This window comes from Medicago sativa, chromosome 3 (assembly GCF_051527215.1).
Source record: "Medicago sativa cultivar Bolivia chromosome 3, Bolivia_mono, whole genome shotgun sequence".
Taxonomy (NCBI): domain Eukaryota; kingdom Viridiplantae; phylum Streptophyta; class Magnoliopsida; order Fabales; family Fabaceae; genus Medicago; species Medicago sativa.
Window position 1 is genome coordinate 37,580,047 of NC_140751.1, and position 72,089 is coordinate 37,652,135.

The following is a 72,089-nucleotide window of genomic DNA, read 5'->3' on the forward strand; positions in this document are numbered from 1 at the left end:
AATCTCCAGATTCCACTCCAATACCCAGGTTTTCGCAAGTGATCATTATTTATAGCATCTTCAATGCAAATGTGATAAGCACTTCTAACAGAGTAACACCCATTCTTCTCCGCCTTCCAAACCAATTTATCCATCTAAACCTGCTGGTGTAAAGGAGTATTTAGAATATTTTGGCTGTTTCATTCGCAAAGATCTGACAAACGAACTGTTTGTTACAGACTTTCTCATAATAAGGTTGTAGAGCCAGCATGTCGGGATCAACAAGAGAGATGCTAGATCCTGTCCCAATCCGAGGCTTGCTAACAATAGCAATATTAAAACCAGAACCAATTTTCCAGCGTGCACCTTGTTGAACAACCACTTTGGCGCTGAAGATGCTACGCCAGACAAAACTTGGGTTATGTCCCAACTTAGCATCCAGGTAACTGCTATTCGGGTAATAACGAGCTTTAAAAATTCTTGAGACAAGACTAGCCACATTAGTTTGAAGTTTCCATCCTGGTTTACCAAGCATTGCAACATTGAATGCTGCCAGGTCTTTGAATCCCATTCCTCCATGATTCTTGTGAACAGATAGCTTTTCCCAAGATAGACAATGCAAACCTTTGTTACTTGTACCTCCATGACCCCACCAGAAAGCGTTCATCATCTTTTCAATTTCGTCTAGGAGTGAGTTTGGTAACCTGAATATGCTCATAACATATGATGGGATCGCTTGAAGTACCGATTTGATCATGGCCTCCTTTCCTGCTTTGGACAAACATTTACTACCCAGCTACTGATTTTTTGCCGCACCCTATCCTTTATGAAACCGAAAGTCGCCTTTTTACTGCGCCCTACCATTGATGGTAGTCCAAGATAGTTGCCAGTTCCTAAGACATAACACACTCCTAAAATGTTGGTAATGGATTGTTGTAGCGGGACTTGAACATTTCTACTGTAAAAAATTTCAGACTTAGGAAGACTAATAGCTTAACTTGAAGCTTCCTCATACTTAGTTAGAATCTACTTCATCACAATTGCCTGGCTTTCCCCTGCTTGAAAAAACAAGAAACAATTATCAGCGAAGAGTAAATGGGATACCCTTGGAGCAATACGACAAACATGTACACCTTGAAGACCCCTTCTAGTTTCTGAATTTCTGATCAGCGCCGACAAGCCTTCAGCACAAAGAATGAATAAATATGGTAACAACGGGTCTCCTTGCCTTAACCCACGTCCTGGAATGATAGGTCCCGCCATCTCTTTGTTCATGCTGACAGAATAGTCAACTGTTTCTACACATATCATGATCCATTGGATCCACTTTCCAGAGAACCCCATCTTGTACATGACATCTTTAATATAAGATCAATCAATTCTATCATACACTTTGCTGATATCTAGCTTCAGTGCAACACTTTTCTCCTTGCCCTTCGTCTTCGTCTTCATATATTGAACCAGTTTAATAGTAAGTAACGCATTATCTAGAACGGATCTGCCGGGTACAAAAGCTGACTGTGAATCGGCAATACATTTGTGTAAAATTTTCTTCAGACGATTTGCCAGAACTTTGAACAACAACTTGTAGAGAACATTACACAAAGCTATGGGTCTCCAGTCTTTCATAGTTTTTTGTTTCTAGCCTTTTGGAATAAGGGCGATATTTGTTGAATTCAAAGTTGAGGGAAACTGGCCTTCATTCATCCACTGACAACAGTCATTAAAGATATCATCATTACACACTGACCAAAAGTGTTGATAGAAACCAGGATTGAAACCATCAGGTCCCGGGCACTTGTTAGGCTGCATGGAAAACATTGCTTCTTTAAATTCTTCTTTGCAAAAAGGTGTTGTTAGCTGAACATTATCTTCTTCATCAATCACCTGGTTTAGCATATTGATCACTGGAGAACGAACACTTTCGTGCCCTTCAAACAACTCATCAAAATAATTCTTCGCAATAGATCGCATTCCCGATTCATCTGTAATATGAATTCCTTCATCAGTTTCAAGAGAAAGAATTTTGTTGACTTTCTTTCAAGAAGTAGCTTCAGCATGAAAAAAATTTGTATTCAGATCTCCATCACGATACCAATGAGTTTTGGCTCTCTGTCGCCGGTACATATCCTCTTGCACAAGAAGATGATTAAGTTTTTGCCTCAAGTTATCGAATTGGACTTCATCCTGGATTCCATTGATACTACGATTTCTGCTAAGCTATTTTCGACAATTTTCAATATCAATTTGGAGTTGATTGCAATCAGATTTACTCCAATGTGTCAAATCTTCTGCACATGCAAATAGTTTATTGATTACATTGGTTACCGCATTCCCAATCCAGCTATCTCGAACAACATCATTTAGACCATCTTCAATTCTCCAGGCATTTTCGAATTTGAAGGTCCTTTTGCTTCTATGAGATCGTGCCACCAAGATTTTATCCAACAAAATAGGTGTCATACCCCAATTTTTGACCTAAGACCCTACATTCATACGCCGTTTGACCCTGAATAGTCTTTGATTTTTCAAAGGAAATTTCGGCAGAAGAGTATTTTAAAGTACCTCATTTTTGTTCCGATATCAGACCCTCTTCACTCTTTTATTTAATTTTTATTGTTATTGGTTTTTATTTTATTTTATTTTTATCTTTAGTTTTTTATTATTATTTCCATATTTTATTTTACCATTTATTTTATTTTATTTTATGTCGACTTTTCTTTTTAGGTTTTTTTTTTAATTAGTCAAGCGTCCAATAGGTTGTCCGGGGTCCAAAAGAATTTTCTTTCTCAACCGCGCCACCATTCATGGCCAAGATTCCTCATGTCAACTTTCACATTCCAAAACCATCAATCTCATTCAATTCCCCATCAAAAACCATTAAACCACTTTTCCATTCTCATCAACCTCCTCATCTATAAATAGAGCCTTCATTCCATACTTCAAAACACACCAAAAGTTCTCTTGAGTTGTCAAAAAACTTTTCTCTCTTCTCCCTCATTTAGCTTGTGTTGACGAGCTATTCTTTTCTTCTCCCTCTTTTTATGTCCCTTCGGAAAAGTCCCTTCGGAATTTTGTCCCTTCGGTTGTCCCTTTCTTTTATTTTCTTGCATTTTATTTCTTTGTAGCATTTTTGCATTTCATTTTATTTCTATTTATTATTATCATTTAGCATTTTAATTATCGTCATTTATTTTCCAGCAATTAGAATGTATCTAGGTTCAATGTAAACAATTTAAATGAGAAAAGTGTGTGTGTGTCCTTTTATTTCTTTACCGCTTATATATATATATATATATATATATATATATATATATATATAATATATCCAAAAATGCAAAAAAATTAGATTAGGTTAGGAGATTTTGTGGTGATCCAACGTCACTACAAAATTCTCACGCTTTTATTTTATTGCTACGTTAGTCTATTTTTAGTTTTTTTTAATTAATATTCAAAAAACAACAAAAACATGCAAATAATCAAAAATCACAAAAATATTTTTATAATAAACCTTGATTTTCAATCAAGTGATCGTTCTTTTTATTTTCTTTCTTAATCAAATTTCAAATCAATTTTAATTATACTTCGAGTCCTTTTTCTTTCAATATAAAAAATACAAACCAATTCTTATTTGCCATTTGGCATTTTATTTTAAAACTTTTTTCAAAACTAATAAAAAACACAAAGCCAATCAAACGTCAATTTCTACCCCGAACTACGAGGTTTTGATCCCTCACGGGTACGTAGGCAAAGGACACTCGTCCTTCCAAATCAATAAAAAATGTAAATAAATAAGTCTTTTTTTTCCTTTATCACTTTAAATTCTCTATTTCTACGTAGGCAGAGTACTACGAACATAAAGGGTGCTAATACCTTCCCTTTATGTAACCAACCCCCGAACCCTTTAATATTTAAAAATGTGGTATTTGAACCTTTTTCCACTTTCTTTTGAAAAATTAAAAGTTCAGTCGTGAAATAGAAAGTGAGTCAAACGCTAATCAAATAACATTTGATCTCCGAAAAATGACGCGACAATAGGAAAATGATCAGAAGACGGAGCAACAAGACTTCCCAACTTAGGATTAGGAAACATCTGCATCCAAGAATTCCAAGAGTCTCTTCTTTTACTAACTACTTGATATCCATAGAAACCTGTGAATATCCAAGCCCCACGACTCACTTATTCAATTTTAGCACTAATGTGATTAGCAGAATAATTAGTAAAATACTACAATTAACTGTATTTTGCCAAAACAAAGCAATACCTCCTCTGCTATTTCTAACAGTGCAAAACAAGAATCATAACCCAATAAATAACGAAATTCCTCGATTTTATTAACTTGAACCATAGTTTCAGAAAGAAAAAGGATATCCGGTTTATAATACCGAACAAGAAATTTGATTTTAAGAATTACACGCAGGTTTCCCAGACCTCGGCAATTCCATGCTACAATACTCATTAATCTCGACAGGCCTGGCTACCAGGTCCCGCTGTTTCATTTTATTCAAAGACTGGATTGTTAAAAATAGACCCTGCTTGCTGGCCCTCCTTTCCTTGGTCACCTTCATCAGTAATTTCAGTTCTAGACCTTTTTTTAGGCCCATTTTCCTCGAGGCCCACCTGCCCTGCTGGCCCCACGTGCACTAGCCATGAAGGAGCCTGGTTGCGCAGGGCAGCGCACTAAGGCTTGTCTGCGCGGCTTCCCATGTGACTGAACAGCTGCAGCGGCTTTGTCCTTTCTAGGAGGCTTGGCTCGGCTTAGCTGGCAATTTTTGTCTTTAGTAGAGTCAAAAGTTGCACCATACTCAACAGCATTAAAGACAGGTGACATAATTGATGATTGCTCATCATTTCCTCTAGACATCAAATTCTGAAGCTGGTCCACTTTATCCACTTTTATGACAGCATTGTTGGACTTGAAAACAGCATTGATTGGCACAGAATCTTTGACAAAAAGCTTCATGTAATCCGTTCCATACATCTTTTGATTGAGCAATAATGGTTGTAATGATTGATGAGTAATGGGGGCTACTTGTTGTTGGGAAGAGTCAAAGAGGACAAGTTGTCCTTGTTTTCCGCGCTTGTGCCCTTGTGGGGCCCTACTGTCAACATCATCTTCCTCCCTCCTTTTAGTGCCACGCGCCTCAAGCATACTGCCACCAGCTTTGGAAGTTTGTGGGCTCACCTTCTGTTAAGCATCCAGCTCAATTAACTTCCACATTGCTTCTGCACCTCCACCGTTTGCATACAAAAATTCATCTTTTTCATTAATTTCTTCCGTTAACACTTTATTTAGTTGATCTGATTTAGTAAGGTTCGGAGCAAATATTTTTGTGCTAGTCTTGATCTCCTCCTGATTGGACCCATCATTAGGAATTTCTGTAGGATCAACTTCCGTCCACCATCTCACAAGACCGGTCCCATTTGACCGTTGACATTCCATGTGTTGGAACAAAATGTGTTTAACAATGAACCTTAAAGAGTTTTGATGATAACAAGGTATTAAAAATTGTAAATTGGACTGGCTAATATTTGTTCAAGTGTACAGGACCATAGTTAAAAATTTACATCATATAAAGGTTCTGAAGAACAAAAAGAGAGCTAAGGAATCAAGAAAAGAAAGCTTGAAAGCATCTGAAAAGAAGTGCATCTGAATATGTAAGAGCATCTGAAGACAAAAGTGCGCCTGAAGAATGATGACGTCATCAGAAGCTGAAGGTCATCAGAAGCAAACAGTCATCAGAAGCGCATAGTTCAGAAGCAACTTCATCAGAAGCTGAAGCTCATCAGAAGCTGATTATCACCACAAGCTGAAGATTCAAAGATCAACACTTCAAAAGCTGTCTATTGGGTTCGAAAACACTGCAGAAGACTAGTGGATGGTTGCAACAGTCATTTTGGTGAAGATTTGAAGGCATTGGAAGCTTATCTTCAAAAAGCGTTGACATTGTACTTTGTACGAAATGTACAACCACCTTCTCCACTACTCTGTTTTGTGTCTACGCTACAGGACAAGAAAACAGCTCCAGAATAACAGCTATGCCTGCAAAGATGTTACTTCACAATGGGAATGGATTTCAAATTGGTTCTTCATAGGACAACAACCAAATCAGGCAAAAGATCATTGGTGAAAGATCAAGCTTCAACAACGACTCTTTTGATGTGCTAGCAATTTCACAACGTCTCTTTCACACCTCTATATAAAGGAGTGAAGACTTAGAGATTTGGTAATGCTGAACGAAAGACTCTCAACATTTTTACAAGTGCCAAACCTCTGCTGAAATTGTTCTGCATTTGTAACAGCCCGTTTTTCGCTAGATTTATTTTATTATTTATTTATGTGTGTTCTATGTGCTCTTATGTGATTATTTGCCTCTGTGTGTGTTTTTGGTTGGGAATCATAGAATTCGGTGTTAGAAGGGTATTTTAGTCATTTTGGACTTAGGGGCATTTTGGTCATTTTGAGGGCAGTGGCAATTTTGTAATTTTGCAGAAAGTTATTTTTAGTGCTTAGTGAGGGTTTTATTTTACTAATTGCTAGAGGGTGTAGTAATTATTTTATTTACCGTTAAGTGACCGTTAGTGTTATATTTTACCGGTAAGTGAGTAGTGACATTTTGAGTGTTAGAATAGAAATGGGTTAGGCCCATTAAGGTTTAAGAAATAAGCCCAATTGAGTAGAGCTAGTATATAAACTCTAGTGTTGGTGAGAATTAGGTTTACAAACATTATTCATTTCATTTCATTTGGGAAGAGAAGAGATAGAGACTAGAGGCAACAACAACAACAAGGGTTAGAAGGCAAAGAGGGGATTCAACATCTAGGAGCAAAATTGAGGCTTGGGTTAGAGAATCTTGGTGTTAGAGGTAAGAGGGTTAGAATTCAACCATAATTCATAATTTTCCCTTTTTACCCATTTTGTGAAATTGATGAATTGAATTTAATTGTTGTAAATTCGTGCATGATTGTTGTTGTTATGTTTGAGAACATGATTTGTGTGATAATTGCATGTTAGTATGTGAATTAACATGTTTAAATGCATAGTTGTTGGTGCTTTGTGTTCTTGAGCAAAATTGATGAAAAATGAAGTTGTGATGTTGAAATGTGCATGAATTTGTGTTCATTAGTTGTTGTTGATGATTGTTGAACTGTTAGAATCAAATTGGTGTGACTGGAATCATTATTTATGGATTCATGATGAGATTTGTGGTTATGTGGGTGCTTTTGAGAAAATTCATGATTTTGATGAAATGAGCTATGTTGTTGTTTTTAATGCTTGAATCATGTTTGTTTAAGTGTATTGAACCTGTTTTGACCCATAAACACTTTCTGGAAGTTGATTTGGGAGTTGGGGGTTTGAAAATTGGGATTTTGGGCAAAAATGGTGTAAAAACACGTAACTACTGAAGAAATTCGCTAGAACTGCGCTAATAGCGAAACTGTCTGGAGTTACTACGCTAATAGCTCAAACTACGCTAATAGCGAAATTGCCCAGAAACAGCTTTTCTATTTCGCGTTCTTGCGTCTTTTTCCCTCGTTTCTGTTTTGATCTGGTCTTTTGTGTAAACATGAAAGTTGTAGATAATTTTGTTAGCTTTCCAATGGCTTTGGTTTGACTTGAAAATGATTTTTGGTTTTTGAGTTATGAGGAAAATACTCCAAGGAGGTCTTCGAGAAAATTTTACGAAAAATCCGCATAACTATTTCTAAGTCGACCCAAACCTTATGGATTGTGTCCAAACTTCAAACTTGGGTTTTAAGAGTTCAATTAAGGTGTTTAATACTATCTAATCTATGAGGTGATATATCTACCTTGTTTTGCTTTGATAATGGAAATTTTTGTAAAAAGTGGAAAAGTGAGACGAACTTTGAGTTTTTCTTGAATTCGTCGTCTTTGGCCGATGAAATGCTTATGTATCCTCTACTGCACACATATGTGAATTGTGAGAGTACAAGGCATAGGCAATTGAGCTTGTTTACTTGGTGTTGACTCAAATGTTCAATTAATTTAATGTTGTGATTTTGAGTAGGCATGGCAATGGGTACGGGTGGGGACGGGTATCACCTTCCCCATCCCCATACCCTATTCTCAAAAACTTACCCGTTACCCTACCCATACCCAACGGGGATGAGAAATTGAATCCCATCCCCGTCCCCGACGGGTTCGGGGATCCCATCCCCATCCCCATACCCATAGTGAATCATTTTTTAATAATTTTTTTTTTTGTTTAAAACACTAATGATTTGTTCAAAGCCTACTAGACTTCCTGACTGATTATATATATATTCATCTTGGCCGATACTATCTCATGAATTTGACAGACTTAACTTTTCGAACAACAGACTTTGGTTTTTTCAATACAAACTAATCAATATATGACAAACTTTGCTTTTCAAACAACATACTTCAGTTTTTTCAATATATAAGTATACATCATACTGCAAAAATATTAGAAACCGAATCCCATGTAGTTACTTTCCGTCTCTTCAGCAATTATCTCATAAAGTTGCCAGTTAATTTTATTGGCTAGTACCAGAGCTTTTAAATTTAAGTCCTGTGTCTGCAACAAGAGAAGTAATCGTCAGGTGTAAATCACCAAGACAAAGCATAAATCTGAATGCAACAATTAAGTAAGAACACACAAACTCAGAATTTGAAAAAATCATGGCAGCAACTTCACTAGTAAGAACACGCAAAATCATGGCAGCAACTTCACCAGTAAGACTAACATTATCGGTTGAACCTGCATAAGAGAATTTGAAAAACAAATCACCAATTGTAATGAAATGAATCCAGAAATGAACCCAGAAAAGTAAGCAAAGTTGTGAATGAAATGAAAAGGGAATGAATGAAATGAACACAGAAAAACATAATTAAAATACCAGGGTGGGAAATACAGAACAGAAAGCGCCCTACCTGCTTGAGCGTTGAGAGAGAATGCAGAACAGAAAGCGCCGTCGGCCGCTCTGGACACTGGAGGAATGAAATAGATCTAGGGTTTTGCTCTTGTGTTTCTATTTATATTAAAAAAAAAGGGGTAAAAAAGTAATTTTATACATTCGGGTATGGTATGGGTATGGGTTCGGGGTGGGTACCTATATACCCGTTACCCGTCCCATACCCGTGTTTTGGAATCGGGTAAAACCCATACCCATACCCAAACCCAGTCAAAGCGGGGAAAACCCGTCAACTTTGGGTGGGTATGGGCGGGTACCCACGGGGACGGGTATTGTTGCCATGCCTAATTTTGAGAGACGAACTTGACTAAGATGACTTTTGAGAATCAATTGACTGTGAATCCTTTATGGAAAGTTATTATATGTTATAAGGAGATGATTGGTGTTGTAATTATGTGACAACTATATGTTGTGTGATTTTTGGATGTGGTTGGTGATTGTATATATGATATGTAATGGTGAATTGTTAATGTTTGCATATATACAAGTATTGGTGATGGTGAGGTGATTATTGTTTGTGTGAACATATGCATTTGTAGTTGAGTCATATGTTCATGCATACATGACTGATGGTGGTGGATTATATATCCAATGGAGGTGATTACGATGTTTTTGTTGCATCAAAGGTGACGACCTTGAGGTGTTTTGGTACCACATGCATCTAGATGAGTCTAGAGACATTGCATAAACTGTTGGTGGATTGAATTGCATTAAGATGTGTTTGATGGTTGATTATTGTTAATTGTACTTGCGGATTGAATTGTTAATTGTTGATTGACAAGGTGAGGCTGTGATATGTGTAATATACACTTGTGGATATGAACTTGATATGATGATATTGAATGATCTTGGATTATTACATGTTGTGAATATTGTGGAACTATGTATGAATTGTCATTCTTTATCTTTGATTATATCTTTCATTTCCAAAGTTCTTATTAATCTTATATGGATTATGATGATGTAATGCTAACCCTCAGTGGTTTACCACCTACCTTTCTGTATGGACGGGTAGATGGGGTGCAGGATGCTTAGTGTTGCTTGTTGATGCCGAGGAGTGGAGTCCTCTTGTTCATGCAAGTGTCTAGATTAGGGCTCTGATCTAGGATAGTCCTTGCACGTTGTTATTTGACTTTATGTTTTGAAATTGTTGAGCTATTTTGTTATTTGGAGTTTGGAGAATACATATGTATTTTATTGGAGATCCAGACATGTCTATGAATTATATGTATATGTTCCGCTGCTATGTGATGTGACATGATCTTTATGCATGTATGTATTGTGGTTTATTTGGAGACGTAGCATCTATTTCTAGAATATAGTTGTATATTCGCGCGTTTTACCGCTTATTAGAAATAGGGTGTTACAAGTTGGTATCAGAGCCGTGGTCGGTCTTGTCCAGACTAAAACCCGTTGAATTTCCTGTTGTATGCGACATGTACGGAAGTACTGTCGGTACTTGTTGTGTTGTTTCGTTCTTTTAGGTGGGTTTGAGCGTAGTGGGGGAGTAACAGTTTGCTTCAGGTTTGTTTAGTCTGGCAAGGGAATGTATCTTTGGCTGCGGAGGCTCAGTTGGTTGTGGTTTGTGTTAAGGTTCTTGTTGACTTTGAGTTGGATCTTGTGTGTCTTCCGTTGAAGCATATGGACGTAATTTTTGGTATGGATTGGATGTTGACTTTTGGTGTTAACATTAATTGTTTGACCAAGAGTGTAACGTTTTCTAAACCGGTAGCTGAAGAAGGCGGAAGGTTCTTAACCGCGGAGCAAGTGAAGAAGTCTTTGGACGGCGAAGCTTGTGTGTTCATGATGTTTGTTTCCTTGAAGGAGAGTAGTGAGAAGGGAGTTGGTGATTTGCAGGTAGTGCAAGAATTTCCAGAAGTTTTTCCAGACGACATTACCGAGTTACCACTGGAGAGAGAGGTTGAGTTTGCAATTGATTTGGTGCCTGGAACGAGTCCTATTTCGATTGCGCCGTATCGGATGTCTGCATCAGAGTTGGGAGAGTTGAAGAAGCAGTTGGAAGAGTTGTTAGAGAAACAGTTTATCAGGCCGAGTGTTTCTCCGTGGGGAGCTCCTGTATTGTTGGTTAAGAAGAAAGATGGAAGCATGAGGTTGTGTGTGGATTATCGACAGTTGAACAAGGTGACAATCAAGAATCGGTATCCGCTTCCGAGGATTGATGACTTGATGGATCAGTTGGTTGGTGCGAAAGTGTTCAGTAAGATTGATTTGAGATCAGGATATCATCAGATTAGAGTGAAGGCGGAAGATATATCCAAAACTGAGTTCAGAACGAGGTATGGACACTATGAGTATTCTGTGATGCCATTTGGAGTGTCTAATGCGCCAGGTGTCTTCATGGAATACATGAATAGAATATTTCATTCTTTTCTGGATCGTTTTGTGGTGGTGTTTATAGATGATATTTTGGTATATTCGAAGTCTGAAGAAGAACATGCCGAGCATTTGAGGATTGTGTTGGGAGTCTTGAAGGAGAATAAGTTGTTTGCTAAGTTGTCGAAGTGTGAGTTTTGGTTGCGGGAAGTGAGTTTCCTTGGTCATGTGATTTCTAAAGGTGGTATTGCCGTGGATCCGTCGAAGGTTGAGGCAGTGTTGCAGTGGGAATCACCTAAGTCTGTTTTTGAGGTTAGAAGCTTCCTTGGATTGGCAGGTTATTATCGGAGGTTCATTGAGGGATTCTCTAAGTTGGCGTTGCCATTGACGCAGTTGACTCGGAAAGGACAAGCTTATGTTTGGGATGCTAAGTGTGAAAAGAGTTTCCAAGAGTTGAAGAAGAGGTTGACGTCAGCTCCAGTGTTGATTTTGCCGAATCTGAAGGAATCATTTGTTGTGTATTGTGATGCTTCTAAGATGGGTCTTGGTGGTGTGCTTATGCAGAATCGTCAGGTTGTGGCTTATGCTTCGAGGCAGTTGAAAGTGCATGAGAAGAATTATCCGACTCATGACTTGGAATTGGCGGCCGTTGTGTATGTGTTGAAAATTTGGAGGCATTATCTGTATGGTTCTAAGTTTGAAGTGTTCAGTGATCATAAGAGTTTGAAGTACTTGTTTGACCAGAAGGAGTTGAATATGAGGCAGAGGAGATGGTTAGAGTATCTTAAGGATTTTGACTTCCAATTGAGTTATCATCCTGGAAAGGCCAATGTTGTTGCTGATGCTTTGAGTAGAAAGTCGTTGCATATGTCTGCTTTGATGGTAAAGGAGTTGGAGTTGATTGAGCAATTTCGAGACTTGAGTTTGGTTAGTGAGTTAACACCGGATGGTGTGAGGTTGGGAATGTTGAAGCTGACAAGTAATATTCTGGAGGAGATCAAGAATGGTCAGAAGGAAGATTTGGAACTTGTAGATCGAGTGGTGTTGGTTAATCAAGGCAAAGGTGGAGACTTTAGATTGGATGAGAACGGTGTTTTGATGTTTCGTGATCGTGTTTGTGTGCCAAGTGTACTTGAGCTTAAGAAGCAGATTTTGGAAGAAGGTCACAGAAGTAGTTTGAGTATTCATCCAGGAGCGACTAAGATGTATCAAGATTTGAAGAAGTTGTTTTGGTGGCCTGGGATGAAGAAGGATATTGCAGATTTTGTGTATGCTTGTTTGGTGTGTCAGAAGTCTAAGGTTGAACATCAGAAACCGTTGGGTTTGATGCAACCGTTGTTTGTGCCAGAGTGGAAGTGGGATAGCATATCAATGGACTTTGTTGGAGCTTTGCCGAAGACTGTTAAGGGTTTTGACTCTATTTGGGTGATTGTTGATCGGTTGACGAAGTCGGCACATTTTATTCCTATTAAGACCGGTATGTCTGTGGCTAAGTTGGCCGAGATCTACATTGAGCAGATTGTTAGATTGCATGGTGTCCCTTCTAGTATTGTGTCGGATCGGGATCCAAGGTTTACTTCTAAGTTTTGGGAGAGTTTGCAAGATGCTTTGGGAACTAAGTTGAGATTGAGTTCTGCTTATCATCCTCAGACTGATGGTCAGACGGAGAGGACTATTCAGAGTTTGGAAGATCTGTTGAGAGCTTGTGTGTTGGAGCAAGGTATCAGTTGGATTGAATGTTTACCGTTGATTGAGTTTACTTACAACAACAGTTTTCATTCTAGTATTGGGATGGCACCGTTTGAGGCTTTGTATGGTCGGAGGTGTAGAACTCCTTTGTGTTGGTATGAGTCAGGAGAGAGTGCTTTGTTAGGACCGGATGTTGTGCAAGAGACTACGGAAAAGGTTAAGATGATTCAAGAGAAGATGAAAGCGTCTCAGAGTAGACAGAAGAGTTATCATGATAAGAGGAGGAAGGACATCGAGTTTCAGGTTGGTGATCATGTGTTTTTGAGGGTGAATCCTGTAACTGGTGTTGGACGTGCTTTGAAGTGTCGGAAGTTGACTCCTCGTTTTGTTGGACCTTTTGAGATTGTTGAAAAGGTAGGGGCTGTAGCGTATCGGATTGCGTTACCGCCATCTTTGTCAAATCTTCATGATGTGTTTCATGTATCTCAGTTGAGGAAATATGTGTATGATGCGTCCCATGTGATTCAAGTGGATGATTTGGAGGTAAGGGATAATTTGACCGTTGAGACTTGACCGGTTAGGATTGAAGATCGTGAAGTGAAGCGTTTGCGTGGCAAGGAGGTCGTTTTGGTTAAAGTGATTTGGGTTGGACCGACGGGTGAGAGTGCCACTTGGGAATCGGAGAGTAGGATGAGGGTTGCGTATCCAGAGTTGTTTCCTTCAGGTAATTTTCGAGGGCGAAAATTCTTTTAGTGGGGAAGAGTTGTAACAGCCCGTTTTTCGCTAGATTTATTTTATTATTTATTTATGTGTGTTCTATGTGCTCTTATGTGATTATTTGCCTCTGTGTGTGTTTTTGGTTGGGAATCGTAGAATTCGGTGTTAGAAGGGTATTTTAGTCATTTTGGACTTAGGGGCATTTTGGTCATTTTGAGGGCAGTGGCAATTTTGTAATTTTGCAGAAAGTTATTTTTAGTGCTTAGTGAGGGTTTTATTTTACTAATTGCTAGAGGGTGTAGTAATTATTTTATTTACCGTTAAGTGACCGTTAGTGTTATATTTTACCGGTAAGTGAGTAGTGACATTTTGAGTGTTTGAATAGAAATGGGTTAGGCCCATTAAGGTTTAAGAAATAAGCCCAATTGAGTAGAGCTAGTATATAAACTCTAGTGTTGGTGAGAATTAGGTTTACAAACATTATTCATTTCATTTCATTTGGGAAGAGAAGAGATAGAGACTAGAGGCAACAACAACAACAAGGGTTAGAAGGCAAAGAGGGGATTCAACATCTAGGAGCAAAATTGAGGCTTGGGTTAGAGAATCTTGGTGTTAGAGGTAAGAGGGTTAGAATTCAACCATAATTCATAATTTTTCCTTTTTACCCATTTTGTGAAATTGATGAATTGAATTTAATTGTTGTAAATTCGTGCATGATTGTTGTTGTTATGTTTGAGAACATGATTTGTGTGATAATTGCATGTTAGTATGTGAATTAACATGTTTAAATGCATAGTTGTTGGTGCTTTGTGTTCTTGAGCAAAATTGATGAAAAATGAAGTTGTGATGTTGAAATGTGCATGAATTTGTGTTCATTAGTTGTTGTTGATGATTGTTGAACTGTTAGAATCAAATTGGTGTGACTGGATGTTATACCCTAATTTTGGACCTAAAAATACTTATTCAATTCTTCTTTTCTTGCATTATAAGCCATTTAATCTGTCTCTGATCAATTACATCTTTCTCTGCATTTTATTTCAATGTTATTTGCAAAATTCACATGTAAGGGTATTTTAGTCATTTCCTATGTCAAATTTCTCTCAGTCTTTTAAAATTTTGTTTGAGTCCTTTCAAGTAGTTTGAATAAGTCTTCATTTCAATTCTATGTCAGAATCCATTTCAAAAATTGCATTTAAAGTCATTTTGATTCAGTTTTGCCCCTAGGGGCATTTTAGTCTTTTCATGTGTTAAAACCCTGTTTAAAACCCTAAAAATTGTCTCTGAGTCTTTTAATTCGCTTGTATAAACTCTTGCTTTAATCCCTTGTTAAAAAATCATTTTAAAATTGCATTTGAGTCATTTTTAGTCGTTTTAAGTCCCTAGGGGCGTTTTGGTCATTTCACATAAAAACTCCTGTCTGCTTCGTTGTTTTTAATCGTCTCGCTTTACGTTAATTTTCAATTTACTTTTTTCAATTCAATTTTAGTTTTAATTTCCATTTTGGTCCTTGTACTTTTGTTATTTGCATTTTAATCCCTTTTTAAGTCAAAGTCAAGGTTTGTTACAAGTCAAGTGCCACATGTCTCACTCCCATTGGTCCAAGCATTTCCACATCACCTATAAATAGGTCAAAGTTGGTCAAGGTCCATAACTAGTCATTTTTTTCACACTAATTATTTTTTCAATCAAAATCACAAAAACTTTTCTCTCAATTTTCCCTCCACCTCTAACAAACTTTAACAACCTCTATCACCACCCTAACTAACTTTCTCCACCACTTCCACCACCCTAACAAATTTCCAACCACCACTTCAACCACCATAACCAACTCACACCACCAAAATTCATCACAAAAACCTCTCAAATCCTCATCCATGACCGATTCCACCTTCAATTTCGACAATCGCAGCTGATTCATCTGTCATCTTTCATCATTTCAGAATCGAATTCACCGATGGTTTCACCTTAATCATCGCCGTAACGCCGGAAAACGAATCAAGCAGCCGTTTCGTGTTTTCAATCAAGCAACAACCTCAACACACAGTTCCAAACCGAACGAAAATCATTACGAAACTTTCTCTCAATTCCGATCAGATTCCATTCTTCTTCTCCTTATCGATCATTTCACCATACGCTTCCAAGAAAGAGACTTGGTGAAGGAGAAGTTGTTGTAGAAGAACCGATTAACAACAACAGCAACAGCAACTTAGGTTCAGTTAAGAAAGTGCGGAACGGCGAATCGACGGTGAACGAGAGTGACAAGAGTTTCAGTAGCGGCGGCGATAACAGTAACGGTACCGGAAATTCGATTGCGGCGTCGAGTATGGCTGTTGGAAATTCAAACGCGCATAAGATTGATGAGGATTTGCATAGCAGGCAGTTTGCGGTGTATGGTAGGGAAGCTATTCGCGAAGCTGTACGTGAATTCAAGAGGTAACACGTTTTCTTCCTCTCTTCTTCCGATCTGCGCTGCTGCCATTGTTCTTGTGTGAATTTGAGTTCATAAAAGTGATTTTAATCCCTTCCATATTTCTTCTTTGACTGGATCTGCACTGTGTTCTTCATTATTGTGTGAATCCGAATACATGTTGAGAGAAAGTGAGTTTTTGGTGTAATCATTTTAGGAAGAACTTGTGAACAAATTGAACAAAGAAGAAGAAAGGAGTGTTTTTACGTGAAAGTTGAGGAAGAAGGGGTATTGACCCACTGAACCGGTTCGACCCGCTGGGTTAACCCATAACCCAGGCCCATCTCTCTTTTCTTGTGTTTTAAAGAAATCACTGCAGTTTTGTTGTTCACACCCCCTGTGTCTGATGCTTTTGTTAATTTTCGCTATTTGCACCCCTGTCCATTTAATCTTTTCATGAAAAATCCTAAAGATTTTTTCTATGTATTCTTGATTTTTCTCCTTAACATTTTGGTGACATTTTTTTGTGCTAAAACTTGAGAAAAGTATTTGAAGCATTTTTTTTCCATTTTTGTTAGAATTAGTAATTTTCTTGCACTTTTTAGCCTAAAAAATCCTTTAAAAATTCCTAAAAAATTCCTATGTGTTCTTAATCATTTTCTTGATATTTTTGTGATATTGTCATATGTTGAATCTTGGTTAAAAAATGTGTGGTATTTTCTTGTCAATTGATTGCTATTTTTGTTAAAAAATTGTGAAATTTTATGTGTTTTTGTGTTTAAAAATTCTCTAAAAATTCCAAAAATTTCATACATGTTTCTTGATAGTTTTGTGGTATTATTGTGATAATTGTTGCATGTTAAAAATTGACAAAAATAATGTGGTTAATTTTCTTACTATTTTGTGATATTTTGTGCTAAAAATTGATGAAAATTTGCTCGTTTCCAATTCCAATCCTTGATAAATGTTTGTGGTTCATGATGGATGATTTTATGAGGTTTTTACTACTGTTTGAATGTGTTTTTTTACTGGACATGTGCATGTGATGATTGGTTGCTTGCTTGGCAAGTTTTGTTTTGTGAATAAATGGTGCAAATAGGTCTAAATTCACATAAAAATGCAAAGTTTACGATGACACTTGGATCCTCATTTTAAAACCTGGGTTTTTATGCCTTGAAAGTATGTTGAATTGTGAGGATTATAGGTCATACTCAAGCCTTGCATTGGTGATGAGATTTTAGGCCTATTTCGCATTGTTTTTGCTTGTTTTTTATGTTAATTTTCATTACTTTTGTTATGATACCTTTGACTTGCTTTATATCTTGTGCTACTAACACTTTCATTTCATGTTTCATTCTTCCATAAGCATTCCCATTTCATTCCCATCTCTTTCTTCACTTTAATTTCTTGTACTTTAAGTTTCAATTTCATGCAAAAATTAGAATGTAAACATTTAGGAGTTCTTGTAATATTTTACTTCCATGCTTTTAATTTCTTGGCAAAGAGGCCATAGAATGTATCTAGGGTATGATGTAAAGGACAATGGACTCTAATAATGTACACCGACACAAGCACCGACACATGCACACACATCACTATATAGTTAGAATATGCATGTTTAGATGTATGTTTAGGATTGTATGTTTAGGCTTTATACTTAGAAAAATCATTTTCCAAAAAATATGAACAAACTTCACTCAAATCTTTTCCAAATAAACCTTGGGATCCAACATCCCATTGTATTTTCTTTTCATTTTCTTAATCAAATCTCAATAAACTTTAATCAAACCTTGACTTCTTTTGCAAATGACTAATTCAACCCCACCTTTTACAATCTCATGCCCTTGAGGCCTCTTTCTATTCTTCAAATTCCATTTTCAAACTTAAAATCAACCAACAAAAAACAAAAACATTTTTTTGAGAGAGAACTACGGTGGATTTGATCCCTTAAACGGGTACGTAGGCAAGGAACAAAATTCCTTCAATTCAACTAAAATAAAAATCCAAAAACATTCTTCTCCCTCCAATTCTTCACTTAGAATCCCTTTAGGTCTAACAACATCTTTCAAAATAGCATTTAAAAATAAAGCGCGCGCGTAGAAATTAAAGACGGTTCCTATAGGTTACTATAGTCGTTATGGGTGCCTAACACCTTCCCGTAGCGAAAACAACTCCCGGACCTCGATTCTCAAGGGTTTTGCTTACTTTTTCCCTTCCCAAGAAAAAATGAGATATCACCGGTTTAAAAGGTTCAAACGTAATCAATGTTTGACACCCGAAAACCAAGATAAAACACTGGAATCATTATTTATGGATTCATGATGAGATTTGTGGTTATGTGGATGCTTTTGAGAAAATTCATGATTTTGATGAAATGAGCTATGTTGTTGTTTTTAATGCTTGACTCATGTTTGTTTAAGTGTATTGAACCTGTTTTGACCCATAAACACTTTCTGGAAGTTGATTTGGGAGTTGGGGGTTTGAAAATTGGGATTTTGGGCAAAAATGGTGTAAAAACACGTAACTACTGAAGAAATTCGCTAGAACTGCGCTAATAGCGAAACTGTCTGGAGTTACTACGCTAATAGCTCAAACTACGCTAATAGCGAAATTGCCCAGAAACAGCTTTTCTATTTCGCGTTCTTGCGTCTTTTTCCCTCGTTTCTGTTTTGATCTGGTCTTTTGTGTAAACATGAAAGTTGTAGATAATTTTGTTAGCTTTCCAATGGCTTTGGTTTGACTTGAAAATGATTTTTGGTTTTTGAGTTATGAGGAAAATACTCCAAGGAGGTCTTCGAGAAAATTTTACGAAAAATCCGCATAACTATTTCTAAGTCGACCCAAACCTTATGGATTGTGTCCAAACTTCAAACTTGGGTTTTAAGAGTTCAATTAAGGTGTTTAATACTATCTAATCTATGAGGTGATATATCTACCTTGTTTTGCTTTGATAATGGAAATTTTTGTAAAAAGTGGAAAAGTGAGACGAACTTTGAGTTTTTCTTGAATTCGTCGTCTTTGGCCGATGAAATGCTTATGTATCCTCTACTGCACACATATGTGAATTGTGAGAGTACAAGGCATAGGCAATTGAGCTTGTTTACTTGGTGTTGACTCAAATGTTCAATTAATTTAATGTTGTGATTTTGAGAGACGAACTTGACTAAGATGACTTTTGAGAATCAATTGACTGTGAATCCTTTATGGAAAGTTATTATATGTTATAAGGAGATGATTGGTGTTGTAATTATGTGACAACTATATGTTGTGTGATTTTTGGATGTGGTTGGTGATTGTATATATGATATGTAATGGTGAATTGTTAATGTTTGCATATATACAAGTATTGGTGATGGTGAGGTGATTATTGTTTGTGTGAACATATGCATTTGTAGTTGAGTCATATGTTCATGCATACATGACTGATGGTGGTGGATTATATATCCAATGGAGGTGATTACGATGTTTTTGTTGCATCAAAGGTGACGACCTTGAGGTGTTTTGGTACCACATGCATCTAGATGAGTCTAGAGACATTGCATAAACTGTTGGTGGATTGAATTGCATTAAGATGTGTTTGATGGTTGATTATTGTTAATTGTACTTGCGGATTGAATTGTTAATTGTTGATTGACAAGGTGAGGCTGTGATATGTGTAATATACACTTGTGGATATGAACTTGATATGATGATATTGAATGATCTTGGATTATTACATGTTGTGAATATTGTGGAACTATGTATGAATTGTCATTCTTTATCTTTGATTATATCTTTCATTTCCAAAGTTCTTATTAATCTTATATGGATTATGATGATGTAATGCTAACCCTCAGTGGTTTACCACCTACCTTTCTGTATGGACGGGTAGATGGGGTGCAGGATGCTTAGTGTTGCTTGTTGATGCCGAGGAGTGGAGTCCTCTTGTTCATGCAAGTGTCTAGATTAGGGCTCTGATCTAGGATAGTCCTTGCACGTTGTTATTTGACTTTATGTTTTGAAATTGTTGAGCTATTTTGTTATTTGGAGTTTGGAGAATACATATGTATTTTATTGGAGATCCAGACATGTCTATGAATTATATGTATATGTTCCGCTGCTATGTGATGTGACATGATCTTTATGCATGTATGTATTGTGGTTTATTTGGAGACGTAGCATCTATTTCTAGAATATAGTTGTATATTCGCGCGTTTTACCGCTTATTAGAAATAGGGTGTTACAGCATTCACTTAAAATTTCTGTGTCTCAAAGTCATATCTTAGAAATTCTTAAGTCTTAGAGTCTGTATCTGATTTGTATTGTGAGCACCTCTGATTGTATATCAAGTGTTCAACCTTAAACAATTTTCTGTGTAATTTTGTTTAGTTAGAAGTCTCTTGCAGTTGTACTTGAGCAGGGAAGTCTCTTGATTGTGTTCTTGAGCATAGGAAGTCTCTTGCAGTTGTGCTTGAGCAAAGGAAGTCTCTTGCAGGTGTGCTTGAGCAATTGTAATCAGATATTACTCCTAGTGAAATCTCCTTGAAAGTGCAAGGGGGACTGGACTACTTCCGGATTGTGGAAGGAACCAGTATAATTGCTTTGTGTCTTTCTTCTTCTCTCTCTGTTTTATTCCGCTGTGTTCAGATTCTGATTATCACTTCAGAAGCTGTATCACTTAGCTTCTGATCAGTGTGTTCAGTTTTTAGGAGAAACGAAGAATTTTTAAAAACACAATTCAACCCCCCTTCTTGTGTTTTTCTCACCTTCACCATGTACCTGAAAAAAGTTAAAGACCTTCACTCCGCATTAATTCCTACCTTAATGCGTCCATACAATTTATGATTTGAAATTCTGTAACCATCAATTGCCATTGATTGACTATTATTGTCATTAATGGTTGTCCCTTCTTCCTTCTGGCCACCAGAATTTTTGCTCCGGCCACCAACGATCCATTTGCTCGCCTCTTTGTGACGACCACCAACTGAATTGTTCTCAGCTAGGAGATAAGCCCCCAATTTTTTCTAACTGCTCTCAGAACCGACTTTAAATTTATCACTACAAAAAATTTCAGAATGGCCTATAGTACCATACACAAAACAGAACTTGCCCAATTTCTCATACTTGAAAACAAGTCTTATGCTATCACCTTCCTCCCTCTCGATAACTAGATCTTGTTGTAACGGCTCCTCCACTGCAATTTCCACCAGGATCCACATGAACCTCCTCCATGGCCCATAATTATTTTCCTCATTAAACTTGATCATTTTTTCAATACGATTTCCAACGAGAGCACCAACCTTGTCGTCCATGAAACCAAACGGCAGCTGGTGAATCTGAGCCCATATTTCTGTAGTATTCATGGACTTTGTTAGAGGATTCTCCCCAATTGCGACTTTTTTCAGAATAATCATATTGTTGTCGAGTAACCAAGGGCTACGTTTAAGAATTCTTGCAAGATCCGCCTTTGAGTAAAGCTGGACCATAAATTTGTTATCTTCCATAGGGATTAGAGTCATTTGATACTTTGGTTCCCATATAGGACCAAGCCTAGCCTAAAGCGTGACTAAGTGAACAGGCTTGTTGACAACTACACGACCAACAAGGCACAAATTCAGCAATTCTTCTTGAGCGAGGTTCGGCCTTTGTGAAGCAACACCATGGTCTCCATTGATGTTTAGATTCTCCATTTATTTGGTTAAGATAGAGGTTAGGAATATAATAAAGATGAAGAATGAAAGGCTAATTTTCATGAAGCAGTGAATACAAACAATCAGGTATGATGCATACATATAGGCCTCGCTGCAAGCACATACAAGAGACAACCAAATCTTCACTAATAAAATGAAGATATTCATAATCAATAGGATGGATTGATAACCATAAAGGCCAAGATACAACCACATCAAAACTGTTGACTTAGAGGTGAAATTAATTGAAACCGCACTTAAAAGGAGCAACAAATCCCACCAATACACAACAAGATTCATGTTACAAGACTAAATCTGAAAAATATTTTTTGACCAAAACAAAACTGGGAACATACCACGTTGACCAAGGAAAACACAATCCCACAATGTGATCTCTAATCAACAGCACAAGAAAAGGAAAAGGAATAATCCAAAGCAGAACGATCAGATTAAGGGCCTGTTTGGTTCAGCTTTTCAGAATTGCTTTTATCCTCCAAAAGCAATTCTCCATGAAGCTACAAATCCTAGCTTCTAGCTTTTCTAGAATCAATTCTCCTTGAACAACGTGTATAGGTTTGTATATTTTATTATTACAACATGTTATTTTACTTTATTGCCCTTTATCAATTCTCATTCTTTATCAATTCTCCTTTAGCTATGTCTATTTTAGTAATTATACATTCAAAAGCAATTCTACATAATTGCATCCAAACATAAATCATTTTGTTTAATCAATTCTACATAATTGTATCCAAACATAAATCAATTCTCTCAGAATCAATTCTGTCAGAATCAATTCTATCAGAATCAATTCTCTCAGAATCAATTATATTCAAAGCTGAACCAAACGGGCACTAAGGATAAGAGAAATGTTAGGGTCACTCCCACTAACACTCTCTTTTAACACACTCAATCATAACAAGCCATATCATCTATTTTTTTGATTCATTTTACCTATAACCGGTTTCATCTTTACAGCATTATCATTTTTTTTTTAAATTAAATTTTAATTCTTATTTGATGCTCAACCTCCCATAAACTCTCTCTTCACGTTCTCCTTTGTCAAAGAAATTGGTTGCCGAAACACAATTCTTAGCAGGTTCTTCTTGTCATAAGCACAAAAATGTCTATTAATTGTCCTCCCAATTTTAGCCCAAACTGCAGTAACATGAACATTAACATAAAAAGCTTAAGGTTCTCCATGCTAGGAATGAACGACAAAATCTCTGTCACCACAAGAGCAACTAATTTTTGCACAAATAAACAACTGCAAAAAAAAAAGTTTATATAGATCTTCGATTATAACAATCTAAAACAAAATCCATGGACAACATGTTCTTGGACAATTTTTCCCCTTTGTATAACATGTGAGAACAAAAACTGATGTGAGAACATTTTAGAAAAGGGGAACCCACGTGACAACAAAAACAAAACAGAAACCAGCTAGAAATCAGAAGGAGGCATGGTAACATTATAAGAAAATAGAGACGAGATGGCTAACAAACGAAAGCGGATCCGAAGGACGAGGAGAAAGACGATAGAGCTTGTGTGTTACAAATCAGATAAAGGCATGGATAGATTGGAAAGAAAGGAGTAGTGTATAGATCGATCAAAAGGAGATTGAGCAATGAAGAGATTAGATAAGAAGAAACAAGGAGCTATGGAGATTTGTGGAGAGGAGAACGACGAGTTCCAATTTTTTTTTTTTTTTGGACCAAATTGTTCTTTAATAAAATAAAATAAAATAAAGCAACTGGTATTGCCGGTTTCCAGTAAAGAAATTAAAACAAGTGGGTGATGTGTCTAATTTTGATTGGAGTGTGTTAAAAGAGAATGTTAGTGGGAGTGACCCTAGCATTTCTCTAAGGATAATCAATCGGACAACAAATCTCTACAAAGGACAGAAAAAGATAGGGACCTTAGGGATCAATTATTTGAAGTATCTAAAAATGATAGAATAATATAAATATTTAGTTGACCCATAAGCCAAATTTTGAACTTGTGTTTTTAGATACTATTAAGGGTCATGTTAACTTGTGCCCTAAGGGCTTAGGGCACAAGTTAAGGAGCTTAAAATAGAATTAAGTAATAAATTTTATGTTGAAAAGATAACTTTTGAAACTTTCAAGACATTGAATGTTCAATTTCCGAGAAAAAAACTTCTACTTTTGGTTCCTTAACTTATGCCCCAAGGGCACAAGTTAACATTTCCCTACTATTAAATATGCAGACATTTGTTTGATTCAATCGATTAACTTTTCAAACTCCTGCAATCTATAAGAGAGTGATATTGTAATTCAAAAGCTTGTATTATTTGACATAAATGTCTTTACATATATAGAATAATCCCTAATTGATGCAAATAAATACAATATTAATTACAATAAATAAAATGCTGAAAGTGTTGGAACATGTGTGGAAATTGAGATAAAAGACTAAACACGAATTCCCATGTTGGGTACAAATAATGTTGTATGAATTAAAAAAAATGGAAGTCCCACATCGGATGAAACACACATTAGTAGTGTTTATGTAATGAGGGTGTAGCTTTAAAGGGTACATAATTATGTGAACAAAATAATTAGATGACACTTTCTAAAATGGAGTAATGTAATCTAAATATGGAAAGCCTCTTGTGAGTTCACGTACAATAATTAGTTGTAGGTAGTAGTTCATAGGATATAGTAGAAGTCAATTTAATTAGTTGTAGGTAGTAGTTCATAGGATATAGTAGAAGTCAATTTTATCATTATTAACGAAAGCTTGACTCTACTCATGGATTGTAGGAAACAGTAACATAATAAAAAATAACACATTCTTTTAATCGAATAAAAAGTAGTAGCAAAATTGTGTTACAGATTAATTTGTCCTTTGTATTCTATATGTACGTGTGTAACTTAAAGAGTACAATCGTCATTCAAAAAACAACAATTTGTGATGGTGTGTAGCTGAGTATGAGAAGCGATGACATGAGATTGGCTCAAACAAGGTGAGGAGTGGTGGCGTGTGAAGTAACCCAAATCCGATCCTTATTTTAGTTATATCCCCATGTTGTCCCATATTTTTTGTCCTGTTTTTCTTTTGACTGGATCATACCTGTCCTATTGCATTCGGATCGAAACAGGATGTAAGAGCGGGTCAGGTTTTGTACACCCCTAATGGATTGTTTGTCCTTATTAAAGTCAATTTTTATTTAGAAAAACAAAGTTGTGGCTGCCATCATTAATTGAATTTGCTATGTGAATTCAAATAACGTAGAAATTAAATTAAAAATTTAAACTACGTGTACGTCTTACGAGAATCTACTTGAAAACAGAGAAATTAACTTACCTATATGCAATGGAGTATTTTTGGAAGATCTTACGACTATATATTTTTGGATTAACTGGAAGGAACGTAACATACATATTTTTTAGAGAAAGAAGGAAACTTTACTGGCTCTTTATGAAAGGGTGAAGCTTCAGTCATATTGGTGGTTTAAGTCGAAATATGTTTTATTTGATCTTGAGTGCCAATTATGGAGGTTGAATCCTGTTTACTCTTTAATTGTAGTTACCTAGTTAGTTTAGTTTGATCTTTTTTCCTTCCTTTTGTGCGATGTTCTCTGCTACTTTGTCTGAACTTCTTTCGGTACACCTTGTGCTGAAGTGGCTTGATTTGTTTTTTTTAATATATCTATTTTCTTTTGGCCTTTTCAAAATAAAAATATATGCAATGGAGTATTTTTGGAAGATCTTATGGTGCAGTCTTTAATCTTTGATGTTTAATAATAGGGTTAATGGTGTTTGCCCCCTGTAATATAGCCCATTTCTAGGTTTACCCTAATAGGCCGTACAAAAACTAAAATTTTTGTAAAAAAAAAAAAAAATCGTTTTTTTATGGCCTATTAGAGGTGTATTTTGAATTTTTTTTTTACAAGGGGGTAAATCAAAAAAAATATTTTACAGGGGGTAAACCCATAAATGACCTATATTACAGGGGGTAAAACACTATTAACCCTTAATAATATATTCATGAATGTTTGTAAAAGAGGTGAAAATCTAGAGTAAAAGATAAAAAAGAGACTTAAAAGTTTACCCGAACACGCACAATTTTGATATTATAATTTAATTTCAAATAAATTTGAGTGTAATCGAATATTTTTAAGATGTTATTAAGAGAAAAGAAAAATCATGGTATAAGAAAATGAAGGAAGACTTGTGAAAAAGAAAAAAAAAAGCTGGGGAATGGTAATGGTTGAATGTGACTACATAATTTTAATCTAAAAGTTGACAATAAATCTTCTCACTCTCAAGTAAGATATCTCATTTAACTCTATCCCCAACTTTTATTTTATATTTTTGAAGGAAACAAATAGTTGAAACCTTTGCATGAATATGTGTCGATCTAAATATTTCTACCTAATACTACATTGATTGATGAGGGGGAAAAATCGGACACAATAGGTTTCTATTTTCTGAATGCTGCACAAATGATACAATTTGGTATGCTGTAAACATCTCTGTCACAAATCACGCAGGTTATACTTCAGCTTTCTAACTCACGCACGGGAGTATTTTGATCAGTTTGTATGTGAGTGAGCGTTTTTTGTCCGGAGAAGAGCAATTTTTTAAGTCTACCTATTAACTTTTCAAACTCCTGCAATCAATCGTGCTGATTAAGCATTTATTTATGCTTTAGATTCGATTAACAACATTATAAAAAAATGCAATTTCCACAAGACATAGTTGCTAGGAATGGAAGAACAATTAAATAAGAGAAAATGCAATTACCAATTTCCATCATTGGTAAACGAAGAATAAAGAATCCACAAGACATAGGCTTAAATGAATATATTGTATAATAAAATACTCCATCAAATCGAAGAACAATTAGATAAGAGAAAATGAAAACCATCTCTTGAATATATTGTATAATAAAATACTCCATCAAATCGAAGAACAATTAGATAAGAGAAAATGAAAACCATCTCTTGATCATATTATAAACTTCCTTGGGCTTAAATGTATGAGCCACATGTCCAGCACCCTGTAGAATGACAATGGAATTATAATGGGAGATTAGTCATTTTAGTCCCTGAATAGGAAATGAGTCGTCACTTTAGTCCCTGAATGCAGATAAATTGCAAAATAGTCCTTGAATGTAAACTCTGTTAGTCAATTTAGTCCTTGAATTCAGACTCTATTAGTCAATTTAGTCTCTGAATGTAGACTCCGTTAGTCACTTTAGTCCCTGAAATTGACCAAGAGAGTCTACATTCAGGGACTGTTTTGCAATTTCTCTGCATTCAGGGACTAAAGTGACTACTCATTTTCCATTCAGGGACTAAAGTGACTAATTCCCCGAATTATAATCGAATGACATTGGTATTAAATTTTGGATATTTCTTTTTCCATTCTATTAGTTTCTCGTGTGCCCTATGTATTTCAGATTTTATAATTCAAACAGTGTAAAACCCACCAAAACCCTTCAAAATACGTTAAAACACCTTTAGAAAAACTCTACTTTTTCGAATTTTATAATCCAAAGAGGGCACGCGAGAGAATGGTAGAAAAAGAAATTCTCTTAAAGTTCATCAAAAACAATAATTGTTGATTGAACTGAAAATAACTTTAAATAGCATTCTCAAATTCAAGATTATTTGCTTGCCTTCACAGCCACATATGTTAAGTAGTGGTCTTCTTTCATCTTGTAGATTTCTGTGAATCTGGGTGAAATATTCAAAAGGACCATGTAATTAATAAAATAGTACACAATAGTTTCCTTTCATCCAAAGCCAATAAAGAGCCCAAAAAAAAAAAAGAATTTAATTCATATTTACCTTTTTTTTATTGAAATTCATATATATCTTAGAAAACTATGTTATGAGAAATCAATCGACGAGTTTGCTCAAGTTAAAGGACAATGGATGAAATAAGACTTAATTACAAGTTTATAATTAGGGAAAAATCTTCACCTTACAAGTTGGTTTTGTAAGATTGAATTAGACTTAACTCAAATTTTAATATGCTATAGTCGAGGCTAAGGGGCTAAAGGGTCTTGCCATCGAGTGTGGCGTGGGTTGACCCCTACTTGACACATCAATGTTTTGACCTCAAATCCACAAGTGTACGAGATATTGTCCGCTTTGGATCTTGCGTGAGCCCTCACGATTTTGTGCTTTGCAAAGGCATTTCATAGGTTGATGTGCGTTTGTGTGTGCGTATACAAGTGCATAAAAACAAACACAAGTGCGTATACTCAAACTACAACAATTGGCATTCTAATTGCTTGCAAAAATTTGAAACAAAATTACCCGGCTACTTGACCTTCAACAAACCATGCACGCCATTTGTCATGTGTGCTCATGTTGAATGACTTGATCCAAGATTGTGTACTCAGTTGTGGTACAGAAAAGTCAAGATCAGAACTGCAAGTTATCACCCAAATAATGCGTGTGACATAATAGAAATAACATTATCAAAGAAAAAAAGGAAAAAATTATCCAAATTAAAATGCGTTTGTGTCTATGTAGTTACGACACAAACACATATATCAGACATAACACTGACATTAACAAGTAGAAGTAAATGAAGATATATCTACATGTTTTAGTTTCGTGTTCTACAGGTGTTAGTTTCGTGTTGGTATTAAGTTCAACACTAACACGTGTTGAACACGAAACACGACTTCAATTTGAAGCAGCAGTGATATATAGGTTTGCTTGGCAAAGTGTGCTGAAATTGAAGTTACCCATAAATTAGAGCTTGGATGTTGGCGTTGGTGAGATTGCGATAATATCCTACAGCACTGGTTTGTGTTTGTGTGTATGCTAAAGTCTTGTTGCATCTCAAAAACTCCCCTTTAGTTCCCTATTTAAATTGGATTATTGAATTAAATCCTTAGCTTCATGATAATTTCAATTAATTTCAATAAGTAATAATCATTCAATTATAAATGACATACAGAATTACCTCTCTGACATGAAGAGCCTTGCGCACATTTTCATCGTTTGCCCATATGTCGACCAGAATATGATAATAACTCTAAAAGACGGTAAAAAAATTTAATCAAGTTAGCACAATTTGGGAGACACACATACACATAAACACACACACACAGAGAGAAATTTTCTTAACTCTACACCAAAATTCTTGATCATCTTGAACAGGTTGTCGAATTATCTGGTTTACAGCAGGTGTAGTGATACAGAGAGGTTCTAAAATTTGTTGTTCGTTTATATATCGAACTAGCTGCAAAAAAAGGTTTACATGTTTAATTACAATGAGTAACCCAAATGCATTACTATGAATGCTAGCAGTATCATACTAACCTCAGAATAAGCTTCATAATCTGAGACACACTTTGTGTTATTTGGATCAATGTTTACATAATCACCCTTACAATTTTCCTCCAATGACTGCAACATTATATTTGAATTTTGAAACACATAAATATGAAAGCATGACACCTTCATAGCTAGATGCAAATTAAGACAGAAAGTCATAATTTTAGATTTGTTGAATGAAAATGATTATAAGATTCATAATGGCAAAGTAACCTCATAGAGTTCTTTTGGTATAAGATTCATATGGTATGCATATAAAACTTTCACGTTTATATGCTTATACAGGTCAACAGCAGGGCTTGCAAGCACATAACCCTGACGATAAGAATAAGATAATTAGTTATATATAGGTTAGACAATATTTAGCAAAATAAATGAAAATATAAAAATAAACTTGTGTTCTTTCTTACTTTGATGTTTATATGTGGCTTATGTCTTGCTATGTATCCTGCAATTCAAGCAAGAATTCAAGAAAATTCAAAAAAAAATAATGCCAAATTTAAATCATCAAATTAACATTTGTTACTGGAAACTTAATTAGTAGGTTTAATAAACTTTTATTGCTCTTATTTTAATTGAAACAAGATTTTAGACTTTTAGAGCGTGTTTGGTTTAGCGGCAAGCAGGCTAATAGCACGTCCCTATGCACTTTTACCGTGGTTTTTGAAAAGCTAGCAGTTGGAGAGTTTGGCCAAACACACGTTTTTTTACTTTCTCACCACTAGAGCAAACATATACTAGTCAATACAGGAGTGTAGTCTCCCAATTTCACAACTTTCAGGACTTCTAAAATCTTGTTTCGGTAAAAATAAAAGAACCGATATTGCATTTTCGCCTAGTTAGTGTTTACCTTCATATACTTTTTGAACAACAGGACCGGTAGTAAATCCTGAATATGAGCCACCACCTATGTAAAATGGATTTGAGCTAAACTTTGGATGATCAATAATCCACTGCATTGAAAGTAGAATATTATGCTTCAGACATATACCTTTGCATTGATAAATCATAAACAATAGAAGCAGAAAAATTGTTGACCTTTTGTAAAAAAGAATATGTATGATCCACCCACAGTGTGTCACTGCTATAGTAGCCTTCTTGTGTTTCTGAGTAAGAAAAACCAGTCCCAACTGGTATATCTATGTACATCATATTCAACATATGTGTCCAACCATATGGATTCAATTTAAGCTTTGGAAGGATTCCACTGTAATCGTCATCCATTGTTAATGGCCCTGTATAAACATTGCAATTCATGTTAAATGTTGTTTGTTTATTTTCTACACTTCACTTATAATTTTGGGTAGAAATACTTCTATATACTCTGTTGATATTTTTCACCTAAACCGGTACAAAATTCTTGTTGAGTGAGTTTTTTAAGACTTGGTTCCCAAGGAAAAAGGACCTGGTAATTTGGAGTCTGGCCGGAAAAATAAGTAAAGTCTGAACAAAAATTGTTATAGTCAAGGTAAGGGTATATGTCAAATGGAAACAACTCTAGTCATGGTGATGATTCTCAGTGAAGCCAACTAACATGAGTATATGTGAATTTCGTATAGTAAATTTCTCATGCGAGAGTCCCTATTTTGACATCTTGTTAGGAGTCCCATATCGAGTAGATAAAAGTGTTTGACATGATACTTAAGTCATGAGACTCTCTCATCTAATGGACTAGTCTTTTGGGTTAGGCTCTGTTCATGGGATTAAGTCCTAACAATTGGTGTTTTCATTGAGAGTAGTTGGACAACAGAAAGGACTACGTATTACCTGGATTAAGTGATAGTGGGTGAGTGCCAATAAAGTGAATGTCGTACTGCTCTTCATGGCAATGTTAGGAGTTCTACGTCTTCATGGCAATGTTAGGAGTTCTACATCGAGTGATAAAAGTGCTTGACGTGATACTTATGCCATGAGGCTCTATCACCTAATGACTTATCATCATAGCCAATATTGAGAGTTGGACAACAGAAAGGACTACTTATTACCTGGATTAAGTGATAGTGGGTGAGTGCCAATAAAGTGAATGTCGTACGGCTCTTCATGGCAATGTTAGGAGTTCTACGTCGAGTGATAAAAGTGCTTGACGTGATACATATGCCATGAGGCTCTATCACCTAATGACTTATCATAGTATAAAAAGGAACATGTCTCTCTCCTTAGTCCTTTTCAAAGAATTCTCTCACATTGTTTTCTTTGCCAATCAAAGGAACATGTGAATGAGAAAAATATACATTTGGATAATTTAAACCTTCTTAATCACAACCTAGAACAATAAAACAACTTTATGATTTACCATTTTCGAAAAAGAATGCTGAAAGTGCAGAACATCCTGGACCTCCAACGAACCAAAGTAAAATTGGATCAATAAAGGGATTTCTTTGGGACTCCACAAAATAGTAAAACATTTGCACCTTTGCTCCTTCTCCCACTCCTATGTATCTACACAATACACAGCCATAATTGGCTAATAAGTTAAAACTTTTCTCGTTCTAGTTCACTAATAATTTGTGTTTCATGATATATATTAAAATTAATTTCTCTCAAAAGAATATAGTAATACGTTTCAAAGATACCCTACTCCCTTAATCGTGGAACATTTTTCAAGAATTTTATCTAAGTTCAGTCACTGTTAACATTTCACATATTGTACATACAGAAATCATGCCTTTGTTATGTCCATTTGGTCGGAGGATTTTGGAGGAGTGAGGAGGGAATATTTTTAATTTTTTTTTAAAAAAAAATGGGAGCAAAACCACTCGTTTATTGCTTCCCCCAAATTAGAGTTTTTTAGAGAGATAGAAGATGATTAATATCATTATTACATTGGCAAAACTATCTTTAATTTTATGTTAAAACTTAAAATTATCATTCTTACTTAAATTTTAAGGACAACAATGTAAATTAATTTTTAAATTCCTCCCCTCTCTTGAGAACCAAACATGTTTTTAATTAAAATCAGTCTCTTCATCTTCCTTTCTCTTTCTTGAACCACACATATGTTTAACTAAAACATCTCTTTTTCACTCCTCTCCCGTCCCCTCACATCAAGGACGGATCCAGAAATCATAACTTGTGGGATCAATGTAATTTATTATATAAATATAGATTTCTTTTTGAAAATTTTATTATAAATTATATTTTATACAAAACATATATATGAGTACACCTTAACATATAAGAAATATAGCTTCTCTCCCAGTGTTTTCATATGAGAAATGATATTTTGACAACCACTTTTTGACAACTTTTGGACAACTTTCTCTCTCATACTCACATGATGTTGTTATCCTCTCTCTTCCTTTTTCTCTCTCCATTGTTTTTGACCAATAAGAAGTGAGAAAAACAAGGTTGTCAGCAAAGTTGTCATCAAATGGATGTCAAAATATCATTACTCTTTTCATATCTTGAGTGTTGTAGAATATATTTTTTTCAACACTATCAATATATCATTTTTTGTATATGTGACTAAACAATTATTAAAAATTTATCTTCAATATGATTGGTTTCATCCATCGAAAGTAATCTTACTAACAATTATTAAAAATTTATTTTAAATAGGTTTCATCCATCGAAAGTAATCTTATTCAAAATTTGTCGAGCACTCTAACATTATGTTTGGTTTAAGCGAAATATGGGAGAAGTTGGAGAGATCAATCTATATATAAAAGTTGCCCCAAGCAAACTTTGAAGCCCTAATTTTTCCTAAACCCTAATGACTAAAATTCCTATTTTACCCCTAACCTAACCCTTAATTTAGAAACAGCTGTAACAAAAGAAGAGCAAAAAAGCACGGGTTAATTCTTCTTCTTTCTCTCTCTTTATTTGAATCTCCTATTTCCCAAAACAAGGTCACGCGTTTCTTCTTCTTCTTCCTCTTATCATCACCACCGCCAACCCTCTCCCCCATCCATCGACGGCGACCACCAAACCTCTCCCACAACATATCAATAGCAAAACTTTCTACCATATCTATCCTCCATCATAGTCGTATTTCTCCTCTCATCCCTCGCCGTCGTCGACTCGATCGCCGCCGTCCGTCCTCTACCGCCTCAGCCTAAACATACTGTCGTTGTTTGCCTCAGCCTCAACAGATTGGCTCTGTTCCAATTTGGTTGAATTGTGTTTTAGTGGATTGGCTCTGTTTTAATTTGGTTGAATTGTGTTTTAGTGTTTGTTTATGGGTAAGTAAATTTGGTTGAGAGGTAGAGTGTGCAGACCGAGAAGAAAATCCCATATCACATCAAAATCTCGAAATTCACGGCATTTTCATTTGCTGGTTTCAATCCATGGCAGTTAGTTTGTTTTATTTTTTATTGTATGCTTCTTTTTCAATTTCAAAATAAACAAAAATAATTGAGTTTGGTTCTGTTCCAGTTTCATGAGTTAACATTAAACAACATAAATTTTCATCTTTTCTGTGTAATGGGTAAGCGTTGCTGTTGTTAAGAATGAAATGTGGTGTGCGGCTCTACTACTATTTTCTTTGATCAATTTTCAAGAAAAAATTCATCTTTAACCTTCTCTTTCGTCTGCTGAATTTTTTATTTGATTTTTTTGAATTTTTGAAGAAACAATTCTAGGGATTCATAGATCTTTGTGAGTATGGATTAATTATGCTATATATTTGCAACTCACAATTTCCGTTAACTTCAATCGGATTCTCTTAATTTTGCTTCCTTTAATCGGAACTCACAATTTCCGTTGACTTTACAAAAATAGACATTTTTTATTTGAACATCTTTTGAATATGCCAATTTTAGTTTCGATCCTCAAAAGAACTGATTTTGCCAAGTAATTCTTTTAGGTGGACAAATTCAGTGCAAAGTTTGATGCTGCTGGAAGCAATGCTCATATTCGTGTTGCAGCTTTTGAAAACTTTTAACAAGGTTTGCTCTAACTTTGGATAAAATAGTAGATTTTGAGTGTGTAGTATAATGTAAAATTGGTATTTTCAAACTTGGTGTGGTATTCATATTTTTCAAACTGATGGTGTTTCGGTCAGGAAAGAAGTAATTTTTGTATGTTTTGTGCTTGCTTTTGTATCTGCTGCTAGAGAGTTATAAATTGATGGTTTGTTGGTTTTGTGTCTTGGTGTTTTGCTAATGTCTATTATGTTATTTTCCCATTGAGTCCTGCTGTTTTTTCAGTATATGGCTGTTAAGGTTTGTCGTTTTGGCCGGCTGTTGCTAATGTAATCTATTTTCAACTGTGTATCCTTTCCTGTTAGTGCAGAGTTGCTGTAATTTCTATCCCAAGTCCGGTGATGCCTTCATGATTGCCTTTTTTAACTACAATTTTAGTGTTATTTTAGATTAGATTGTTTCTGTTTTTCTTTTTCTTTTTCAATCAACCAATTATACTGATGTAGGAAAATAGGAAAAAAAAAGTAAAAGCTTGCTGAAAACACATAAAATTTGCACTAAAACTAAACATACCAACTGCAGGCAAAAATGCCTAGAAAACCATATATAAGTACAAAAGAAAATTGCTTTAATCTGCATACCCGACATCAAAAACAATGCAGAATTTGGACGTTCCTCTTCAAATAATTTCTGGACCTTGGTTTGTTTGTTTTTCAATTTAGATTTGCATATTGGTGATTTCACAAATAAATGTAATTGTCCACATAAATAATCGTCCGAATTTTACACTTTGATTGCTTGGAAGCTTTTTTCTTCGTATTTATGGTTTAGGATAAATATGTTTATATGTCTTTGTATATATCTATTTTGCTTTCAACTGATTCTTTATATCTGATTTCCATTCATGGCTTAAGATGACTTTTGCTTTTGGTTGCTTTTGCTTTAGGTGACTTCTGATTCTTCTATTGTCTCTTATGATGCTGCCTATTGAGCAAAATCAAACCCTCCTTTCAAGTAAGCCTTGAAATAATCCATATCCTCAACAAAAAATTGCTTCTTTTATATTTCTGCGGATGTATTAGTTTTCCTCTATGTTCCCTTACATACACTAATATAACTTATTTCAGTATTAATGTAGGTAACATGTGCCTTAACATTGTTGACAACGGAATAATGGATTAACAGATTAAGTTATAGTGATGAAGAAGTTGCTAAAATAATAAATATCCTTTGCCTTAAGGTTGTCTAGAACCATTGTTTTGTCATGCTGCCATATGTCATTCAATAGCAGCAAACTAAATGGAGAATCTATTGCAATCAAATATACTTTTCAAAACAATCATTTAGGTAGTTAATCAAAGTGATTTTATATTATGGTATTAGAACTCTCCTTTTGAATTGATAGATTTAATTGAAGATATGAACTGTGGTCATGAATTTACTACTCATTTCAACAAATAGTTCATATGTAGCTATGTACAATTTGGTATTAGAACTCTCCTTTTGAATTGATAGATTTAATTGAAGATATGAACTGTGGTCATGAATTTACTAATCATTTCGACAAATAGTTCATATGTAGCCATGTACAATTTGCTAATAATATTTTTTATCTTCTCATATTCATATTCCACTTGAGTCTTCTTGCTCTGTTTTTGACAATCTCTACTATCATTCCTATTATTGTTTAACTTATTTTGACATCTCAGTTATTTTTTTTCCTTTCTTGAGGGGTTATTCAATTGGCAATGTAGAAATGATATAACCAAAACCATCAAATGGGAGATATGATTGTGTAATAGTGGAAACTGAACTTTTAATACTTTAATGGCTAGGATATATCACATATTTTCATATATATGTTTTGATACTGTTGTTTTACCCCCCATGACTTTGGCTTATTGTCAGTTTTTTTCCTTTCAATGTGAATGCAACGCTTTTTTCAGTTGACTCTTTTGTATCCCTTTTTCAGTTTAGTTTTTTATGCAATACTTAGATGTGCATGTGGTATGCCTTTTAATTATCTAGGTGAGAAGCATTCCTTGGCCTGATATGAGTCTATTAATATGATTTTGTTGTCCTTATAATTTGTTTTTCGCTGTTATATATTCGAGATTGGAGATGAACAATGCCATGTAGTTTAATGATTGACTCACTTTTTTTGTGAAATTCATCTTTGTGGCCATCGTGATTTTGTATCAATTTTTATTATAATGTAGGTTTTGTGACCGTTGGGTATTTCAAAGGAAAAGATGGAGTAAGTTTGATATGGATTTTAGATAGAGTGCTTGGTGACTACTAATTGAGTTATTGTGGGAATTTGCAACTTTTAGTTCTGCACGAAAGGTTGTCTTGAGTCATGCCTTTTGGTGTGTTGATAATCAAGTGGTGCGGCCTTCTTGACCGTTTCCTATTTCTTCAACGTAGACAGTTTCCTATTTTTGTGTCGTTCGCTATGACCATGATTAAAAGCCAAGGACAATCACTGAAAAAAGTTGGTATATATCTACCTCAACCTGTATTTTCGCACGGTCAACTATACGTTGCGGTATCAAGAGTAACCTATCGAAACGGTCTGAAAATTTTATTGACAGATGAGGACAACAATTGCATCAATACTACATCAAACGTGGTGTATAAAGAAGTTTTTTTGCAATTTATGAATTGTTCGGTGCTGATGAAATATAGGTGTTGCCGTTTTGTTGATACATTTGTCTGCCATCAATACAAGTATGTACTGTATTGATATTAATCTTAAATAAATGTCTGAATCATGGTCGTCAAACCTAACTCATCAGTGTGTTGCTTAATTTGTTTTTACAGGTTTTGTTTGACCTGACTGTTGCATTTGCCATCATATCTGAAACGCATAAATTCATGTTTATAGTATACTCAATGATCAATCCTTCTGTCTATATGAAAGGCTTGATGTATACAGGTATGTTGATTAAAATTTCGCATAAATCAGTTCTTCTCATATTATAAATAACTTATAATAAGGATTGCAGCAACTAATGCTTCAATTTTATGCTATCTTTGTTTTTCTTCGCAGGTTGAGCACAATTAAGCCATTGCATTTTTGGAATCATTATCATTGTTTCACCATTATTATCTTTGCTAATATATGCTCCTAATTGTTTAAGAATTTCATCTATGGTCTATTATTGACAGTTTATTACTGATAGCATCTATGGTCTATCATTATCATCGTTGGTTAATTTGTGGTTTTAAGGTACTTTCATTCCATTTTACATTGTAATTTTAAGATTGGATTTAAGTTGCTAGAACAATTTGTTCAAGCAGTTTTCTTCTTCTTCTGTGTGATGTTTTCAGTGCATGTATTGAATTGTAGTGTCATGAACAATGACATTTTGTTTGGATGTAATGTTTGCTGCCATAACTATACAATTTCCTTCCACTTGGTGTGCTCGGTAGAATTTAAATGGTATATGAAGAACATGTTTTGTTGGCATGCAATGCAATGTGGTCTGAATATGTTTTTTGTGGTCTGCCATAACTATATGATAATACTTGCTAATTGTCAAGCCTAATGTCCCTTGCTTATTTTTTCTTTGCTTAGTTCATTTTTTGTAGTTTAGATGTGCATGATAGTATCTGATGGTAATTATGATTTTTGCTTGGATAACATGCCTTAATTAGAACACTAAGAGAAACGCATAATGAGTCTTATGAAAAAAAATGGTATAAGTTTAATTTTCAATGATAAAATTTTCTAACCAGTTAATTATGTTAGTATGAAAAATTTAACTTTGACAACAATATTCAATTACATTGTTGATATTTGTTTTAGCTGTGATTTCACAATGGTGATTCTTATTACATATGAGATGGGTTAGTATAGCTTGGTTGTTTGAGAGGAAGGTCAGTTTTTGATCTTTCAAAGTGTTTATTATGCATTGATTTATTTGCATAACAAAGTTTGCTAATTTATTTATCTTGCAATAATTTACAGGTAAAAGCTTTCATATTTGAATATGTTCCAAGAATCAAGCACCAATAGAGGGAAGGAATCATAGATTTAGATGATGAGGTTTTAATAATACGAAAATGAGCCTACAAGTGTTGTAGAATACTTATGTTGCGTTCTTTTCAAAGAAGTATAAGTGTTATTTAGTTATGTTATATTAGTAGTGTAGTTTTTTTAATGTCAAAGTCAATTGTGGAATCCGAAATAGTGTAATTTCTGTTTGCATTTGTATTTATCAATTGACCTCTTTGTATAGCTTGCATAGGATCATTGACCTTTTTGATTAACTTGATTGCAGCTTGCAAGAAGAAATTGATTATAATGTGTTGTTGACCGGCAAGCCAAGCAATCCAACTATCTTTAATTAAATTTAGTTGAAGCATTGTAAGTGATATGAGTTATTTATACATGTTACTAAGATTGGACATCAATTGGTCGCATGAAATTTAATGAAAGATGGATATTTGTAATGTTTCATTGTATATTTGGTATTTCCTTGATAGTTGTTGATAAACGAATTTTCAAATTCAAAACTTTCTGCTGAATTTAGTTAGAATGAATAAAATAATGCAGGTGAAGTCATCCCAATCCCAATATTATGAAAGATAAAGTTTAAGCATTGTGCATATGTGGAGTAACTTACCTCTTTTTTGAAGGAATTAGTCTAGGTTTGCTTTGATCAAATATGATATAATGTGTTCAAATGTCTTATTTAGGAGTGCGAGTGGATTAAGATTATATGAAACCAATGACAATAAAGTTGTCTATTCTATGCTATTATTTTTTTTTTTAAGGATATTCTATGCTATTCATATCAATTAGTAATAAAAATACATTTTACATGTGATGTAACTCACCCATGATGGACGGGTGTGCGATCGAGTTGAGTTCTGAATGCTAAAGTTAATAAAAAAAGATAGGAAATCATATGCTTGAAGGAAATGTGATATCATTGGTGGGAGGAAAGATTTTGAGGTTATCTCTAATACTTTAAAAGAAGGGATGAGGATATCTATAACCAATGAAGATAGTGACAATGCTACTATAACTTCAAATATGGTCAAATATATTAATGTTAATACAAGTAATATACGGTTTATTTAACATTAAAATTTTATATGATATACTTTATTTTTATATATTACCGTCAACATGACCCGTGCGTCGCACGGGTCGTTGGTCTAGTAGATATAATTTCTCATGTTAGGTATGCTAATAAATAAGGAAGAGAGATGGAATTATGGTGGGACCCACCACTTTTTCCTTCTTCACAGATATGCGAAGACTACTACTACACACTTGAGATGCTCACTTCTTTTCACTTTCCCCTAAATACCCTTATCCTTATTTTGTTTATTCTTTTCACTTCAACCAACCACAACAAAACAGCAATGATTGAACCATGATATAATACTCTCTCCGTCCCCCGTATCTAAGTAACTTTTTATTAGATGCAAAAGATGCTTACATATATGAACGGAGGGAGTATAATAAAATATGATTGTTATATCAATCAATGAGAAAAATGATGCAAGATAATTTCAATTTCGATTTCAATTAAAGAAGAAAGAAACTCACCCTGTTTCAAGCTTGAATGGAAGTTCCCCATCAAAACCAGGAAGTTTCTTGACAATAGAACCCGAATAAACCATGAATGGCAGAAGCATTAAAGTACCTAACACAATACAGCTACATCTCCAACCCATCACACTACACAACCAGAAAAAAAAAATTAGGTTCAAGTAGTTAATGAACTCTACCAAATAGAAGAGGAGAACTTGAATTCGATTCCAGAGTAGAACAATTCTTATCCAAACTTTATTCAACTCCAGACAGAAATCTCGATAACCGAGCCCTTTCTGCTGAGAACCGGATGATTAACACCAAAATGAAAATCGAAGAAAATATACATAAAGTGAATAAACTCACCAGATAATAGTTCTGAATTATTGTGAGAAATGGTCAAGGTTAAGGTTACTGGAAGTTCAACTGAGCTTAAAATAACAGAAAAAATAAAAGTGCCAATATAAGGAAGCATATTCCTGTGCATTGAAATTTTGGACAAAGGTAACTGGTTAAAGTCAGAAGACAAAAACAATTGAATTGCATTATTGGTTCCTTTTTAATTTTTTACAAACCTGTCCCTGTTATTATTTGTCTATATTAATAATTTTTTAAGATGCCAAGTACATTACCACACAAAAATAACGAAATAGTTTGGTGATTTTACTCGAATGAGTGGTTTAGAGATATGTCAGGCCATGTCGTTAACAAGATGATATTTTTCAATTGTGACATATATTATTTTAATAGTTTGTAATTTTTTTGGAGAATAATATGTTTTTTAAGGAAATAATATGCTTAAATATCCTCTAAAAACATGTTTAAATATATTTAGAAGTTTGTTTTTCGGATTTAAATTTAAAATCAGATTCCTTTAAGATATTATTAGAATCCACATTCGAAATATTTTTCAAATTATTTTTAGGATTTGTTTTTTATTTTAAAGATGAAAATATGTTTTCAAATTACAATTTAACGTTATATTTTTTTGGTAGTGCAATTTAACGTTATATAGGAATATATTATTTTTAGTATGTTACAAAAGACCTAATATATTATGAGTTATATTATTATATTATTTGTGAGTAAAGCATTTCAATGGTTAGTGATCGTACCTGATCAGAAGGTGACTGCCGGTGCTTTGAAAGCGGTGGTTGTGACGGTGGTGGAATACGTCAGAATGCTTCTTGGAGCGGATGGGGGGTGTTTACCTGCAGGCACTCCGACGCTCAAGTCAGTAGAGATCAGAGAGTGAGGGTTTGAGAGGAAGAAAGAGTATACCTTGGCGACTGCATTGAGTCCCCTATTTATAGAGGTGGAGGGCTGCAGAGCCGTTGAGGAGGCACACCTGGCTCCGGCGGTTACGAAATCGTGGGAAGTGTAACCGCCAGAGAGTTTATTGCGTGAACGTGCTGAATGTGCAAAGAGACGTTGGGGGTTGTTTGAACCGGTCTCGTTTGCTTCGTGCACCCCCCTCGTGGAGAGAGGGCGTGTTGCGGGCAATAATGCCAAACGTGGAGTTTGTGCTTTGAAAGATATTGGGCCTAATTTAATGGGCCAAGTACCCTTTTGGCCGGTCCAGAACAGTAGCCCCCCAAGTCGTTGCTCTTGATGAAGAGTGATGACTTAAGTATAGACGTTATGCTCGTTCGAAGCCGACCCCAAGGGAAAGTTTATTGACATGCGTTCCCTCGTTCGAGGATGAAAAGGACCTTGTTTTGCCGAGTTTTAAGCATACTCCAGGTTCGAGCGGTCGTTTGCGAGGTTGGTTGAGAGTGCTAGAAGAATAGGTCGAGTGGGCTCGCCTACCTCAAAGCACTGTTCTCCCCCTAACGAGATGAGTTCGCCTGTATGTGGAGTTGAATGCGGTATTTGCGTGCCCGGCTGTACAAGGTCAGGTAGGAAGATTCCCTCGCCGGGAAGTTTGGTTGGATGTCATTCTGCATTTAATGCCAACGTCTCGAGGGAGAGGCTGAAGGGACGTGACCTTTGGTTTCTGAGTGACACGTGTGAAAGCTATTAGTAATACTTGAGTGCCTATAGTTTCCAGCGTGTTCTTGGTTTGAATTCCCGAGGTGTCATCATCACCGTTGATTGAATCCTGACGTTTGGAGAACCGTGGTGGAGGATCAGGGCCCTTTGATGAACAGGTTTGATTGAATCTGGACCGTAGAAGCAATGCTTTAGAGGAAGAGTCGCGGGTGAAGGGATGCACCGGATAGACTTCGTGACTTTTGGATGGTTTGTGAAACGAGTATAAATAGTTCCACTGTTGTTTGCAACGTCACTGCATTTCAAATTCCTCAGAGACTTAGAGACTTTCCACAGTTTCCAAAAGCAAAGTTCTTCCGAGTTTTCGTCTTTCAATCGCAACTTCAACCCCTTCCCCTTCACAGGTAAAGTTTTGATGACTTATCTCTTTGTTTCTGCATTTTTAGTTTCTGTCTCTTTTTTTAGAAACTGTAGGAGTGCATGCTTCTAGGGTAGAAGTAGTTTGACTTGGTGGTTTCCGCCGTTGGTTTAGGTGGTTTCCACCGTGCGTCAAAAGATTTTGTAGATATGTTGTCTGTTCTCTATTAGTGTTTAGAAAAACATTGGCGACAGGCTTAGGTTTCTTCCATAAGCTTCAAGTCTGTTCGCTGGGGGTAGGTCTCCTCGATGCGTGAGTTGAGCCTCTAGATCCCTTTGTTTTCTTATGGTAGCGATTTGATCCCTTCCTTGCCGTGGACGACCTGATGGGTGAAGGAAGGGTGGATCTGAATGTTGGATTCACTTTTTCCCCTCCTTTTTTCAGGTCTATCATGGCAAATGAGGGAGCTGTTGCGTCTGTCGTTTTGCGGCCCGGAGAGGAGCCCTTGGAGACTGAATCTGTGTATGCCACCGATGGTGTGAACGAAGTCCCTTTTGACATCATCGGAGAAGGGAGAGATTGGGAACTAATTCTGCCGAGCACGTCCAACAGGGTGTGTTCGGAGTATGAAAATCACATCTTTCCCATGAATGAAGTGGTTTTCAAAGACATGGGTTTTCGGCTCCCTTTCTCCAATTTCCAGCGGGAAGTGCTTCGTTGGACCAAGCTGTCACCCACCCAGATTCATCCAAATTCTTACGCTTTTATGAGGGCCTTTGAGTTGTTATGCGACTACCTTCGCATCTCTGCCTCTAAAAACGTCTTTTTCTCCTTCTTCACCGTGCAACGGGGCGCGGATTGGGTTTCTTTCCGGCAGACCCAGAAGATGTTTGAGATTTTTGCCGGAAAGGTCCGGAACTTCAAAGAGCGTTTCTTTTTTATACGGCCGTCAAGCATGGCTGCTTTAGAGAACCTCTTGGAAGCCGTTAAAGAGGGCGAGCATGAGCGCCGTCCTTGCTTTCACCTGTGTTGGTCTCAGGACCATTTTGCCTATGAACCGAGGGACTTCGGTCGAACCGTCGCCAGTCTGACTGACGAGGAGAAAGGCCTTCGTCAACAACTCTGGGCTTTCATCGAGTCCCTTCCCCAGTGGGTTAAGACTGACCGACGAGGGAACCCTTTGATGAGTGCGGACGGGACCCCAGTGACAGAGCCCTGCCTCATCAATACTTATGAGTTGTTGACCTCTGATAATTCTGATGCTTACCTTGGTAGTTTATTTTTTTTTTTGCTCTAGTCTTCTTGTTACCTTCTTATTTGTTTCCCTTAACTGACAAAGTTTCCTTTGTCTTTGTGTTTGCGGAGAAAATGAAGAAGGACCTGGGGGCCCTTATGAACGCGGCGAGCCGAAAGCTGTCGGCCAAGAAGAAACGAAAAGATGTCCATTCCCTCGAGCATCTTATTGCCGGTTCTGCTACTGGCTCGTCCTCTGGCCCTGTGGTGGATTTGGAAGTAGAAGAGCCTTCTGAGGAGCTAGTGCAGGATTCTGCCAAGAGCATAGGGTGAGGACGTCTTCTGATTACCCAATCACGCCGATCAAGGCCGTTCCCGTCCGCTCTGAGAAGGGAGGCTTCCTCCAGCTTCCGAAGGTGTGGTCCGAGCCTGAGCTGTGCGGCCCTCAATCGATCTTGTTCTTGGATGATCCTGAGCTGAAGATCATCCAGGATCTGGGTCCGGCTGGCCGGAGTAAGGCGATAACTGATGGGGTTATTGCCACCATGTAGGCTTTGGAGGTTGCTGCTGCCCTGAATAACACTTCGCTGGACAGTGAAGTTCGGGTTGATGCTCTGGTGCGGGAGAGGGACGCTTTGACCGCCAAGGTGGCTGCTCTTGAGGAGGATCAAAGGAGCAAGAGATCGGTCGCGGAAGAGCGTGATCGTCAGCTGACTTCTTTGAAGGAGCAGTTATTCGGGGCTCAAACCGCTCTGGAGCAAGCAACCGACTCTTCCCGGAAGCTGGCGGAGGAGAAGGCGTCGTTGGAGGAGGCTCTGAAGAAGGCGAACCTTCCTGGAGAGGATGAGGCGCAAGACCTTACTGTCCTGCGGCGCGCCGACCTTGTGGACAGGATTGGTGAGCTGGAAGGAAGCTTGGTGGACGCTGTCAAGCTTGGGTTTGAGCGGGCGGTGGCTCAGCTGAAGGTGGTGAACCCGGGTATCGAGCTGAACGTCGAAGGAATTCATCCCCTTAGCGAGGTGAGCGATGGGGTGATTACTCCGCCTCCTGATCCCGAGGAAGGAGACGGGCGTGTTGACGAAGCCCAGGCCTGATGAGGTCTTGTAATTTTCAACAACCAAACTTGTAATGACATTGTGCGCCCTTAGTGGTTTTAACACTTTTGTAATATAGTTGTATCATTTTTAATTACACTTGTTTGTATGATTCATTTTCAAGTATAATGTTTTGAATTTGAATGCTCGTCGTGTGAGGCTTTTTGATACTGTGAGAAGTATTTGTTGAGAGCGAATTATCTATCTTGCGTGTGTGACAGACTGCAATAATTCGTATGCTCTTAATTGTTCAACTTGTAAACATGTCTGCTTTTGAATTACGAAGCTCTTAAGTTGAATGTGGTGGGATAGACTACCCCCCGCAATTATTATTTCGACGAAGTGATTTAATGATTGGAGAGTTTAGCGTATCCGCCTGGTATTTTTACTACTTTGACTTGATGAAATCAAAGTTTTGCCTTTTGCCTCCTAGGTAGTAAGTTTACTTTGCTTGGAAAGTTCTACCATTGCGTAGTTTTTGCAAGGAAGGGCTTAGGCAAGAGTTTTCTAACTGTTTACACGGAGTATTTGTCAGAAGTATTGCACATCCAAGAGATTGTTTATCTGAATGTGTGTCCAAAGTTATGGACGTGTAACAGTAGATGAACAAGAGAATTTTTTCTAGGTTCAATCCACTGAGGCGTGAAACACCCATCGCGAGCTGGGGTTCTACCTAACATGCCGAGCAGTGATGTCGCAGCGGTAAGCGTACATATTGAGAAGTAAGAGAGTTTGTTTTATAAATCCCTCTCATCCTTACTCTTTTTGGATTCGGAGTGGCATGACTTTCCTCTTTCGTTTACTTGCTCGACGGGGAGCGATGAGTTCATCGTGTAGAACTAAGTACCTACATTAGAGTAAGTTGGCGTTAGCCGCCATCTAAGTGTAGTAATTTTTGAGCTTTTCTGCATTCCATGTTCTTGGAATTGCGTTTTGATGGAGGTCTTCGAGCCCGTAAGCTCCCGTCCCGGTCTTCATCCGGATCCTGAAGGGACCGTCCCAGTTGGCGGCGAGCTTCCCTTCTTCGGAATCCTTCTGGCTTCGCCGGAGGACGAGATCACCCACTTCGAATTATCTCCTTATGACCTTTTTGCTGTGGCGAGCGACTATTTTTTGTTTTAGCGCTGCCTCACGTAAGGTCGCCCCAATTCTGACTTCGTCGACGAATTCGAGCTCTTCACGTAGGTTTGCTGTGTTGGCTGGGAAGTCAGTGCTGGCATCAGTACGCCATGTCAGTTCAGTTAGCTCAATGGGTAAGACTGCCTCTGTCCCGTACGTGAGTCGAAAAGGTGACTCGCCAGTTGTGGAGTGGGGCGTGGTTCTGTAGGCTCACAGGACTGCGTGTAACTCCTCGGCCCATTGAGTTTTGGCCGTATCTAACCTTCTTCGTATTCCTCGCAGAATGACCCTGTTTGCAGCCTCGGCGAGACCGTTGGCTTGACGGTGTTCAACGGAAGTGAAGCTCTGTTTGATGCCAATATTCCTTAGGTAGTCCTGGAACCTTTGGTCCGTAAACTGTGTACCATTGTCGGATATTACTAACGCCGGTACTTCGAATCTTGCCAAGATATTTCTTTTGAAGAAGCGGAGTATGTTTTTAGCTGTGATCTTGGCTAATGGCTCTGCTTCTATCCATTTGGTTGCGTAGTCGATTGCGACTACCAGATATTTGAGCTGACCTGCTGCTTTGGGGAATGGTTCCAAAAGGTCGATGCCCCACCATGCGAAAGGCCAAAGTGAGACCAAGGATGTTAGCTCAGCCGGGGGTGCTACGTGCATGTCCCCGTGTCGCTGGCATTTATCGCAGAGGTTCACGTAGTCCTGGGCGTCCTTCAACATGGTAGGCCAGTAGTATCCTGCTCGTAGGATTTTTTTTGCGAGAGCTTTTGCACCAAGGTGTTGTCCGCAGATGCCGTCGTGGACGTCGGCAAGGACTTCTTGGGTCTCATTAGGTCCTAGGCACTTGATTAATGGAGTTATGAAACCACTTTTGTACAAGGTTCCCTCCACTAAAGTGAAGGAGCAGCCCTTCGTTTCAACCTTGTTTTTTCTTGTGGGTCAGTCGGGAGTTCGCCGATCTCTATGTATCGAGATATGGGTCCTCTCCAGTCTTCCATTCCGATGATTGCATTGATCTCCAGAGGGAGAGCTCCCCTATCCTGGATGCTTGGCTCGCTGAGAACCTCTTGTATGACTGTTTTGTTCCTGTTTGCAGTTCGTGTACTTGCGAGTTTTGAAAGAATGTCCGCCCGAGTATTTTGTTCGCGGGGAACGTGAATTACTTCGACGTTTTCGAATTCTTTCATCTTCTCTAGTACTAACTGGACATTTTCGAGCTCCCATGTCTTTGGTAGTTTGCAAGCCAGCTAGGAAGGCCTCATATTCTGCAGTGTTATTGGTAACCGGAAAAGACAACGCGAGGGAAATTTCGACAACGATACCTTTGTTATCTTTGATGATTATTCCGGCTCCACTTCCCTTGGAGTTGGATGACCCATCTACGAAGACGGTCCACCCCTCGGGGTTACCCTCAGCTGGGAAAGTCATCTCAGCGAGAAAGTCGGCGAGCACTTGTGCCTTTAGTGCCTTTCTGGATTCGTAATGAATGTCGAACTCGGATAACTCGAGCGACCATTTCATCATCCGACCGGCTACGTCTGGGCGACCCATGATTTGTCTGATGGGTTGGTCCGTCCGGACTACCACCGTATGTGCTAGGAAGTACTGCCTCAACCTTCTGGCTGCGGTGAGGAGTGCGAGAGCTACCTTTTCAATCCTTTGGTACCTTGTCTCAAGTCCCAACAATGCTTTGCTGGTGAAATATACCGGTTTCTGTCCCTCCGCCGTTTCTCTGATGAGGACGGCGCTTATCGCGTCAGAGGAGACAGAGAGGTATAGGTATAGTATTTCACCTTGATCTTGTCGCGATAGCACTGGTGGCGCAGAGAGCGTTTCTTTGAGGTGCTTCAAAGCGGTCTCGCACTCGTCCGTCCATTCGAACTTCATTTCTTTCCTCAAGAGTTTGAAGAAAGGAAGTGCGTGTTGAGCGGATTTAGCCACGAACCTTGAGAGGGCGGTCATCATTCCGTTGAGCGTTTGGATGCATTTCTGGGAGTGGGGTGTTGGGAGTTCAGTAAATGCTCGACATTTGTCTGGATTCGCTTCAATTCCTTTTCCCGTCAGATAGAAACCGAGGAACTTACCCGCTTGGACTCAAAAGGTGCATTTTTCTGGGTTGAGGCGCATGTTGTACTTTCGAGTTTGTTCGAACACTCTTCTGAGATGGGCGGCATGATCCATCTCTTGTAGGGATTTTCGATCATGTCATCCATGTAGACCTCGAGAATGTCGCCAAGAAGTGTCTTGTCGTAGACCTTGTTCATCATACGTTGATAAGTGGCCCCTGCATTTCGTAGATCGAAGGACATTACGTTGGAGTAATAGTTCCCTGATTCGGTCATGAAGGTTGTTTTCGTTTTATCTTCTTCGGCCATGGGTATCTGGTTGTACCCAGAATAGGCGTCCATGAAGGATAAAGTTTATAGCCAGAGGAATTATCAACGAGTTTATCGATGTTAGAAAGAGGATATGCGTCTTTAGGGCAGGCCCTATTAAGATCGGTATAGTCAACACACATACGCCATTTTCCATTAGATTTCTTGACAAGTACAACGTTGGAAAGCCAGGTAGTGTATTTGGCGTCAGAAATAAAATTTGCCTCTAGGAGGTCATTTACAGCTTTTTCCGCAGCCTCCGACTTTTCAGGAGACTGCTTTCTTCGCCGTTGGGCTACAGCGCTAACTCCGGGATCTATTGTCCGTTGGTGACAAGCGACGCTGGGGTCGATTCCGGGCATGTCGGCCGCGCTCCATGCGAACAGATCGGCGTTTTCTCTGAGGCAGGCGATCAGCTGGTTCCTGACGAGATCTGGGAGATCCTTGCCAATCTTAAAGTTCTTTGAGGGGTCGCTTCCGAAAGAAACCATCTCGAACTCTCCGTCAAGAATGGGTCTGAGAAGTTTCGCGTTGAGCGGATCCTACTTTTCCCGTTTTTGTTCCTTTAGGTCTTCCTTGGTGAACCTGAGGTCAAGTTTGACCAAGTTGGCATCCAGAATGCTCGCACCAGTTTTCCCTTTGTCCTCAGCGGGCTTGCTGGAGTGGGATGAAGGTGAGAAAAACACAAGAAGGGGGGTTGAACTGTGTTTTGAAAAATTCTTCGTTTCTCCTAAAAACTGAACACACTGATCAGAAGCTAAGTGAGACAGCTTCGGAAGTGATAATCAGAATCTAAATGCAGCGGAATAAAACAGAGAGAGAGAAGAAGAACGACACAAAGTAATTATACTGGTTCCTTCCACAATCCGGAAGTAGTCCAGTCCCCCTTGCACTTCCAAGGAGATTTCACTAAGAGTAATATCTGATTACAATTGCTCAAGCACACAAGAAAGAGACTTCCTTTGCTCAAGCACACAAGCTAGAGACTTCCTTTGCTCAAGAACACAATCAAGAGACTTCCTGCTCAAGCACAACTGCAAGAGACTTCCTAACTAAACAAAATTACACAGAAAATTGTTTAAGGTTGAGCACTTGATATACAATCAGAGGTGCTCACAATACAAATCAGATACAGACTCAATGGACTTAAGAATTTCTAAGATATGACTTTGAGACACAGAAATTCTAATTGAATGCAGAACAATTTCAGCAGAGATTTGGCACTTGTAAAAGTATTGAGAGTCTGTTGTTCAGCATTACAAAATCTCTAGGTCTTCACTCCTTTATATAGAGGTGTGAAAGAGACGTTGTGAAATTGCCAGCACCCAAAGAGTCGTTGCTGAAGCTTGATCTTTCACCTTTGATCTTTTGCCTGATTTGGTTGTTGTCCTATGAAGAACTAATTTGAAATCCATTCCTTATCCAAAGGAACATCTATGCAGGCGAAACCGTATTCTGGAGTTGTTTTCTTGTCTTGTAGCGTGGACACAAAACAGAGTAGTGGAGAACGTGGTTGTACAATTCGTACAAATGTCAACGCTTTCGTCCAAATTGCAAGCACATGCCTTCAAACACCTTTGAAATGACCGTTGCAAAATTCCACTAATCCTTTGTAGCGTTTTCGAATCCAATAGACAGCTTTTGCAGTGATAATTCTTCAATTCTTGAATCTTTGCAAATCCAGTTGATATTCAGCTTCTGGTGAAATAGCTTCTGATGAGGCAGCTTCTGATGATGCAGCTTTTGATGATACAGCTTCTGCAGCTTCTGATGATGCAGCTTCGGATGTTATGACTTCTGGACCTCTTGTCGTCAGGAGCACTATTCTTACTTCAGAAGCGACTTAACTTCATGAGCGTTTTTTTTTCTTAAGTAGCACGTTGCCTTCAGGAGCGTCCAAGCTTCAATTTTGTTGTTTCCTTTGCTCTTTATTTGCTCATTCAGAACCAATGATGATGTAACTATTTAATTATGGTCCTGTACACTTGAACAAATATTAGCTAGTCCAATTTACAATTTTTAATACCTTGTTATCATCAAAACTCTTTAAGGTTCATTGTTAAACACATTTTGTTCCAACAATCTCCCCCTTTTTGATGATGATAAACAAAAGTATTTAAAAATTGATCAATTGTTGTTAATTTAATTAACAAGTTGACTTTGGGGTTCTGAGGTTTGTAAGCTCAGAATCTGAGGTTTGTAAGCTCAAACTCCCCCTGAGTCTGATAGTCTTTAAGGTGAGGTTTGTAAGCTCCCCCTAAGTTCTATCCAGGTTAATTAAATTCATTTTTTGCACAATAAAATTATCAGAGCTTTAAAAAATGAATCATTGAAAGAATTAATTTAGAGATAAGAAGAATGGTTCAATTAATTTTACTTGAATTTTGATACTCCTTCTTTCGTTCATAGCTTATACCAATAAGGTAAAAAATGATAGAAGTTTTTCAAAAATTTCAAATGCCATTAATGGGGCTCAGAGCCTTTAAATACTTGTCACATATACTCCCCCTTTTGTCATTATCAAAAAAAATTGAAAAAAAAAATAAGCATAAAAGACAAAAAAAAATTTGGGCAAAAAAAAAAAAAACTCAAACATGAAGAGAGTATAATAGGAAAATAACTAAGTCAATCAGAGCAATGTAAATGAACAAGAATATCCAGGCATTATACATAAATCAGAAGTAGCTAAGCAGTCAGAACCATTAAGCATTCAGAAGCATAGAGAAATAAAACAAAATGGTTTCAGAAGCAAGGACTAAGAATTTAAAACAAACAACAAACAAAAGATAACACTAAGGTGTGCAACTAAGGGTTGGTTTGTTGTTGTTTCTTCATCTTCTCCATTTCTTCAATTTTCTTCTGCAACTGTTCTTCAAGAAATTGTTGCCTTTGGAGAAGAGCCTGTTCCCTTTCTCTAGCCTCTTGCTGCTGCTGTGCCATCTGTTTCTTCAGAAGCTTACACAACCTTGCTTCTCTGGTCAAGTAGTCCATTTCTAAGAAGAAAGGCTGGTTTGCCAGGAGCAGTGTAGGATTTCTAACTCTGAGACTCTGATTCAGATTTTCCATAAGCCTTCTGACTGAAGCTTGCTTGACTCTGATGCACTTAGCCTTTATGTCTTCAATAAGCTCAGTTGCCCGGTTCTGAAGTGATGCCCAAGAGTCTTCATATGCGTTGGTGAGATCAATTGTCCTCCTTTGATCCACCAGATTATGCATTTGAGAGAGAATAGAGAGTAGCTCAGCATCAATATATCCAGATTCTAGGGTGTTTGTGGGTGGTTGTTCAAGAATTTCAGGATCAGAATCACTAAGTTCAAGGTCTTGAACAAGGCTAGAAACTGGAATGGTGATGTGTTGAGTTGGGGTTGAGGTTGATGACTGGTCAGAAGCAATGTGTGCGGTAGAGGTTAGGTCTTGGACATTGACTTGAGAGTTGTCAATATCCATGGGAGTTGGTTGGGGTTCAATGTGCTCTGGTTGGGTTTCAGTTTCAGTTGGTGGTTGTTGTGGTGAAGTTGATGTTTGAGTGTTGAGTTAGGGGTCAATGGTAGCTACTGGTGATTGTGGGGGTGTTGTGGGTTTATGTGGTTCAGGTGTTTGTTGATGGGGGTTTTCTGAAACAACATTTTCAGAAGCAGCTGCTTCTGGGGTTGTTTCAGAGGCTTTTTCTGAGGTGGGTTTGTCTATAGGTAACTCACCTGAGTAGTGGAGAGCAAGGCTGTCTAAGACAGAAGTGTCTTCTTCTTGCTCAGTTGCTTGTGGTGAAAGGGGTGAGATGGGGGTAGAGGTGACTGGAATCTGACATACCTTGACTTTAGTTCCAGCTACTGAAGTGGTAGCACTAGGTGCTTTCAGAACCGCTTCTGAAGCTTTAACAGCCACTTCCTTGACTTCTTCAGACTTCTTCTTGAAGAATTCATCACATTTCTCCAGTCCTGAAGCCTTGAGCCTTTGATCCCTTTCCAGATTGTACTGAGCTTCTTTCCTCTTTATCTCAGTTAGCATCTGAACAGCTTGCTCATCAGCTTCTTTCTCCATATCAGAAGTCACTACAACCATTGGAGTGAAGGTTAGTTCAGATGCCTTCTCCTTATGCTCATTTCCCTTTATCCCATCAAGGGCTTTGTTCAGATGCTCTTCTGTGATGATGGACTCTGATCTGCCCTTACTTCTTTTCTCTGGAATAAAAGCGGCACCAACTTTCTTTCTCTTTCCTTTATCCTTTGCAGCATCAGACTCTGAAGCATCAGCTTCTGGAATTCTAAGATTCACATTCTGATCCATCTGTTCTTGCTCTATGTTATCAGCACCAGCAAATTCCTTCAAAGCTTTTGCTTCTCGCCAATTTTCTAGATAATCATCAGAATGTTCCTTAGCCATTCTCTTCATGGCTGGAGTCACTTGAACCATAGAGCTTTTCATTTCAAGTGGAGCCTTCTTTCTTTTCAGCTTAGGCTCTGCATCTTCTTTCTCTATCTCCTTCCAAGCTTCTTCCAACCTTTCTTTATGAAAAACGGTTTCAGCTTTCCCTCTCTTTCTCTTAGCAACCTTCTGTTGCTTGCCTTTATCAGTAGCAGCTTCTGATGCAGTAGCACTCTTAACCTTCTTTACTTTAGCAGGAACAGCTTCCTCCTGAGTGCTTGCATCTTCTTCCAAGACATACTCAGCTACTGATTTAGCCAAGATTTTAGGATTACTTTCCTCAAAGATTGAAGGAAAGTTCCTGATAATCTTAGTTTCTTCTGTAGTCATCTCCAACCACTTTTCATTTTCAGGAGCTTTCTTGATAAACTTCATAGAGAATAAGCTCCTGCTACTGATAGTCCTTTCAGCAGTAGACACTTCAAAGCATTTATCCGAAGCACTCCTTGTATTTCTCAAGAAGTCCAGCACTCTTCCTTGATGAAAGATCTCAGACAATAATCTTCCATAAGGTACTTGTTTTCTTCATTTAATAGTGCCTTCATTTATAGCCCAGCAGAGATGATCCATTACATATCTTGGGAAGTTTATCTTTTCCAGATTGGTCATGAAGTAAATTGCTAGCTTCTGTTGGTTGTTGGGTTGATCAGACCCTCCTGCTCTTTGAAAGAAACAATCGTTACTGAATTTCACCAACATTCTGTTGTGAATCTCCATTTCAGAAGGCTTAGCATCTTTGTTTCCAGCCAGAAGAGTGTTGTAGTAGCTTTGCAGCAGGATATCTTCCTTCCTGACTATTTCTTGAAACCTTCCTTCTGCATTCATTCTACAAGCTTTAGCTATAACATCCTCAGTGATGGTTATAGGAATGACCATCACTTCAGACCTTATTTCTAAGCTATCAAATGATGTAGGATTCATATCCATGGTCATTTTTCCTTTCTTTGACCCAGCTTGTTTGCTTACGACCTTTGTAGGCTTTCCATTGTACACTTCAGCTTTTAACCAAAAGTCCTTGACCAAGTTCACATATGTTGGCCCAATTAGCATCTTGAAATACTCAGTCAGCTTCTGAGTTTCTATCAATCCTTCCATGTTCACTTTGTACTTCTTAAGTGAAACAAAATCCACCGGTGACTCTACTTGAACTATTAAGGATTTCCATGGAATATCCATAGTCTTCTCTTTGTAGACGGACCCAGATTCTGGTACGCTATGCATGTTAGAAGTAGATTCTGAAACTTCTCGTTGCGAACTTGATGATGCCATTTGATGATTGACGAAGATTTGAAGAAGATGAAGATTTTAGGGTTCTAAGTTTGAGAGAATGCGCTTACTTCACAAGAGGTTTGAGAGCAAATATGTTTGTTGTGAGTGAGTAGTGTGTGAATTGACAAAGTGTTAAAAGTAAAACGATTGCAATTCAAAAGAGACAAACAAACATAACATTAATGACAAAATTGGGGGCGCGTGAAAAGTACTTTCAAAGCTATTAAATCATCATTGCCCTTTTAGTTATACACCAATACATACAGGCCACGTCAGAAGTTCACAGAGTAACTACCAAGTTAGTGGGCCAGAAGTTACTTTTAAAAAGTAACTCCCAACGTTTCCACTAATTCAACTATTCAGAAGCAACAAATCCAGCTTCTGGACTTCAGATGCTGATGTCATTATTATCAGAAGCGAGTTTTCCTCAGAACCTCAATAAAGAGCTTCTGATGGACTACTGTTTCTAAACTGACTTCAGAACCTAAAATCCTATTCAGGAGCAAGCAAGCATTTAATCAGATACAAAGTGCATGTTCAAATTTTTCTTTATAAAATCAAATCTTTCAACAGTTAAAGGCTTAGTAAATATGTCAGCCCATTGATTTTCAGTATCAATGAATTGTATATCTAAAATTCCTTTTTGAACATAATCTCTGATAAAACGGTGTTTGATTTCAACGTGCTTAGCTCTTGAATGCAAAATTGGATTTTTAGACAAACAAATAGCAGCAGTATTATCACAATAAATAGGAATACTGTTAGCAATTATCTGATAATCTTCCAACTGATGTTTCATCCAAAGTAGTTGTGTACAACAACGTGCAGCTGAAATGTATTCTGCTTCTGCTGTAGACATAGCAATAGTTGTTTGTCTTTTGCTAGCCCAGGATATAAGATTATCACCCAGAAATTGATAATTGCCACTGGTTGACTTTCTTTCAATCCTATCACCAGCATAATCAGCATCACAGAATCCAATTAGCTTATAATCTAAGGATTTCTTATAAAGGAGTCCAAGATTAGTTGTTCCTTTCAAATACCTGAAGATTCTCTTGACAGCAGTCATATGAGATTCTCTAGGATCTGATTGGAATCTTGCACACAAGCATACACTGAATAAAATATCTGGCCTAGATGCAGTGAGGTATAACAAAGAACCAATCATACCTCTATACAGCTTCTGGCCAACTTTAGCTCCTTCAACTTCTTTGCTTAAGGTGCACATAGGGTGCATTGGAGTGTTCATCACTTTACAATCTTCAAGCTTGAACTTCTTCAGAAGCTCCTTTGTATACTTAGATTGATGAACATAGACTCCATCTTTGCATTGATTAATTTGAATGCCCAGGAATAACTTCAGCTCTCTCATCATGCTCATTTCAAATTCATCCTGCATTAACTCAGAAAATTCCTTGCAAAGAGATGCATTAGTAGAACCAAATATTATATCATCAACATATATTTGCACAACAAGAATATCTTTCCCAAGGGTCCTTCTGAAGAGTGTTGTATCAACCTGTCCTCTTTTAAAATCATTCTTGATTAAGAAATTACTTAGTCTATCATACCAAGCTCTGGGAGCTTGTTTCAAGCCATATAGTGATTTCTTCAGTTTAAAAACATGGTCAGGATATTTAATATCCTCAAATCCAGGAGGTTGCTTGACATACACTTCTTCTTCTATGACACCATTTAGAAATGCACTCTTGACATCCATTTGATATAATATTATGCCATGATTAACTGCATAGGAAAGAAGTAACCTGATTGCTTCCAATCTTGCAACTGGAGCAAAAGTTTCAGTGTAATCAATGCCTTCTTGTTGACTATACCCTTGTGCAACAAGTCTGGCTTTGTTTCTTGTTACTTCACCTTGCTCATTCAGCTTGTTTCTGAATACCCATTTTGTTCCAATAATGTTCTTGTGCTGAGGTTTGGGTACCAGATCCCACACATCATTTCTTTGAAATTGATTCAACTCTTCTTGCATAGCTAGGATCCATCCATCATCTGAAAGTGCTTCATCAACTGTTGTAGGTTCAATCATTGAGATTAGTCCAATCATTGACTCTACTTGTCTGAAATGTGATCTTGTTCTTCTTGGACTATCTTTGTTTCCAATGATTAGCTCCTCAGGATGTGAAGACTTGTGTTTGAATGTGTTTCTGGGAGGATCTGCTTGATGTGAGCCATCTTGTGCTTCATCAGAAGCAGCTTTATCTTGCGCTTCTGATGTGGGTTCAGCTTCTGGACTATCTTCAGATTCAACTATCTGATCAGGTTCTGGAGTAACTTCAGGAACCTGTATCTCTGCAAAACTTTCATCTTGCTTTGAAGTTTTATCTTCAAGCTCCTTGTCATCAAATTTAACGTGCATAGATTCTTCAACACAGAGTGTTTCTGAATTATACACTCTGTATGCCTTTGACCTTTCAGAGTAACCTAAAAAGATTCCTCTTTGGGCCTTGGCATCAAATTTCTTTAGGTAGAGCTTGTTGTTCAGAATGTAACATGTACATCCAAATTGATGAAAGTAAGAGATATTGAGTTTTCTTCCTTTAAAGAGTTCATATGCAGTTTTCTCCAAAATAGGTCTAATATAGATCCTGTTTTGAACATAACATGCTGTATTCACTGCTTCTGCCCAAAAATGTTTAGCCAAATTGTTTTCATGGATCATGGTTCTGGCCATTTCTTGTAAAGTTCTATTCTTTCTCTCTACAACCCCATTTTGTTGCGGAGTTCTAGGAGAAGAGAATTCATGAATGATTCCATGTTTTTCACAAAAAGCTTCAAATGACTCATTTTCAAATTCTCCACCATGATCACTTCTGATTTTCAAAATTTTTGACTCTTTTTCAGTTTGAATTTGTGTGCAGAAGTCACAGAATACCTCATATGCATGATCCTTACTTTTCAGGAATTTCACCCAAGTCCATCTGCTGTAATCATCAACAATGACTAATCCATATATACTTCCATATAAGGATGCAGTACTCACTGGTCCAAATAAATCAATATGGAGTAATTCTAAAGGTCTTGAGGTTGAAACAATGTCTTTGGTTTTAAAAGATGATTTCACTATTTTCCCTCTCTGGCATGCACCACAGAGTGCATCTGAATGATAGTCAATGTCTGGTAGCCCTTTCACAAGTTGTAACTTACTAAGCTTAGAGATTAACCTCCAGTTAGCATGTCCCAACCTTCTGTGCCACATCCATTTCTTATCATTCACTGATAGTAGGCAAATTACATTCTGATCAGCCAGTTCAGAAAAATTGATTTTATAGACATTGTCAACTCTCTTTCCTTTGAACACAATGGATTTGTCTTCCTTGTTGATTACTGTACAGTTGGGTTTTTCAAAAAGCACATCATAACCATTATCACAAAATTGACTAATGCTCAAAAGGTTATGTTCAAGACCATCGACCAACCATACATTATTAATTGAGGTTGAGGAATTACCAATAGTTCCTGTACCTATGATCTTGCCTGACTGGTTGCCTCCAAATTTCACATTTCCTCCCTCTTTCATTGTTAGGCTGAGGAACATGGACTTGTTTCCTGTCATGTGTCTTGAGCAGCCGCTGTCTAGGTACCATGATCTTTGCTGTGGCACTGCTCTTAGACATACCTGCATCATTGACATTTTTAGATTTAGGTACCCATTGTCCTATGGGTCCTGGAAGGTTAGTACTTAAGGCTTTACTCTTCACTTCTTGTACCTTGTGCTGTGAGTTGGGTTGCTTCTGATTAACCATCACCTTAGGTTTTGGTACTTCAGAAGCAGTAACTGTCTTCTGAAACTTTGATTTCAGAGCCTCAGATTTTGGTTTCACCAGACTCTGAGGAATAGGTTCTGATCTTTTCAGGATCCTAACCTTTGAAGTCTTGGAATCAGATTTGATCATAGCCTTTGACTTAGAGTTCTTTGGCTTTGAAGTAATCTTAGCCTTAGAACTAGAGGCTTCAGGTTCTGATTGAACAACAGTTTCCAACTCAGCCCCTTCTGGTACAAAGAAGGTTTTCAGACCTTCCTTGATGCATTCACAACAATATTTTAAATTGGTTTTCTCAAGTTTCACTTCTGGAAAACCAATTCCTCTGCCATTGTTCTTGTAAATGCTATAAATCATAGAAGCTACTCTGCTTCTGTCAATGCCAGATATAATAAAATCTTCAAGAGCAATTTCATGGTTACTTAAAGGTTTTTCATTACACTTTTCTTGTAGCTTCTGACATAAGAACCTGAGCTGATCTTCATATGTTTTACACATGAAGTCAAAGCCCCTAAGTCCTTGTTCAGAAGCTTTCAGATCCAATAGAGTTGATTTTTGCTGTTTTACCAAATCAGCATATTTTTCTTTTAAATCCTTCAACTCATTGGTTCTTACTTCAAAATGTGTAAGGAGTTCTTTAAGTGACTCAACAAGTTCATCTCTGGGAATTTTGGAATATACCTCATTTTCATCTTCTGAGTCTGAATCTGATCCAGCTTCTGAAGTTGCTGTTGCTACCAACCCAACAGCTACCTTTGCATCTTCATCAGCTTCCTCTTTATTAGATCCAGATTCACTTCCCAAATCATCCCAGGTTGCCATTAAACTCTGCTTAATCTGCTTCTTGAATTTGCTTGGTTTGAATGTAGACCTCTTTGACTTGTCCTTTGACTTTTCTCTTTGAAGATCAGGGCATTCAGCAATGAAGTGTCCAGGCTTCTTACAGTTGAAGCATCCCTTCTGATCTTCTTTCCTTGAGCTTCTGGAGTTACCCCTTCTGGCAAGAAACTTTCTGTTCTTCTTGGCCAGATACTGAAGTCTGTTTGAGAGCATGGCCATTTCAGCAGCATCTGGTTCAGAATCTGAACTTGACTGTTCTTCCTCTTCAGATTCAACCATTTTGAGAGCTTTTGATGACTTGCCTTTGGATGGAAGAGCTATTGATTTACTCTTCTTAGTAGACTCATGTTCATTAAGACTTAACTCATGAACTTTGAGAGAACTAACAAGATCTTCGACACTTAAAGTGTTTAAATCTTTAGCTTCCTCAATGGCAGTCACCTTTGGTCTCCATCTGGCAGGTAAGCTTCTGAGTATCTTGCTTACATGATCAGAAGCAACATAGCTCTTCTTCAGAATCTGTAGCCCAGAGACTAAGGTTTGAAACCTTGAGTACATCTCCTCAATAGTTTCATCATCCTTCATCTTGAATAACTCATACTGATGTACAAGCAGGAGAGCCTTTGCTTCTTTGACCTTTTTGCTCCCTGCGTAGTTTGAACAAAGAGAAGCAAACATAGCTTTGGCAGTGGACTTGTCACTCATCTTCTTGTATTCTGCTTTGGGTATGGCAGTGACAAGAGCTCCTCTGATAATATGATGCTTCTTATAGAGTTTCCTCAGTTCTGGAGTATGTTTCTTTCTATCCACATCAGCTCCTTCTTCATCAAGGACTAAATCACCAACACCATCTTCCAGAATATCCCATAATTCTTCATCTAGGCTCATGATGTAACTGTAAAAGTTGGTCTTCCACCAAGAAAATTCTTCAGCATCTCCATTGAATTTTGGAATCTTCCCAACACTGGATTTCTTACTATCGCTATAATCATGTGAGACATTTTTATAGCTAGTATCACCAGAACCAGTAGGAGGAGGAGTAGACATGTTTTTCTCAGATCTTTGACTGTTGCATGGTTAAGTGTTACACAACAGACCAAGGCTCTAGATACCAATTGAAGGTGAGAAAAACACAAGAAGGGGGGTTGAATTGTGTTTTGAAAAATTCTTCGTTTCTCCTAAAAACTGAACACACTGATCAGAAGCTAAGTGAGACAGCTTCAGAAGTGATAATCAGAATCTAAATGCAGCGGAATAAAACAGAGAGAGAGAAGAAGAACGATACAAAGCAATTATACTGGTTCCTTCCACAATCCGGAAGTAGTCCAGTCCCCCTTGCACCTCCAAGGAGATTTCACTAAGAGTAATATCTGATTACAATTGCTCAAGCACACAAGCAAGAGACTTCCTTTGCTCAAGCACACAAGCTAGAGACTTCCTTTGCTCAAGAACACAATCAAGAGACTTCCTGCTCAAGCACAACTGCAAGAGACTTCCTAACTAAACAAAATTACACAGAAAATTGTTTAAGGTTGAGCACTTGATATACAATCAGAGGTGCTCACAATACAAATCAGATACAGACTCAATGGACTTAAGAATTTCTAAGATATGACTTTGAGACACAGAAATTCTAAGTGAATGCAGAACAATTTCAGCAGAGATTTGGCACTTGTAAAAGTATTGAGAGTCTGTTGTTCAACATTACAAAATCTCTAGGTCTTCACACCTTTATATAGAGGTGTGAAAGAGACGTTGTGAAATTGCCAGCACCCAAAGAGTCGTTGCTGAAGCTTGATCTTTCACCTTTGATCTTTTGCCTGATTTGGTTGTTGTCCTATGAAGAACTAATTTGAAATCCATTCCTTATCCAAAGGAACATCTATGCAGGCGAAGCCGTATTCTGGAGCTGTTTTCTTGTCTTGTAGCGTGGACACAAAACAGAGTAGTGGAGAACGTGGTTGTACAATTCGTATAAATGTCAACGCTTTCGTCCAAATTGCAAGCACATGCCTTCAAACACCTTTGAAATGACCGTTGCAAAATTCCACTAATCCTTTGTAGCGTTTTCGAATCCAATAGACAGCTTTTGCAAATCCAGTTGATATTCAGCTTCTGGTGAAATAGCTTCTGATGAGGCAGCTTCTGATGATGCAGCTTCTGATGATACAGCTTCTGCAGCTTCTGATGATGCAGCTTCTGATGTTATGACTTCTGGACCTCTTGTCTTCAGGAGCACTATTCTTACTTCAGAAGCGACTTAACTTCAGAAGCGTGTTTTTTTCTTAAGTAGCACGTTGCCTTCAGGAGCGTCCAAGCTTCAATTGTGTTGTTTCCTTTGCTCTTTATTTGCTCATTCAGAACCAATGATGATGTAACTATTTAATTATGGTCCTGTACACTTGAACAAATATTAGCTAGTTCAATTTACAATTTTTAATACCTTGTTATCATCAAAACTCTTTAAGGTTCATTGTTAAACACATTTTGTTCCAACATGGGAAACCGAGTTCTGGGTCTTGTTGGCTTGTAGGAAGCATCTTCTTGCAGCTTCGATGTCTCCGCTGAGAAAGGCGATGATGCCATCCTTTGCATGGTATTTCAACTTCAGATGAGCGGTTGAACATGCGGCCCCTAGCTGGGCGAGTCCGGTTCTCCCTATAATGCAATTATAGAGAGAGGGACAGTCGATCACCAAGAATGGGATCTTTATTGTTTTCTTAGCCTCCTTTTCGCCGAAAGAGACCAGTAGCTCCACATATCCCCATGGTTGAGTAGAAGAGTCGTTGAAGCCGTAGAGTTCATCCCCAACGTAGGGAGAAAGGTTTTTCTCTGTTAGTTGGAGAGTTTTGAACAGGCTGGTGTACATGATGTCTCATGAGGCCCCTGTGTCTATCAGGACTCGACGGACATCTGTGTTGGCCATCGATGCTCGCACGAGCAAAGGGATGGTGGAATTTGAGGCCCCACCAAGCAGTTCGGAGTCGTAGAATGCCAAAGGCGGCCTTCCTCCTCGAGGGGAGGTGGTCATGGTATTGACGCTCATCAGCTCCTCAAGTTTCCTTTTCATGCTGCCCATGGAAATGTTCAGTGCTCCTCCAGTGATAATGTTGGCGGTAGGGAACTGCTCCCAGGTGCATGAGTAGGGGGTGATCTCCACGTTGTCGGGGAAATCGCCAAGGTGCTCCACAGTCATAGCAACGAAACGTCCAGGCTTAGACCCGTCACCAACGACTTCAACTGCTTTCCTTTCTGCTTCGGGATTTTCCACGTACTGTTTGAGCCGTCCTCCCTGTATGAGGAGTTCAATGGCGTCCTTCAGATAGATGCAGTCGTCGGTGGTATGTCCGTGGCATTTGTGGAACCGACAATATTTTGTTTTGTCGATCCACTTCCTCTCCTGAGATGGAGCCTTCGGTGGCTTGATGCCAACTTCTGCTAGATCGGCCACGACGATCTCGGCGAGGATCTTCTCCCTTGACATGGCCAATGGAGTGTACTCGGTGAAGTGGCCACTAGGCCTCTTGCTCTCCCGAACGGCTTTGCCTTTCTTCTTTTTCTCATGGAAGGACTTCTTGGAGGATTCAGCAGCAGGCTCCTCCTTCCTGACCTTGTTGAGGCTGTCCGCGTACAAAGCCTCCTCGTAGGCAATGTAGATCTTGGCGATTGCTAGGAACTCGTTGAGGGTCCTTGGGCGATCCAAGAGGACAGCTTTCTTTACGTCCGTCTCCTCGCGCAGGCCTTTGGCAATGAGGTATAGCTTCATTGTCTCGTTTGCGCCTCGGACCTGGACGGCTTCTTTGTTGAACCTCTCGATGTAGTCTCGGAGGGGTTCACTTCTTCCTTAGACGATGGCTTCGAGGGAAGCCACCGTTTTTGGTTGCGTCCTTGACGCGGTGAAATGGGTGGTGAACTCGTTGCAGAGATCGCTCCAAGAGTCGATGGAGTTTCTCCTCAAGTTCTTGAACCATGTGACCGATCCTCGTCTTAGTGTGGTCACAAAGAGCTTACATTTGACGGCGCCCCGCACCGATCTGTAGGTGAAAACTGCTTCGATGTTCTTGATGTGCTTATCCGGATCGGTAGTCCCGTCGTATGAGTCCATTTGCGGTGGCTTTTCCAGTCCGCGAGGTATGGGAGCTTCACGGATACGCCGTGTAAATGGTCCGTAAGCGTTGCAGTCCGTTCAGGTATCTCGAGTGTCCCCTAAACTGGAAGGCGACCCTGAACGCCCGTTGCGTCTGGGCGAAGACCTCCCGGGAGGAGTCCGGTGCGGAGGGGATCTTCTTGATGAGGCCCGTCTTGGAGGAGATCTCCTGGGTGGAGACCGCCTAGGAGGAGATCTCCTAGGTGAAGACCGTCGGGGAGACCTCCTAGTTGCCGTCCTAGTGTAGGATGGAGATCTGATGCTCACCGAATGTCGGGGGGACCTGGAACGTGACCGGCTGGGATTCTCTCCTCTTCTGTTATGTATTGGGGAGAGAGACCGCCTGTCTTGAACGGTTGGTCATGCCTTTTCCAGGTCCATCAGTCGGCGGTTCTGTTCCTCGATTAACAACGTTTGTCGTTGAACCGTGCGGATCAGGTTACCGATGAGTGCGACGGTTGTTGCATCTTCTGGAGTCTCTGTAGGGCTGCTTGGACCCTGCAGAGGTCTTTGCTAGAGAGGAACTATCTGAGTTGGTTCCTCCCTGGGTGTATCCACAGATGACGGTGAGGATGTCACTCCATCCCGTTGAGGAATGTGCACTTCACTTCGTAACTGGGATTTGGCACCGTTGGCAGCCATGGTATTTTTATGGAAAGCTTTGGTTTTTAGGATTATAAAACGGGAGCTTATTTTTTTCCCACAGACGGCGCCACTGATCGTACCTGATCAGAAGGTGAATGCCGGTGCTTTGAAAGCGGTGGTTGTGACGGTGGTGGAATACGTCAGAATGCTTCTTGGAGCGGATGGGGGTGTGTACCTGCAGGCACTCCGACGCTCAAGTCAGTAGAGATCAGAGAGTGAGGGTTTGAGAGGAAGAAAGATTCTACCTTGGGGACTGCATTGAGTCCCCTATTTATAGAGGTGGAGGGCTGCAGAGCCGTTGAGGAGGCACACCTGGCTCCGGCGGTTACGAAATCGTGGGAAGTGTAACCGCCAGAGAGTTTATTGCGGGAACGTTTTGAATGTGCAAAGAGACGTTGGGGGTTGTTTGAACTGGTCTCATTTGCTTCGTGCACCCCCTCGTGGAGAGAGGGCGTGTTGCGGGCAATAATGCCAAACGTAGAGTTTGGGCTTTGAAAGATATTGGGCCTAAGTTAATGGGCCAAGTACCCTTTTGGCCGGTCCGGAACAGTTAGGATCAAAATCACGTGATTTAATTTTTTAATGGAGGGTTAGGACTTAGAATTACTTTGATTCTTCTATTCAAGTAAATGCATGTCATTAGAAGACTTTGTATATAGTTGCAATTTATACTAACGATGATAGTGAGAAAAACACAAGAAGGAAAAATTGATTTGTGTTGACTTTTTTGGTTTTCTTTTTCTTAGTGTTACAAACTGTTCAGAATCTCATGAGTACAGATTCTAACAGAGTCTGAGTGCAGAATACATAACGAAAATATAAAAGATAGAGAGAAAGAGCAGACACAAGCAATTTTATACCGGTTCCTCCCACAACACAGGAGTAGTCGAGTCCCCTTACACTTCCAAGGGATTTCACTGTAATCTCATAGATTACAGTTGCTCAAGGACTCTTCCAAGAGACTTCCCAATGCTCAAGCATCCTTGCAAAAGACTTCTTTGCTCAAGGTCACTACCAAGAGATTTCCACTGCTCAAGGACAATTCTAAGAGACTTCTATTGCTCAAGCATGCAGGCAAGAGACTTCCAATGCTCAAAGTGCTCCCCTAAGAGACTTCTATTGCTCAATCACAACTGATTGAGACTTCTTATGCTCAATCACAATTGACTGACACTTTGATGCTCAAGGCTTCACCAAGAGACTTATGTTTCTCAAGCTTCTCTTTTGTTTACAGCAAATATAAACAAACTTGTTCTTACATTGGATATAACAATTTTTGGTGTAAGCTGAACAATATGAATAAACTCTTTAAGACTTCTATGATTTCTAAGATTATAAAAGTTAAAACGAAAATCTTAAGTGCTTTTGCGCTATTTGATTTGGCATAGTAATGACACAGGCAGGGTCTTGTTCATCTTCTTCATGGTCTTCAACTCCATATATAGGTCGGGATTTGAGAGATGTTGGAGAAGAGTGCCGTCGCATAAAGATTTGTTGAGAAGCTTCAAATCAAGGACGTTGAGCCATAGTCAGATATGGATATTTCCGTTGGATAGTCATTCGAATATCCTTTGTCGAAACATGAAGTATTTGTTCATTCTTATTGCCCTTGAAGTTCTTTGTATGTTTCTTCACATGGTCAAAAGAAGACAAAATTGTGCTCAGATCCTTTGATGTGGACAACTACAGAAGTCGAAAAACTGACGTAGAGTCTGGGCCCCTCAGGTGCTTCTGAAGTCTGAATGTCTTCCAACTCTTATAGGGTCTTCTGTGTTCGGATAGGTCTTCTGAGTCTGATGATCTTCATAGAGTCTGATGATCTCCTCATCTTCTGAGAGGCATCCTTTTCTTCTAATCCAATATGTCGACTTCTAGTTGACCTTTCTTCAAATCATCTACCAAAGTCTTTAAGCTTCTATTGTGCTTCTGATGCTTCAATACTTGATGGGTATATTATATGATCTTGCACACTTGAAAAACTATTAGTATGTCCAATTGTTTTTCAATACTTGTTATCATCAAAACCTTAGAGGAATTGTACAAGACCCTTCTTGTTCCAACAATCTCCCCCTTTCTGATGATGACAAACATAAGTATTTGAAATAATTGTTGTTAATCTAATTAATAAGTAAACTTCAGGGTCTGGGGTTTGCAAGTTCCCCCTAAGTCTATCAGTCTCAGGGTTTGAGGTTTGTAGGCTCCCCCTGAGTTTGTGATGGTCCATTAAGGTGAGGTTTGCAAGCTCCCCCTAACTCTCATCTTATAGTTCCTAAGGTGAGGTTTATAAGCTCCCCCTAAGTTATATCTCGGTTAATACAAATTCATTTTAAATTATAATACAACGCATTAGAGCACATAAATATTGACACATCAGAGCTTCCAAGTGCATCAGATCTTTAAACATATCAAAGCTATTAAGGTTTGTTTCGTTTATCCAAGTCTGATAACGCCTTTTTGAGTCTATGAGTTCTAAAAAACACAAGTTAATATAAAGAATAAACTTATTAGATTTTATGCACGTATCATAACTTCTTAAGTCCGATAACTTCTCCAGATTTTGATAAATTCTAAATAGAACAGATTAACTTCTCAGTTCTTCGTTTTCCTTCTCAAGTGCTGAAATCCTTTCAGGTAAGGACGATTCTTGATTCTTGCTTGGAATGGCAGTGCTTCTAGGAGTGAGTCGAGGTTGTTCATGTGAAGATAGGTGTTGGTCAGGCTCTTGGTTGGTCATTTGTGGTTTAGGATGAGATCTAGAGGTTCAGGTGTCGAGGGAGGTCAAGATAGACTTGAATATGTGGGACACATGAATGGTAGAGGAAACAAGTGTAGGATAAACAATGTCTGGAGAGTGAATGTTGACAGTTTCAGCATTCATAGCATTGTCAAGTTGAGGTTCTAGTATAACTTTTATTGCAGGAATAGATGTAATATATAGTTTAGGAACAAGAGTCGACAAGATGTTTGGTGAAGTTTGAGCGAAGAAAGGGGTAGTCTTAGGTGCAGTTTTGCTTAGATCTTAGCATAGTTGGGTGTTTAGGTAAATTGTTTGGACAAAATGTGTTTAACAATGAACCTTAAAGAGTTTTGATGATAACAAGGTATTAAAAATTGTAAATTGGACTAGCTAATATTTGTTCAAGTGTACAGGACCACAGTTAAAAAGTTACATCATTAATTGGTTCTGAATGAGCAAATAAAGAACAAAAGAAAATGAAGCTTAGACGCTTCTGAAGGCAATACGCTCCTGAAGACAGAAAGCGCTCCTGAAGTCAAGCTGCTCCTGAAGAGAGTAAAGCGCTCCTGAAGAAATGGTGCTCCTGAAGATTACTGCTTCTGAAGACAAGAGGTCCTGAAGTCACATCATCAGAAGCTGCGTTATCAGAAGTTGCCTCATCAGAAGTCATTTCACCAGAAGCTGAAGATCAACTGGATTTGCAAAGATTCAAAGATTGAAGAATCAACACTGCAAAAGCTGTCTATTGGATTCAAAAACACAGCAGAAAATTAGTGGAACATTGCAACGGTCATTTCAAAGGTGTTTGAAGGCATGTGCTTGCAATTTGGACGAAAGCGTTGACATTGTACTATTGTACGAACTGTACAACCACCTTCTCCACTACTCTGTTTTGTGTCCACACTACAAGACAAGAAAACAGCTCCAAAATACGGCTTCGCCTACATAGATGTTCCTTTGGATAAGGAATGGATTTCAAATTGGTTCTTCATATGACAACAACCAAATCAGGCAAAAGATTATTAGTGAAAGATCAAGGTTCAACAACGACTCTTTGATGTGCTGGCAATTTCACAACGTCTCTTTCACACCTCTATATAAAGGAGTGAAGACTTAGAGAATTGGCAATGCAAGAACGTTAATGCTAGAACACTGAACGAAAGACTCACAACATTTTTACAAGCGTCAAACCTCTGCTGAAATTGTTCTGCATTCACTTAGAATTTCTGTGTCTCAAAGTTATATTTTAGAAATTCTTAAGTCATTGAGTCTGTATCTGATTTGTATTGTGAGCACCTTTGATTGTATATCAAGTGTTCAACCTTAAACAATTTTCTGTGTAATTTTGTTTAGTGAGAAGTCTCTTGCAGTTGTGCTTGAGCATGGAAGTCTCTTGATTGTGTTCTTTAGCAAAGGAAGTCTCTTGCTTGTGTGCTTGAGCAAAGGAAGTCTCTTGCTTGTGTGCTTGAGCAATTGTAATCAGATATTACTCTTAGTGAAATCTCCTTGGAAGTGCAAGGGGGACTGGACTACTTCCGGATTGTGGAAGGAACCAGTACAATTGCTTTGTGTCGTTCTTCTTCTCTCTCTCTGTTTTATTCCGCTGCATTTAGATTCTAATTACCACTTCAGAAGCTGTCTCACTTAGCTTCTGATCAAGTGTGTTCAGTTTTAGGAGAAACGAAGAATTTTTCAAAACACAATTCAACCCCCTCTTCTTGTGTTTTTCTCACCTTCAATTGTGTATCATTCAAGATGAAGGATGATGAAACTATTGAGGAGATGTACTAAAGGTTTCAAACCTTAGTCTCTGGGCTACAAATTCTAAAGAAGAGCTATGTTGCTTCTGACCATGTGAGCAAGATACTCAGAAGCTTGCCTGCAAGATGGAGACCAAAGGTGACTGCCATTGAGGAAGCTAAAGATTTAAACACTTTAAGTGTCGAAGATCTTATTAGTTCTCTCAAAGTTCATGAGTTAAGTCTTAATGAACATGAGTCTACTAAGAAGAGTAAATCAATAGCTCTTCCATCCAAAGGCAAGTCATCAAAAGCTCTCAAAGTGGTTGAATCTGAAGAGGAAGAACAATTAAGTTCAGATTCTGAACCAGATGCTGCTGAAATGGCCATGCTCTCAAACAGACTTCAATATCTGGCCAAGAAGAACAGAAAGTTTCTAACCAAGAGGAGTAACTCCAGAAGCTCAAGGAAAGAAGATCAGAAGGGATGCTTCAACTGTAAGAAGCCTGGACATTTCATTGCTGAATGTCCTGATCTTCAAAAAGAAAAGACAAAGGACAAGTCAAAGAGGTCTACATTCAAACCAAGCAAATTCAAGAAGCAGATCAAGCAGAGTTTAATGGCAACCTGGGATGATTTGGAAAGTGAATCTGGATCTGATAAAGAGGAAGCTGATGAAGATGCAAAGATAGTTGTGGGGTTGGTAGCAACAGCAACTTCAGAAGCTGGATCAGATTCAGACTCAGAAGATGAAAACGAGGTATATTCCAAAATTCCCAGAAATGAACTTGTTGAGTCACTTAAAGAACTTCTTACACATTTTGAAGTAAGAACCAATGAGTTGAAGGATTTAAAAGAAAAATATGTTGAGTTAATGAAACAACAAAAATCAACTCTATTGGATCTGAAAGCTTCTGAAGAAGGACTTAGGGGCTTTGACTTCATTTGTAAAACATACGAAGACAAGCTCAGGTTCTTATGTCAGAAGCTACAAGAAAAGTGTAATGAGAAACCTTTAAGCAACCATAAAATTGCTCTTGAAGATTTTATCATATCTGGCATTGACAGAAGCAGAGTGGCTTCTATGATTTATAGCATTTACAGAAACAATGGCAAAGGGATTGGTTTTTCAGGAGGGAAACCAAATGAAATCAGTCTCAAAGCATGTTGTGAATGCATCAAGGAAGGTCTGAAAACAGTTTTTGTACCTGAAGGTGCTGAGTTGGAAACTGTTGTTCAATCAGAACCTGAAGCTTCTAGTTCTAAGGCTAAGATTACTTCAAAGCCAAAGAACTCTAAGCCAAAGGCAATGATCAAATCTGATTCCAAAACTTCAAAGATCAGGATCCTGAAAAGATCAGAACCTGTACCTCAGAGTCTGGTGAAACCAAAATCTGAGGTTCTGAAGTCTAAGTTCAAGAAGAAGACAGTTACTGCTTCTGAAGTACCAAAACCAAAGGTAATGGTTAATCAGAAGCAACCCAACTCACAGCACAAGGTACAAAGAGTGAAGAGTAAAGCCTTAAGTACTAACCTTTCAGGACCCATAGGACAATGGGTACCTAAATCTGAAAATGTCAATGATGCAGGTATATCTAAGAGCAGCACCAAAGCAAAGATCATGGTACCTAGACAGCGGTTGCTCAAGACACATGATAGGAGAGAAGTCCAGCTTCCTCAGCTTAACAATGAAAGAAGGAGGAAGTGTGAAATTTGGAGGCAACCAATCTGGCAAGATCATAGGTACAGGAACTATTGGTAATTCCTTTACCTCAATTAATAATGTATGGTTGGTAGATGGTCTTGAACATAACCTTTTGAGCATTAGTCAATTTTGTGATAATGGTTATGATGTGCTTTTTGAAAAACCCAACTGTACAGTAATCAACAAGGAAGACAAATCCATTGTGTTCAAAGGAAAGAGAGTTGACAATGTCTATAAAATCAATTTTTCTAAACTGGCTGATCAGAAGGTGATGTGCCTACTATCAGTGAATGATAAGAAATGGATGTGGCACAGAAGGTTGGGACATGCTAACTGGAGGTTAATCTCTAAGCTTAGTAAGTTACAACTTGTCAAAGGGCTACCAGACATTGACTATCATTCAGATGCACTCTGTGGTGCATGTTAGAGAGGGAAAATTGTGAAATCATCTTTTAAAACCAAAGACATTGTTTCAACCTCAAGACCCTTAGAACTACTCCATATTGATTTATTTGGACCAGTGAGTACTGCATCCTTATATGGAAGTTGTCATACCCCAAATTTTGACCAAAAATCATGCATTCATCCACCAACACGTGTCTTTTGACCCTGATCAGTCTTTGACTTTTCAGTGAAAAATTCGGCAGAGAGGTATTTTAAAATACCTCATATTTGGTTCCGAATCGGGCCCTCTTCTCTCAATTTTTGTTTTTTTTAAATCCATCTTTTATTTAAACTTTCAATTAACCTTAATTAACTTTTAATTTTGTTTTCTTTCTTTTACTTTAACATTATTTGTTTATTTCGGTTTTTTTTACCTTATTATTATTTTAGTCTTTATCCTTTTATTTTTTCATTTTTATTTGTCCCAAATTAAGTCCAAAAATATCCAACACGCTCATTCACAACCTGTTACAACCTGTCAAGCAATTTCATTTCATTCCTCTTCAAGCCACATAAAAATCCAGTTCTATAAATATAACATCAGTAACAACAAAGACCAGGGAACCAACACAGAAGGACAAAAATTTTCCAGCAAAAGAACACACAAAAACAGCCGCAATACCACACAATTTTTGCAACTTAAACTCATAAACCCACAACAACATCATACACGAACAATTCACAACAACCTGCAAACACAATTTTACACACACACACACACACACACACACACACACACACTCACGCATACACACACACGCACTGCTACACACGCACACACGTACCACCTCAACATCACCAGTAAACAAACCGAGCACAGCAAAGTTAGTACCAAAGACGAACTCAAATCAAAATCGGATCAAAAAGGCAAAAGGTAGTAATTTCTAAAACTCTAGATCTAGCCCGGATTTCGTATCTTTTTAAGAAACAAATTTCGAAAACGAAAAGAGAATAAAAAAGGGGTTTAGAAAATATAATTTTTTTTGAAAAAGGAGTCTTTTTTTTTCCGGTACGGTGGCGCCGCCGTCCCAGGCAGGCAGCCGCCGCACCGGAAAATCACTCCGGCGGTGGCCCTTGTTTTTATGAACGAGAGAGAGAAGAGAGTGGGGGGAAGAAGAAAGAGAAAGAAGTGAATGAAATGAATTAAAAAGGAAAGGAATCATATTTATACATCATTTCTTCCTCAGGATTGATCTAGGCCGTTGATCAAATCAACGGCCATGATTTAAACCCATGACTCTTACCCATAACCCATAATCCAGCTGTAACCCACGACCCATTAACCCACCAGGCTCAACCCAACTGAAATTTTACAAGCCCAACTCATTTTCTGTTTTTTTTTTTTTGCATTTGTTCTCTACAGTTTTACTCATGCACCCCCCACAATACTGCCTACACCCCCAACATCTAATTTTTATTTCTTTTTTCATACGTTTTAATTCTCTCTCGCATCTTTTATTTCCTCATGCATTTTTATTTTATTTTTGCATTACATTCTATTGTCTACTATTATCATATATATATTTAAATTTTGTCATTAAATACACACCTCAATCCAGAGTACTCTGGTCCTAAATTAATTGTTAATATTATATTTTTCTCCAGAACAATCTGGTCCTTGTCAATTAAATTAATCTAGAATGCTCTGTTCCTAAATCAACTGTTAATATTATATTTCTGCTTATATAATCATTCTCCAGAGTGTTCTGGTCCGTGTTAAAATAATCTCATATTTCAGCTTAATATTATTTTTCTCATTCTGCTTATATAATTTTCATATTAATATTGCAAAACAACAAAAACATTCAAATATATCAAAATCACTAAAATATATTTATAAGCAAACCTTGATCTCAAATCAAACGATCGTCATTTTATTTTATTTTCTTAAATCAAATTTCAAATCAATCTTAATTCTACTTTGAGTCATTTTTCTTTAATATAAAAAAAAAACACAAACAAATATTCATTGGCCATTTTGGCTTTTCGTTTTAAAACCTTTTTCAAAAACTATTAAAAAACACTCAACCAATCAAACGTCAATTTCTACCCCGAACTACGAGGTTTTGATCCCTCACGGGTACGTAGGCACGGGTCACACGTCCTTCCAAATCGATAAAAATGTAGATAAATTAGGTCTTTATTTTCTTTTATCATTACAAATTCCATTTTTTAAAGCAAGCAAGTTTATAGCACAAAAGTTAAATAAACTCAAGAGGTTCTCGTAGAGTACTACGAATATTTAGGGTGCTTAACACCTTCCCTAAATATAACCAACCCCCGAACCCTTAATCCCTAAAAAATGTGGTATTTGAACCTTTTTCCACTTTCTTTTGAAAAGAATTAAATGTTCAGTCGTGAAACCAAAAGTGGGTCGAACGCTAATGAAATGGCTTGATCTCCGAAAAATGACGCGACAGAAATGGCGACTTCACTGGGGAAGAATGGTTGAGGGTTGAGCCTAACTTGGCTTTTTTAAAATTTGTGCTATAACTTGCTTAAAATCAAAAAAAAATATAAAAGATGGAAATTACATGCATATATGTTCTTCCTTTTTTATTTCTTCTTTCCTAAAACATGAGTGGTGAGATAAGTCCTAACCCGGGCTTGAGAGAAATATAAGATAGGAGTGGTAAACTCATAGTGTCATACCGAGGGTATACTCGTGTCTTGACACATGTGAGATAACCA

The 72,089-nt window shown here is 37.8% G+C and overlaps 1 protein-coding gene and 2 long non-coding RNA genes across 11 annotated transcripts; 1 reads left to right on the forward strand and 2 right to left on the reverse strand.

The window, feature by feature from the left end:
- Nucleotides 1–8,223: 8,223 nt before the first annotated feature.
- On the reverse strand, nt 8,224–9,225 carry LOC146937472 (uncharacterized). Its single transcript, XR_015030942.1, has 2 exons — nt 8,898–9,225; nt 8,224–8,724 (listed from the first exon to the last, which is right to left on the reverse strand). It is a non-coding gene; the product is annotated as an uncharacterized LOC146937472 (long non-coding RNA).
- A 17,165-nt stretch (nt 9,226–26,390) lies between these two features.
- On the reverse strand, nt 26,391–40,027 carry LOC146937473 (serine carboxypeptidase-like 1). Of its 2 annotated transcripts, XM_085751770.1 has the most exons (14): nt 39,861–40,027; nt 39,510–39,641; nt 31,375–31,520; nt 30,120–30,316; nt 29,932–30,034; nt 29,492–29,529; nt 29,295–29,396; nt 29,067–29,153; nt 28,873–28,986; nt 28,708–28,779; nt 28,487–28,605; nt 28,050–28,163; nt 27,404–27,461; nt 26,391–26,782 (listed from the first exon to the last, which is right to left on the reverse strand). In XM_085751770.1, the coding sequence occupies exons 2-14, from the start codon at nt 39,635–39,637 to the stop codon at nt 26,699–26,701; spliced, it is 1,362 nt and encodes a 453-aa protein (XP_085607896.1). In that variant the 5' UTR covers nt 39,638–39,641; nt 39,861–40,027; the 3' UTR covers nt 26,391–26,698. The 2 variants fall into 2 exon arrangements, with proteins under 2 accessions (XP_085607896.1, XP_085607897.1); XM_085751771.1 differs by lacking the exon at nt 31,375–31,520.
- LOC146937474 (uncharacterized) lies at nt 32,742–39,027 on the forward strand. 8 transcript variants are annotated; one of them, XR_015030945.1, is made up of 8 exons: nt 32,742–33,967; nt 34,890–34,957; nt 35,071–35,971; nt 36,163–36,673; nt 36,767–36,881; nt 36,996–37,175; nt 37,755–38,315; nt 38,505–39,027. It is a non-coding gene; the product is annotated as an uncharacterized LOC146937474 (long non-coding RNA). The 8 variants fall into 8 exon arrangements; XR_015030949.1 differs by lacking the exon at nt 38,505–39,027 and having other exon boundaries at nt 37,755–37,825; nt 37,917–38,362; XR_015030950.1 differs by lacking the exon at nt 38,505–39,027 and having other exon boundaries at nt 36,163–36,441; nt 36,538–36,673; nt 37,755–38,362.
- Nucleotides 40,028–72,089: the final 32,062 nt, after the last annotated feature.

Coding starts and splice junctions, on each gene's coding strand:
- LOC146937473 (XM_085751770.1), bottom strand. CDS start 39,637: ATGGGTTGGAGATGTAGCTGTATTGTGTTAGGTACTTTAATGCTTCTG. Junction 29,397..29,491: donor AGCCACATATAAACATCAAA/GTAAGAAAGAAC, acceptor TCTTATCGTCAG/GGTTATGTGCTTGCAAGCCC. Junction 27,462..28,049: donor GTTGAAGGTCAAGTAGCCGG/GTAATTTTGTTT, acceptor TATTTCACCCAG/ATTCACAGAAATCTACAAGA.